Source organism: Pelodiscus sinensis, chromosome 7 (genome assembly GCF_049634645.1).
Source record: "Pelodiscus sinensis isolate JC-2024 chromosome 7, ASM4963464v1, whole genome shotgun sequence".
Classification (NCBI taxonomy): Eukaryota; Metazoa; Chordata; order Testudines; family Trionychidae; genus Pelodiscus; species Pelodiscus sinensis.
The window spans coordinates 64953456-65022200 of record NC_134717.1 but is presented as its reverse complement, the minus strand read 5'-3'; the positions used below and the strand labels follow the sequence as shown (position 1 = coordinate 65022200).

The following is a 68745-nucleotide window of genomic DNA, read 5'->3' as shown; positions in this document are numbered from 1 at the left end:
CTAGAACCCGGCTGTTTTCAAGGGGAGCCGGCTGGGGAGGCCTGGGGCGAGGGGTCGGGGAGGCCTGGAGCGAGGGGCTGGGGGGGCCTAGGGCGAGGGGTTGGGGAGGCCTGGGATGAGGGGTCGGGGAGGCTGGAGCCAGGGGCCGGGGAGGCCTGGGGTGTGGGGCCGGAAAGGCCTGGAGCCAGGGGCCGGGGAGGCCTGGGGTGAGGGGCCGGAAAGGCCTGGAGCCAGGGGCCGGGGAGGCCTGGGGTGTGGGGCCGGAAAGGCCTGGAGCCAGGGGCCGGGGAGGCCTGGGGCGAGGGGCCGGGGAGGCCTGGAGCCAGGGGCCGGGGAGGCTAGGGCGAGGTGCCGGGGAGGCCTGGAGCCAGGGGCCAGGGAGGCTAGGGTGAGGGGCCAGGGAGGCCTGGGGCGAGGGGGCCGGGGAGGCCTGGGGCGAGGGGCCGGGAAGGCCTGGGGCGAGGGGCCAGGCTGCCACAGGCATCGAGGCAGGATGAGGGGTCTCTCTTCAGTGACCCTGCAGAAGCCTGGGCCCACAGCTGGGCGAGGGGGCCGGGGAGGCCTGGGGCGAGGGGCCGGGAAGGCCTGGGGCGAGGGGGCTGGAGAGGCCTGGGGTGAGGGGCCAGGCTGCCACAGTCATCGAGGCAGGATGAGGGGTCTCTCTTCAGTGACCCTGCAGAAGCCTGGGCCCACAGCTGGGCGAGGGGGCCGGGGAGGCCTGGGGCGAGGGGGCCAGGGAGGCCTGGGGCGAGGGGGCTGGAGAGGCCTGGGGTGAGGGGCCAGGCTGCCACAGTCATCGAGGCAGGATGAGGGGTCTCTCTTCAGTGACCCTGCAGAAGCCTGGGCCCACAGCTGTGCAGGTGCAGGCCCATCCCCCAAGCCAGGGCCCCTCTGTTGAGCTTTGGGCGGCGCTGGGAGGCAACGCCCCGCCGGGGGAGCAGCCCCACAGCCTTCGGGGAGCTGTTTGGGGGGCGCCTCTCACTGTCACAATTCGACCCCTTCTCTCCAGGGCCAGCGTGGCCGCTGGGCTCTGTTCCCTCGGCCTGCCTCACCGAGAAGCCCGCGGCTCTCTGGAACGCCCCCGGCAGCGCTCGGATGGGCCAAGACCCCGCCACCCCCTCCCTGGCTCTGAAGAAGGGCTGGAGCGTCAGGGGTCCCCCCGCCAATCGGTCTTCTGGCCCCTCCAGCACCGCGGGAAGGTGCTTGCCCTTGCCAGCGTCCAAGAGAACGTCACCACTCAGAGCCCCTCGCTTACCCAGGCAAGGGGGCAGGTGCAGCAGGCCCAGAGCGGGGCAAGGCTAAGACGTGGCCAGGGAAACGCCCTGCCCCCCCGAATATCAAGGCGAGTCTTTCACCGATGCCGAGGCAGACCCAAGCGGGCGAATGGCAGCGCCAGCCTCCCTGCGTCCCACCCCAGGACACAGCCCTGCGCTGACATCTCCATCTCGGGGAGGGCCGGGGGCCGGGGGCCGGGCTCGTCGCCCGTGCACAGCTCTGGCAGGCTCAGCCCCGCTGGGTTCCTAGGACAAGCCAGCCCGTCCCTTGAACGCACCCAGCGGTACCAGCTGTGTTCCTCCTCCCATCGGTGCTGTGAAACCTGCCCCTCCCCACTGGGCCCCGTGCACTGCAGCGCCACCCGAGGAGCCATTCCCTCCACGGCGCTGTACGTGGGGTCCCCCATCCTGCAGCCCCGGAGCAGCCAGGGGTAGAATAGGGAGGGGTTCGTGCTCCTTCAGGCTGCAGCCCAGCACAGATGGGATGTGGCTGCAGGGGTCTGGGCCAGGGTGCCTCAGATCCCTTGGGGTGGGGGGTCCATCGCCCCCCTAGACCTCCAGCCCCCAGTTTAGGCCGACTCCTTCATGTTCCCCAGCCAGCAACTGACCCTACCCCCCAGCCTGCTGTTGGTCTCCCTTTGTCTCTCCCCTGGGACTCCCCTGCTATCTCCTCGGGCTGGGCCCGGGTGTCTGGGTTAATCCACACGTGGGTGAGTCAGTGGGCATCGCACAGCACAGAGCAGGGGGACCCGGGTCACAGAGCAGGCAGCCCCCCCTCCACACCACGGTGGGAAAGCCCCACGTGGGGAGAGACCACGCATGCCACGTTCCACTTACTCCCCGTGTACTCCTGTGGTTCCCAGCCGTGGGGGCAGAGCCCTTCCGGGTGGTCCACGGAATGGAACATTTGAGGTGGCTGCGGGCTCGTGAGACATTAATTCTTTCCCAGAATGCTCTGCAGCATGGAAAACTTGGAGAGCTCAGGAGGGAGGACTTACAGTCACACATGGGCAGTTTCCTGTTGTGCAGCACATATGGCATGAAACTAAGTATGCTTGAAATATGACCAATGTGAGTACAAATGTGCTACTCTCTCGCTTTGCCAAAAGCTGGAGACATGACAGAGGGGAAAAAGTGGGGAAAGGAGAAAGGAAGAGTGCCTGACCTCCACGGCATAAATCAGTCTATGGCATTCTGTGGTGGGAAGCAGAAAGGAGAAAACAAGCATCCAAAATGGTCAAGGGTTTGTTTCTGAAAACTGCAGCAAAAGAAAACCAGTTTCAATTTGTTTCCAGCACAATTTGAAAGTTTAAGCCAACCTTTCAAACTAGTTAATCTTCTAACCGACTCGGAGACAGATAGATTTTGATGATTCCCTTCCCATATGGCATCTGACACATTACACACCATGAAAACTCTACTCAATCCACACGTGCACAAAGTAGCCCAGATTTTACTCTCAGGGTATGTCATCCACACCCTAGCAAGGACAGGTGGCACCCAGAGTGAGAGCTGGGTCACACCTGAGTGAAGTTGGGAGTAGCAGAGAAGTTTGTAGTCAGGTTCCAGGCAAGAGTCAATACCAAGGATCCATACCCACCCACAGTCAACCTGTGGAACTCCTTGCCAGAGGATGTTGTGCAGCCCAACTCTGTAATAGGGTTAAAAAATGAACTAGATACATTCATGGAGGATGGGAAGGGGCGACAGAGATTGGATCACTTGTTGGTTCCCTGCTCTGTTCCCTCCCTCTAGGGCATCTGGCATTGGCCACTGTGAGCAGACAGGACACTGGGCTGGATGGGCCTTTGGGCTGACCCAGTGTGGCCGTTCTCGTCAGAGGTTGACTCAGGTTTCCGGGTCCAGGGTAGGAGGCAAAGTCCCAGTGAAGCCCAAGGTGAAGGAGCAGGCGTGGCCGGGGCAGTGAGCAGAGATCCGAGCTGTGGCTGGAACACTCTGTGGAACATCCCATGGGTTTAGCAGTGTGGCCTGGCCGGGCTGCTCCATCGCCCTACAGGGGGTGGCTTTGCCTAGCTCCATGAGCAAGGGAACGATCAACTCCCAGAGCCCCCTGGTCCTACAACCAGCCCAGCTCTGGCTGGGCCCTCTCGGCTTGTAATTCCCTGGGAGCTTTCCCAGCCAGGATTCCTGCCCGCTGACGACATCTGCAGCTCCCCCGCGGGGCGTGCAGGGACCGACTCAGGCCACGGCATCGGGGCGATCAATGTGCGCAGGGCATCTCAGCGTGCAAGCGGCCTGCAGGAACTCAGCCCCTGGGGCGCAACGCTGGCCACGGGGCCTGGAGCCCGGCCGCCAAACAAGGAGACTGAGTCATGGCCCGTTAGCTGGACATTCCCGCCAGAGCCCCACATGCGCCTCACGGCCTCCTCAGCGCAGCTCCAGCCCCTCTGTGGCACGGCTCCGCTCCGCGCCGCGTTAGCACGGCAGGACCAATCCGGCTGTGCTGCCCCAAATACGCTGTGCACTCAGCAGGGAAGGGACAGGCGCCCTGCCCCACAGAGCTCACAGACCGCCGGGGTCTCCAGCGGGCTGCCCCAAACATGCCATCTCCTCGGCAGGGAAGGGACAGGCGCCCTGCCCCACAGAGCTCACAGACCGCCGGGGTCTCCAGCGGGCTGCCCCAAACACGCCATCTCCTCGGCAGGGAAGGGACAGGCGCCCTGCCCCACAGAGCTCACAGACCGCCGGGGTCTCCAGCGGGCTGCCCCAAACACGCCATCTCCTCGGCAGGGAAGGGACAGGTGCTCTGCCCCACAGAGCTCACAGACCACTGGGTCTCCAGAGGGCTGCTCCAAACATGCCGTGCGCTCGGCAGGGAAGGGAGAGGCGCCCTGCCCCACAGAGCTCACACACCGCCGGGTCTCCAGTGAGCTGCCCCGGGCCCAGCTGCTGCCACCTCCCCAAAGCCTCTGCAAGAGCAGCGGAGCAGGGAGCGTGGCATCTCCTCACTCAGGCTCAGGGTGAAGGATGAGGAGCCGGGGTGAGCTGGCGGGTAGGGACCTAACGGTGCAGAAGGAGCATTCAGTCATGTGGGGCCGGGCACCTTGGGGGACCCTTCTGCCAGGGGGAAGCGGCAGCAGCCAGGGCCGGGGTCTGTACCGAGGGTTCCTCCCCCTTCATGAACTTCCCACTTAGAGTTTTGGCCATCATAGCGTCCTCTGATAGCCAGTTCCACTGGCTGGCTGAGGGCCGTGTGCACTGGCTGGCTTGTTTTAAATCTGCCGCCTATCCATTTCACTGGGTGGCCCCTGGTTCTAACACGCCCTTTGTCATGTTACTGGATTTTGAGGGGAGCAGCCAGGTCACTGCTGCACCCATAGGTGGGGGTGTTGGCCCCAGAAAATGGTATAAAAGGGGGCCATGTGGGGTGTTGAATAAAAGCTTGCTGTCTGCTGATCCTGTGTACGCTATTTGTGTGATTGTGTGATGTCTGTGTGTGTAGGTAAGAATCTGTAATCTGTGTGGAGACTGAATATTTCTCTGCATGTGGTTGAGCATTGGGCAGAGCTGGCCTATGGACATGCTAATCAGCAAGGCCCTGTGGGACAATGGCACTCGATGGGCCAAGGACACACCTAAAGAATGAGTGGTGACTCATACCTAAGGCCTACCAGCAGGCAACACAGGAATAAGGTGGACCAGGTGACCTGCTATAGCCAAGAAGAGACCAGGAAGGAGGGATAAATAGGCCATGTGGTGGTCTCCATTTTGTTCTCAGCTCAGCACTTCATCCCAGAGGCAGCAGTGCAGGGATCGAAGAGCCGGAAAGACCTGTGAACCCATCCTGATTCTAGGATGTGCAACAAGGACTTTTAAACCAGCAGCTGTAACATCTCTGCTAGAGCCTGCATTGAGAACTGGGAGATTCGGTGCATGTAACGTACTAATCTTTAACAACCTTACTCTCCTGGGGTAGGTCTACACTACAGTGCTAATTCGAACTAACTTAGTTCGAATTAGTTAATTCGAACTAAGCTAATTCGAACTAACGCATGCAGACTAAAAAACTAGTTCGAATTAGCATTTTGCTAATTCGAACTAGCATGTCTACATTAAGTGGACCTTGAACCAGGGTTAAGGATGGCCGGAAGCAATGCCGGCAGGGCATCAGAGGAGCACTTAGAGCGTGGAGCTGCTGCCTCAGGCTAGCCGAGGGCTGTGCTTAAAGGGACCCGACCCCCACCCCGGACAGACAGTTCTCAGGGGTGCCCCGCTTGCAAAGCAGTCTTGGCTTGGAGTTCCCTGAGTGCCCACACTGGGCACATAACAGCACTCGGCCATCAGACCGGCTGCACTTGCCGCAGGCTGCCATCTGGGGAGAGGAGGCAATTGGGGGGCTGCAGGAGAGCTTCCACCCCCAGAAGCCTTCTTTGTTTCGGTCTTCACCGAGAAGTCTGGAGGTGTGCCTAACGTAGTGAATACAAGCAGAGAGAGGGTAAGTTTAGAAGATAGGATACACAAAGAACAAGTTAAAAATCACTTAGGAAAGTTAGATGTCAGCAAGTCACCAGGTCCTGATGAAATGCATCCCAGGATACTCAAGGAGCTGATAGAGGAGGTATCTGAGCCTTTAGCTATGATCTTTGAAAAATCATGGCAGACAGGGGAGATTCCAGAAGACTGGAAAAGGGCAAATATTGTGCCCATCTATAAAAAGGGGAATAAGAACAACCCAGGAAACTATAGACCGGTCAGTTTAACGTCTGTCCCAGGGAAGATAATGGAGCAGGTAATTAAGGAAATCATATGCAAACACTTGGAAGGTAATAAAGTGATAGGGAATAGCCAGCATGGGTTTGTGAAGAACAAGTCATGCCAAACTAATCTGATAGCTTTCTTTGATAAGATAACGAGCCTTGTGGATAAGGGAGAAGCGGTGGATGTCATATACCTAGACTTTAGTAAGGCATTTGATACGGTCTCGCATGATATTCTTATTGATAAACTAGGCAAATATAACTTAGATAGGGCCACGATAAGGTGGGTGCATAATTGGCTGGATAACCGTAGTCAGAGAGTGGTTGTTAACGGTTCTAAATCCTGCTGGAAAGGGATAACAAGTGGAGTTCCTCAAGGGTCTGTTTTGGGACCCATACTGTTCAATATCTTCATCAATGATGTAGATATTGGGATAGAGAGTACGCTTATTAAGTTTGCAGATGATACCAAACTGGGTGGGGTTGCGACTTCTTTGGAGGATAGGGACATAATTCAGAATGACCTTAGCAAGTTAGAGAAATGGTCGGAGGTAAACAGGATGAGGTTTAATAGAGAGAAATGCAAAGTGCTCCACTTAGGAAGGAACAATCAGTTCCATACATACAAGATGGGAAGCGACTGTCTAGGAAGGAGCATGGCAGAAAGGGATCTAGGGGTCATAGTGGACCACAAGTTGAATATGAGTCAACAGTGTGATGCTGTTGCAAAAAAAGCAAATATGATTCTAGGTTGTATTAACAGGTGTGTTGTAAGCAAAACTCGTGAAGTCATTCTGCCGCTCTACTCTGCACTAGTTAGGCCTCAGCTGGAGTACTGTGTCCAGTTCTGGGCGCCACATTTCAAGAAAGATGTGGAGAAATTGGAAAGGGTACAGAGAAGAGCGACAAGAATGATTAAAGGTTTAGAGAACATGACCTATGAAGCCAGGCTTCATGAACTGGGCTTGTTTAGTTTGGAAAAAAGAAGATTAAGGGGGGACATGATAGCGGCTTTCAAATATCTAAAAGGGTGTCACAAGGAGGAAGGAGAAAATTTATTCCTCTTGGTTTCTGAGGACAGGACAAGGAGTAATGGGCTTAAAGTGCAGCAGGGGAGGTTTAGATTGGACATTAGGAAAAAATTCCTAACTGTCAGGGTGGTCAAATATTGGAATAAATTGCCAAGGGAGGTGGTGGAATCTCCCTCTCTGGAGATATTTAAGAACAGGTTAGATAGACATCTGTCAGGGATGGTGTAGACGGAGCTTGATCCTGCCTTGAGGGCAGGGGGCTGGACTCGATGACCTCTCGAGGTCCCTTCCAGTCCTATGATTCTATGATTCTATGATTCTAAGCCGGCAGAGCCAGCCCAGTCCTCCCCATCGGGGGCTCGTACCCCATTCCTCCCTCACTTCCTTCCACTTCCCCTCCCTAACCCCCCTTCCTGATGTACAAAATAAAGAAAACATGTGGTCAAAAATAGAATCTCTCTTTATTGAACAAAACTCGGGGAGACTGGGAAAAGGAGGTGGGAGAGGGGAAGAGAGAGGGTGGGAGAGGGAAGGGCAACTAAAATGATCAGAGGTTTAAAACAGGTCCCATATGAAGAGAGGCTAAAGAGACTGTGACTTTTCTGTTTAGAAAAGAGGAGACTGAGGGGGGATAGGATAGAGGTCTATAAAAGCATGAGTGGGGTGGAGAGGGTGCATAAAGAAAAGTTCTTCATTAGTTCCCATAATAGAAGGACTAGAGGACACCAAAGGAAAGGAATGGGTAGCAGGCTTCAAACTAGTAACAGAAAGTTGTTCTTCACAAAGCAAAGAGTCAACCTGTGGAACTCCTTGCTGCAGGAGGCTGTGAAGGCTACAACTAGAACAGAGTTTAAAGAGAAGTGAGATCAAGTCATGGAGGTTGGGTCCATGGAGTGCTATTAGCCAGGGAGTAGGAGTGGTGTCCCTGCCCAAAGTTTGTGGAAGGCTGGAGAGGGATGGCACGAGACAAATGGCTTGGTCACTGTCTTCGGTCCATCCCCTCCAGGGTCCCTAGGGTTGGCCGCTGTCGGCAGACAGGCTACTGGGCTAGATGGACCTTTGGTCTGACCCAGTACGGCCATTGTAAGCTCAGGGCTCAGGGTTGGGGGTCTCAGTGGACCACCTTGATTTTCATGCACACCTGCTCCTGGGTGGCCAGGCTGGCAGCTTTCCTGCCCTAGCCGGCCACTTTCCTGTGCCTAGTGCAGAGGTCATGGACGAGGTCCACGATGTCCGCACTAGACCAGGTGGGTGCCCGCCTCTTGCAGTCCTGGGCAAGCTCCCGGGAGCCGGCAGCCTGGTCCCAGGAAGAGGGGGAGGGCTGGGGGGCATCGGGTGGCTGGCTTGTGCCGTGCCAGGTGCAGGGTCTGCTAGCTGGGTGCTGGCAGGCTTGCACCTGGCACGGGCACCGTAGCCAGCCCGTGCCCCTTTAAGGGGTCCTGGGCTGGGAGGGGGGTAATAGAGTTTCCCTGGTGTTGACCAGAGTGGTCACCAGGGAAAGCTGGGGAGGGCTAGCCTCCCACTAGTTCGAATTAAGGGGCTACACACCCCTTAATTCGAACTAGTAAGTTCGAACTAGGCTTAGTCCTTGTGCAATGAGGTTTACCTAGTTCGAACTAAGCGCTCTGCTAGTTCGAATTAAGTTCGAACTAGCGGAGCGCTAGTGTAGTGCCTATCAAAGTTAATTCGAACTAACGTCCGTTAGTTCGAATTAACTTTGTAGTGTAGACATACCCCTGCTTTTCTTTCTTGTGATAATAAACCTTTAGATATAGATTCTAAAGGATTGGCTCAGCGTGATTTGTGGGTAAGATCCAGAGGGTAAATTGACCAGGGATCTGTGGCTGGTTTCTTGGAACCGGACAGAACTTGTTCGGGGTAGGTGGGATTGGGTGCTAGGACCCCCCACCTGTGTATGAGGCCCGGGGCCATCTGAGGCACGGATATTGCTGGGGTGTCGGAGGGGTTTTGCTCGTGGGGCTTCAGGCAGGCAGCTGAAGCGTTCTGTGGGACTGGTTTGTGGCCTGTTCAGAGAGGTCACCAGTCTGGGGGCTGTAAGGAGCCCCGAATTCGAGCAATTCGCCCTGAGGGGACGCCCTCAGCTGTGCCCAGACTCTGCCAGGTCCGGCACACCCTTCTGGCCTTGCTCTGTAGCCACCTCCCTGTTTGCCCCTTTCTCAGATCCTTAGGAGCACGCTGAATAGCACTGGTCCAAGAGAGACTCTGGGAGATCCCACTAGTTACCTCTGGGCCGGGCCGTGCCGGGTCTGGGCACCGCCGAGGGCGTCTGCTCAGGGCGAATTGCTCCAACTCGGAGTTCCTTACAGCCCCAGACCGGGGACCTTCCAAACAGGCCACACACCAGCCACACCGAGTGCTCCAGCTGCCAATCCAGCCAGCAGGAACCTCACGAGCAAAACCCCTCAGACACCCCAGCTCTCCCTGGGCCACAGTCAGCCCCGGGCCTAACACGGGTGAGGGGCTATAGAACCCAAACTCACCTCCCCTGAACTGGTCTTTCTGGTCCCAAGAAACCAGCCACAGTCCCCGGTCAATGTACACTCTGGATCTTACCCACAAATCACACTGAGCCAGTCCTTTAGAATCTACAGTCGAAAGGTTTATTACTAACAGAAAGAAAAGCCTGAGAGTGAGGTTGTTAAGGAGAATACGTTACATGCGCCAGTCACCCAGTTCTCAGTGCAGGCTCGCAGCAGAGATGTTACAAACTGCTGGCTTACAAAGTCCTTAGCTCGAATTAACGGTTACTCCTCGTAGAATGAGGTGAAACAGTTCATTCGAGCTAAGGACTTAGTTCGAATTACTGCTTCACCGCCGCGTGTAGCCACGGGCAGTTACTTCAGGCTAGTGGAATTTAAAAATGGCGACCGGGCAGGAACATGCAAATCAAGCCCAGGATATTTAAATCCCGGGCTTCATTTGCGACTTCGAATGCCTACATTAGCCTCCCTAGTTCGAAGTAGGGGGCTAGTGTAGACAGACCCAGACAGAGAATTTTCCAGCATCAGCACAGAGCACATGCTCATAGCTCCACACACAGACATCACACAGGTCCATGAGTCGCAGACACAGAATCCGTAGAACAGACGTTTTCATTTGACACCTCACAGGGCCCCTTTGAACAGCCTTTGGAGCAAATCCCCCCTTGGGTGCAGCAGTGACCTGTCTGGTCCCCTTCAAATCCAGTAACGTGACACCACGTGCTTGTGGATCCCCGTGGAGAGTTCGAGTAGAGGGCAAGGCAGGCTTGCCCTAACCCCCACGCTGCCTGCTCCCTCAGCCAACGCTTCCGTCTCTGGGTCGGCGCGTCCTGCCCTCCCATTGCCAGGCACCGAGCTCAGCCCACCCAGCCTGTGGCTGCTGGGATCGCCTCCGCAGCCCTTTCTAACAGGGGCCTCGCGGCAGTGACCCCCGCCGCCTGGGACAGGGGCTGCCGCGAGTGACAGTTACTCAGCTTTGCCTCCGCGTGGCCAGGGGAGGCTGGGTCTCCCCCCCTCCCCCCCGAGCAGGAGAGGTGAACAGCGCGGCGTGAGGGGTGCTGCAGTGGTCCGACAATGGAGCTTTCCCAGTTCCGTGCTCTCTGGCCCTTGGGCTGGTGTGTCTGCTGACACCCTTGGCTCTGCCTGGGATGGCCTGACATGAACGAGCTGCAGCTGGTAGGAGCTCCTCTGCATTCCCCTGTCCAGTAACGTGACTTAGGAGGCACGAGTACATTGTGACTCCAGAGGCAGGGCACGTGCTCTGCTTTTCCTGACAGCCCTCTGCCCTCGGCTCCTCCTCCAGACGCGGGCCTCACTGGGTTCCCGAAAGCCTTTGCAAGGTCTGAAGCACTGTCCACTGCCGTGGGTTGGGAGAGAAGGCCCTCTCCTGGGCTGCTCACTGGTTGCAGGACAGGGAAGAAAGGGCAGGAGGGAATGGTCTGTTTTCCGAGTGGAGAGGGGTAACTGGTGGGGTCCCCCGGGGTCCGTACTGGAACCGAGGCTGCTCAACCAATTGGTACATGATCTGGAGAAAGGGGTCAACAGCGAGGTGGCAACATTTGCAGATGACACCAGACTGCTCCAGATCGTTACGTCCCAGGTGCAGTGCAAAGAGCTACAACAGGCACTTTCTAAACTGGGTGACCAGGCAGGTGACATTTAATCCTGGTAAATGCAAAGTCATGTCCATCGGAAAACATCGTCCCGACTACACGGAGAACACGCTGGAGTCTAAGCTGGCGGGGACCACGCAAGAGAAGAGCTTGTGGTCGTTGCGGAGAGCTCCGCAGTGGCAGTCACAGAAGGGAACAGAAGGGTTGCAATGGCTGAGGAAGGGACAGAGGCTGTGACAGACTATATCAGATTGGCTCTGTGCAAATCCACGGGACACCCACCCCTCGAATACTGCCTGCAGATGTGGTCTCCCCATCTCAAAATGGAATGGAAAAAGTTCAGAAAAGGGCAACAAAAGTGATGAGGGGTTTGGAACGGCTGCCACGTGAGATGAGATCAATAAGACTGGGACTTTTCAGCTTGGAAAAGACTACAGGTGGAACATGACTGAGATCTACCTGATTGTGATGGGTGTAGTGAAAGTAGACAAGGAAGTGCTATTTACTCCTTCCCAAAACACAAGGGCTGCATCTAGATTGGCATGATTTTCTGGAAATGCTTTTAACGGAAAAGTTTTCCATTAAAAGCATTTTCGGAACAGAGCGTCTAGATTGGCACGGACGCTTTTCCGCAATCCAGACATGCTTTTCTACAAAAAAGCCCCGATTGCCATTTTTGCGATCGGGGCATTTTTGCAGAAAACAAATCTGAGCTGTCTACATTGGCCCTTTTGCGCAAAAGAGCAGAATAGTATTTCTGCAAGAAGCACTGATTTCTTACGGTAGGAAGTCAGTGCTTTTGCGGAAATTCAAGCGGCCAGTGTAGACAGCTGGCAAGTGTTTCCGGAAAAGCGGCTGATTTTCTGGAAAAACTGGCCAGTCTAGACACAGCCAAGAACTAGGGGTCATCAGATGAAATGAATAGGTAGCAGGTATAAAACAAACCAAAGGAGTATAGTCAACCTGTGGAACTCCTTGCCAGAGGATGCAGTGAAAGCCAAGGTTATAACAGGGTTCAAAAAGGAGCAAGTTAGATTCATGGCTATTAGCCAGGCTGGGTAGGAATGGGTTAGGGTAGGGATCTCTTGCTGCCTTACACTCCATCCAGTGCAAACTCAGTGAAGCTGGACTCTGGGCCATTACCCACAAACAGCCTCTGTGTCTGGGGGGAAGGAGGCTCTCGGCAGACCGGAAGCAGGCAGCCCAGGTTGCGTGTGTACGTGGGGCGGAGGTTGAGAAACCCTTAAGCCATGTTTAAATACAATCCTGGCCATTCCAAACAGTGTGCGCTCATGTGTTAATAAACATTATGCATCTGCACACTAGCCCCATAAATCCAGCCTGGGGCTAACCCCACGATGTCCAGTTCTCGGCGCGCCTGGGGCTTTAATCTGCAAGCCAGCGGGATGCACACGGCCGCCGATTGCACTGCGCCCCGCTCCACTGGCGGCTTAACCGGCCCCGGGCCCGGTCACGGCTGCTGCTGCTGTGGCAACGGTCATGGCAGCCGGAGCCCTGGGCCCTTTTGAATTGCTGGGGCCCAGGGCAATTGCCCCTCGGTGGGCAAGGTGGGGGGAGCCTGGCTCTGTGCGCCCAGAAGGGGCGGGTGGGGCAGCCAGACCCCAGTGCTGCGTGCTGGGCAGTAAGGCTTTCCCGCGGTGCACTGTGTCCCTAGAGCCAGAGCCGCCCCATGTCCGCGGGGAGGGGGCGCGCTAGGGGTGGCAGCGTGAGCCCCAGAGCGCCGTCGGAAAAGTCTTACACAGACCCCCGGCCCGGGGCTCCCTCTCGCAGGCTGGCTGTGCCAGGGCCCCGGGGCTTCACTGCAGGGCAGATACGGGCCAGGCGGGCGGCTCCCAGACGGCCCCGCAGCCCCGCTCTCGGCCAGGCCGGGCCAGGCTTGGCGCAGGTGTGCGCCGGGGGAGTGCGCGGGATCACTTTTTCCTCAGCCCATGGCATTTCCTGGGGCCGCGCAGCGAGGCCCGAGCGACCCAGCTGCCTGTGTTTTGTTTTCTCATCACCAGAGGAACGAGGGGAAAATCCGGCTCTTTCCGCGCACTCTAACAACTTACACATGTCTCGTTTAGAGAAACGCCGCGCCCTTCCCCCGCTGGTCCCAGCGTGCCCGCTTCTGCCCCCCCTCCTCCCACAGCGCTCCTGTTCCCGTTTCCTTCCCGTCTCTGGCCATTTGCCTTTTCGCTGGCGGCAGCAACCCCCATGAAGTGATGCCTCTGGCACAGGCGACAGGCCCAGACAGTCTCTGCCGCTGGCTTTGAATAACGCCCCCTCAGGACCCACTGGTTAAATCCAACCACAGTGACTAAGTGCTTGTGAATGGGGGGGAGGACTGGCTTGTCCCCTGGCCCGCAAGGGAGGCTCTGGGAAAAGAGGGGGCTGTGGCTTGAAGGACTCGGGCGGAAAAGAAAACTCTTCACATGACTCAGAGGGGCAGGAGGGGAGCCAGGACTCAGCTGCAGCCACTGCCCCTTTGAAACTGACGCCTCCGCGCAATTCAAAGGGGCAGGGAGCCTATAGCATGGGGACTCTTGTACATTTCAAAGCAGGCAGCCGTGTGCAGCCTGGAGTCAGCGGGACTCCCCCCAGCCCCGGGCTGGACGCAGAGTTCTGCATTCCTCCTTTGAAATGTACAAGAGCCTCTGCTGCTGCTTTAGTTCACACTGCACATTTTGTCAGGAAAAACTCCCTGTTTTGGCGTCAAAAACTTTCCACTCCTACAGGAGACTTTTCTTTCCTCCTCCCTTTATTGTCAGCAAAGAGCCAATGTGGACTCTGCTGTTCGTTTGTGGAGAGAACTGGCCTCTGCCAGTATCCCACAGTGCCTGCCCTGCTGGCTCTGCTCAGTGTTCGGTGATCTCTGCTGCCCTGCAGGCATCTGTCCCCGCCCCCCCCCACCCCTTCACAGCTCCAGGAAGTGTCTGGCAGCTGAGCGAGCTGCTCCCTTTGGGGAACAAACAAAAACCAAATCACTGGAGTGCTTCTGCTTGGCCCTGCTAGGACCCAGCGGCAGGCAGGCTGCTGCTGCAGGGAGAGAGCTGGAGAGACGGCCATGCTGCTTTGATGTTCCTTAGCATGGAGCGCTCCCATAGCTACTCGAGGTGTTGCTGCCAGCAGCTGAGGAGGCTGTGGGAGAACTCAGAGGGAATCCCAAGCCATGCAGGGACCAGCCCTGCCTTCCCACCATGCCACACTGTGGGATACATACCCACAATGCTTTGCTCACTCTGCCGATGATGGTGTCCCCGTGTGGACCTGATCCATGCACAGAGGGAGCAAGCGGGATCACCGTCTGGCAATGCTTGTGCTGTCGACTCTTGGGCATCCACACAAGCATTGTCGACAAAACTTGGGAGTGTAGCTATAGCCCTCATGAGGCCTGATTTGGGGGGCACTGCTTGGTCTGCAGCTGACCTCTGCGGGGGGGGGGGGCGCTCTCTGCAGCGTAACGTCAGTGTACCCTGAGTGAGCGGTACTGCAGGTGTTTGGTGATGCCATGGCCCTGCCAGCTGCCAGGAGAGATGCATAGCGCCCCGTGCTGGTGCGCCTAACCCAGCACCCCTGCCGCCAACTTCAGCGGGCATCGGGCCAGACCCTAGGCACAGCTCTCTGCACTTTGGGTCCTGTCGCAGTGGCCTGAAGCGGGGACGGATGCTACGTAACAACAGATTCCTCTTGGAGCGCCCTCCTGTTAGGGGGCCCGGGCCAAGAAGCACACGCGACGTAGCTGGCAGCGACTGCAGCTGATAAGGCTTTCCTCCGTTCCGGGCTGGCTCCACCTGCAGCCGGGGCTGTCTGGAGGGTGGGGGGCGGGGGCCCTCCAAGACAGGATTCTACAGAAATCAGCTCTGCCAAGGGTTGTGGATTTTGGCTGGGAAACCAAGGCCCCGCTTCCCAGAGCTTCTGCAGAAGTCACATGGCGCTGCACAGACACAGCCCAGATATTCAGAACGATCCATTTTTATAGCTGCTTGTCTCCTGGCCGCTTGGGAGCGAAATGCGCCAGGGCTGCATCTTAACCTTGCTGCCTAACTCTGGGAGCATTGCTCCTCGCCCCCGGCCCACTTCTCTTCACTGCCCAGGCCTCCCCGCGGGCTTAACATCCCTCCCTCCCTGGTGACACCAGCCTCCGGCGCCCACACGCTGCCCCACACATGGGGAGCAGCGGGGAACAGGCACGCTGGAGCGGTGCCGTGTCCCGCTGGCCTGCCAGTCACAGCCCTTGGAAATCCCCCTTCCTTTCAGGTGAGCCCCGAACTGAACCTTTGGGAAATGTCCCGTGAATCAAACAGTCCCTCCCGGCTCTGAGGCAGCGTGGTGAGTGACACCCAAAAGAGGCCGTTTGGGGTCAGGTTAGGCCGTTTTTTGGACACATGAAAATAAATTCCACAAAACGGAAGGAAATTTTGAACTGAAAATTCAAACCATTTGGTTTGGAAAATGTGTCACCTGCACAGTGGCTTCCCGTGGTCACCCATTTCCGGCCAGTCCCTGAGCTGCACTGGCCCCAGCACAGCCCCCGGGGGCAAGGGCTGCATCTCTCTGTTGGGGAACCCGGCCGTGACCCCTGCCCTGCATTCTGCCTCTGAACGGGGTCCCGGCCCATGAGCCCAGCTCCCCACGGAGAGCTGTGGTAGCGCCAGGACACGGCTCTCCCGACCGACACGGGTCCACGAAAAGCCCTCGCCTCGCAGTCCTTCTCTCCGCTGGCGAGGGTGCGGCCACGGCGCTGAGCGCCCAGCCCATGTGCGCTGCGACCCTCCTTTCCCACAGACCCGGCTGCAGAGACACAATGCTCAGCACCCTCTTCGCCTGGATGCCCTCGAGCCAGGACACAGCGGGGCTCCCTGCGCCCCCGCTTCGGTGCCCTCTGTGGGGCTCGGCCTGGCCAGGGTGGGGTGGCAGGTGCCAAGGGGCATAGGGTGGCGTGTGCAGGGTGTTTCCTCCCGGTGTAACCCCACAGCCTCTCCTGCAGCGGCTGGAGCGGCTCTTCTTGCTGCTGCCTCTCCAGTAAGCTTTTCCAGCTGGGCCTGGGCTCCAGGCAAGGAGGCCGATCCCGGCCCTAAACAGAAACATTCTCAGAGCTGCCAAGGTTCCCGGGGAAATGACTAAGCAGCACAATTAAAACAAGCGGGGGCCCCTTGGCAGGAGGGCTCGGCTCCTCCGCCCCAGATGCACACCCTGCCCTGCACAAGGAGAACGTGTCTCCTGGCCATGGGGGAGCCTGGCAGCAGGGCAGCCCCCGGGGAACCTCGCCAAAGTGGCTCTTGGTAGCTGGGGCCTTTCGCTTGGCCTGGTTCGCGTCTGGGGGGAGGAACAGCCTCCGGGGTAAAAGCCCTCAGCCAGAGCCGGGGGGAGGGGGAGAGAGGGCATGCCCCCTTTCTTCCGTTTCCTCCCTGCCCTCCCCCATCACTCCTCTGCTACCTCTGAGCACAGGGGCGGAGCACTTCCCCTGGGCTCGGGGGTGGGCGGCAGGCTGGCAGGCCAGCAGACCAGCCCTGCTGTGCTGGGCTCCAGGGATGTTAACGGTTAAACAGCTCTGGTTAACTGGCAGGGGCAGGGTGCTCCAGCCTCACCCACCGGCCCTTTTCATCAGTTAACCGCTTAACTTATCGCTTAACTGGGTAGCCACTGGGTAGCCAGTGAAACGGGATTTTACCTCCCTCCCGGCACCACGGCAGACCAGCCTGGCTTGTGCCCCACATGGCAAGAGCCCGTTCCAAACACGACGCGGTTCGTGGCCTGCAGGCCACGCCAGGGCCACTGGAGTGGGCCATGGCTGGCAACAGGGCCGTGTCTGCAAGGGCAGCCAACGGGAGCTGAGCCTGCAGCCGGGCAGTTGGGCTCCAGATGTGGGTGCGAACATGGGTTGGGCTGGAGCCCACGACAGACGGGGACAGAGCGTGGCCAGGGACACAGCGAGCAGGCAGCCACTTGCCAATCGGGCCCCGTCCCTCGCCAAACCACGAGCGGGACAGTTACTGCCCCGCACGGGTGCTGCTGAGCAGGGCTTGGATGCGGCTGTCCGGGGCTCCGTTTGGCGGCGAGGGACGCGGCTCCAGCCCACGCCAGGCTCTGCCTCTGAGACAGCTCTCTGAATAACAACACACAGATGGCTGCAAACATCCATTTTACAGTCCGACAACTCAGCCAAGCTCTTGTGAAATAGCTCCATGAACACTCAGCTTCCTGCACAAAATGTCCAGCAAACCAAACGCATTTGCACTGATGCAGCACAAGAGGGCCCAGCGCATTCCAACGGCCAATATACCGTCTTCTGCTAAAATTCGGTTGAAAGACCAGCGCTCCAGGGCCAAGTGTTATTCCAGGTCAGCGGTGGCCTTGGTTTCCGATTTCACAGCACGCTTGCCGTTCGTTCCCTTTGGCTGCCGCCAGCCCAGGCGGACAGGAGGGGAGCCCGGCTCTTGCGGACACGACACGACGGGCCAGGCCCCGGCGAATCTGCCCCCAAATCCCGAGCAAGGCTCCTGAGGTGCCCGTGGGCGAAGAGCCCCACTGGCACAGGTGACCTAGGTAGCTGCACGGGGCTTTCACACCTGCCCCAGCGGGTCCTGGGGCCTGCGCCTGCACTCAGACTCGGAGCGTGCCAGGGGCAGCAGGCCTCCCAACGGCGCCGGGGGGGAGACTGTCCCAGGTTACGGGGTGGGGGCTCGAGCCAGGCCTGTGTTGGACGGACGGGAGGAGTCCTCGATACTGAACCCGGCCCTGCCTGCGGCTGGTGCCACCTGGACGGGCCGGCGTAAGATTTTGTAGTCCCCCGCAGCCATTATCAGCCCCCTCTGAGGGAGGCTGGTGCGACCGGGCTACCGTGTCCCCACCACGGCATCTCTGAGGCGTCTACTTTCGCCCGCGCCACTGCAGGACTCGGCTGCCCGCTGTTCCCACTGAGCCAGGCACCCGTGTGGTCACCAGTGTCCCCAGCCCACAGAACTGTCACTGCCCCCGCCCAGCCACGGGCCCCTGCCATCAGCCACCGGCTCCGCTCTGACAGCGCCCGCCAGCCACCGCAGCCAGCCACGTGCAAACCCCGTGGCCCCAAAGGGAGCCTTGTGCCCTGGGAACTGGAGCTCCCATTGGCCTGCAGGCCTGACCCGCTCCTCTCGCCCTGCCCCCGGACCCTCCTCTCCTGCTGGCGACCGGCCTGAGGCTGATGCCAGCTTACGTAGCTGCTCCGAACTCGGTGGCCCCAGCAGCCGCCACGCGTCTCTGGCTACAGCTGGGATCCTTCTGGTCCCAAGAAACCAGCCACAGTCCTCGGTCAATGTACACTCTGGATCTTACCCACAAGATCACACTGAGCCAGTCCTTTAGAATCTACAGTCGAAAGGTTTATTACTAAAGGAAAGAAAAGCCTGAGAGTGAGGTTGTTAAGGAGAATACGTTACATGCGCCAATCTCCCAGTTCTCAGTGCAGGCTCGCAGCAGAGATGTTATGAACTGCTGGCTTAGAAGTGTCTGGTTACATCCTGTGTCAGGATGGGTCCGCGGTTCTTCCCGGCTCGTTGTTCCCTGCAAGGCTGCATCTGGGATCAGGAGCTGAGCTCAAGACAAGATGGAGGGAGCCACATGGCATTTTATATCCATCCCTGGTCTCTCCCAAGCTGGAGCAGGTCCCATGGCCCAGGGACCTATCCCTGTGTCCCAAGCCAGCAGTCATTGTTCGGGCTGGTCTGCAGGCATCCAGACATTCCCCAGGGGTGTCTTTGGCACCGAGAGATCCACTGTCCCTGGAGCCTCGCTAATTAGCACAGCCACTGAACGAACATTCCTGGCCCATGGCTCTGCCTCAGACAGAGAATTGTTCAGCATCCACACAGAGTCCATGTTCATAACTCCACACACAGACATCACACAAGTACATGAATGGCACCTACAGAACCATGATAGAGATGCAGCTGTGTCAGTCTGGTGTAGCTGAAACAAGAGACAGGACTATGCAGCACTTTAAAGACTAACAAGATGGTGTATTAGGTGATGAGCTTTTGTGGGCCAGACCCACTTCCTCAGATCAATTTTCTTCCACTATTTGATCTGAGGAAGTGGGTCTGGCCCACGAAAGCTCATCACCTATTAAACCATCTTGTTAGTCTTTAAAGTGCTACATAGTCCTGTCTCTTGTTTCATATACAGAATCAGTAGAACATGAGCTTTTGTGTGACACCTCTCATGGCCCCTTTGTACAGACTTTTGGGGCAAACACCTCCCCCCTCCCATGGGCACAACAGAGATCTTTAGAGTCCAGTCATGTGACAAAGCTACCGGCCATTTGGTGACGGGTTCCAGGCAGCCGTCCTTTGACAAAAGGGTTTCAGTCCCCGCTTACAAAGGGAGACGGCTGCACCAGGATTCATTGGGGGGGAAGCGAAGTCTCTTCTAGATCTGGGAGCTACACCTGCGTTTTGCCCAGCCGGGCTCTGGGTAAGGCCGACACAGTGATTGAGGCTGCCAAGGAGGGTGTGTTTTATAACCCTAAACCGCCTGTGTGGGTCTTTCCCCAGTGAGTGGCTGTGCGTTAAGCGCACTGTTCACTGGGACTGCCCAGCTGTGGGTGGTTAAAGATCCGTTTTAACCGTACCCGCTTGCTGGAGCGAGATGGGGTGCCAATGTCCCAACGCCATGCACGTCAGCCTGGGCACGCTGTTAGTGCACCCTAGCCGGTCTTGCACGTCTCGCACAAGGGTGTGCACCTGAATTGCTGCACGCATATTATGTCAGGCACACGCCAGTCCCCTCCTCTGCACGGTGACTGGCTCTCTGTGGCTGTGCTCCTCCGAGTATTCGCCAAGAGGTGAGCACAGCAAACTCATGGCACAAGTGAGTGCAAATCCATGTCTGCCATTCAGCTAGGGCTTGTTTAACCCAGCACAAGGTCCTCTGCCCTCGCCACGCCCCTTGTGCACACGTTTACTGGGTGAGGATGCATGGTGAGCACCTTAGTTCCCAGAGACAGGGCTGAAACAACAGCACTTCTCCACGCATGTCACACTGAACACGGAACGCCCACCTGATAAATTTACCACGGAAACAACGGCGCTTCTCCACCCGTGTCACACTGAACATGGAACGCTCGCCTGAGCGATTTACCACAGAAACAACGGCGCTTCTCCACGCGTGTCACACTGAACACGGAACGCTCGCCTGAGCGATTTACTATGGAAACAGCGGCGCTTCTCCACCCGTGTCACACTGAACATGGAACGCTCGCCTGAGCAATTTACCACAGACACAACGGCGCTACTCCATCCGTGTCACACTGAACATGGAACGCCCGCCTGAGTGATTTACCACAGAAACAGCGGCGCTTCTCCATCCGTGTCACACTGAACATGGAACGCCCGCCTGAGCGATTTACCACAGAAACAACGGCGCTACTCCATCCGTGTCACACTGAACATGGAACACTTGCCTGAGCGATTTACCACAGAAACAGCGGTGCTTCTCCATCCGTGTCACACTGAACATGGAACGCCCACCTGAGTGATTTGCCATGGAAACAGCGGTGCTTCTCCACCTGTGTCACACTGAACAGAGAACGCAGAGTGCTGCCAGTGTGCCAGCGACATTGCGCTGTGTCCATGTGGGCAGCCACAAGCCATGAGAGTCACTGCTGAGGAGGGCAAAACCATTTAACTGTCCAGAGATCTGCGCACCTTGAACATCGTTGGGTAGATACCAGGGCTGGGTTCGACTGGCTTGCCTAGCCAAATAAATAATACGGGCTGGGTTCTGGGTAGCCATGCCTAGTCGTCAGAGCCAGATTGTACAGACAAGAGTGACTGGGGCCAGAGTGCTTGCAGGTCAGGCCAGGTCTGGGTGCCGGAGGGTCAGAGGCAGGAGCTGCGCTGGGGTCAGAAACGACTGTCCCTCTTTCCTTCAGACTCAGCCAATGATTTTGAGATCACTGAAATCTCTCAAATCGAGGCAAGATGGAGGCTTGTAGTTCTACGTGTACACATGATAGTTATCTGCAGACTTTTTCCTGGAAGCTATAACTCAAAAATGATTCAGCCAATTTAGCTCAGGAATAGAATTTAAAAAAAATGTTGTTTCTGGGCTGATATCAAGTGAGGAGAATTTCAGCCAAGCAGGGTTTAGTTAGAAAATGACATCAATAACTGAAAAAGTGGGGGAGGAGAGGGAGTTGGAAGAGACATTTGAACTTCATCATAGTTATAGCTAATTTAAATTTAACTATTATGTTGACTAAAAGAAAAGAATTCTAGAGCTAAATATATCAAAGTGAGCGAATATAAACCTGCAGATTGGTAAGCTAGCGCGCAGGTTGAGATAGACTCAGGCTAAGGCACCTCACAAGAGCATGGTCATGAGCCTAAACCAAGAGTTCTAGACTCGGGACTAGGACAAACTTAAGAGAGGACCGGACATGAAGGACCAGAAATGCTCAGTGAGGGCGCCCTGGTCGCATGGACACCCAAGTGAAAAGGGGGAGAATTTCTCATGGAAACGGCCTAATAACAGGAATGAAGTTTTGGATAAAATGAAACTTTCAGCTTTGCCAAAATATTTCCCCTGGCCAATCAGAAGGCAGTGTTTCGCTTCCGTAACCTCGATGGAAACGGTTTGTGGAAATGCACGGAGACACTTTGTTTTCGCGGATTGATGTTAAACTGCAGCCCCAGCCCACACTCGGCCACGTGGCTGGCATTTTGGCCAGAATCCAGCTTCCATGACACACCGTGGACTGTGATCTGGTGGTGGCGTGTCCCGGGCAATGCAGTGCTGCCAGGGGTCTAGCTCGGAAGGGGGAACAGGGCCGCCCACACACGACGCTCCATGAGCCCCACAGCACAGGGTGGAGATGTGGTTCAACGACTGACTCCAAATAGTTTCACCTTCCAACTGACTTTTTGGAGTTTTCTCCACTGAATGACTAGAGTAGGGACAAAAGCAACGGTTCACATCTTGGAATTTCCTCAAAGATGGGATGTAACAGGTAGCTTGAAGGGCAGGGCAGCCTAGCAGTGAGAGCACATGTCGCTTAGCTCACTGCTTGGTGGAGAAACCTCAGAGAGGTAGTCGAGTTAGTCTGTAGCAGGAAAAACATAAGGAGCCTTGTCCTTTAAGGCTGGGGGAATGGGGGACCCAGGACCTTCCTCTCCTCAGGGTTCCATTCCAGGGCCCTATGTGGGGCAGCCCCCCGCCCCCCAGGGAGTCTCAGTCCTCTGCCCTCGGCTGTTCCCTGCCTGTGCCTGTCCAGTTTTGGGCAAGGCCCCATTAGCCTGGCTGGCTGGGCTCTTTGCTCCCCACAGGGCCCTCTCATGGGTTTGCTCAGGCACTTACCTCGGGGGCTAGAGGCTCCTTGGCCCCCTTGGCTGAGAGGTGTGATGGTGCGTTGTGGTTTTCCTGTCTCCTGCACCCCAGTAATGGCCCGGACAGACACCACCAGCCAGTAGAATAGAGGGAGTTTATTGCTTCTCCAGGATACAGCATAGCACAGATGTAATCTGGTTCCTAGGATGCCTCAGCCCCCCTTCAGATGGGGGAGCCTGGGCCCCTAAATCCCAGCCGGTTGCCTAGGCTGCTTCCTCCATGATACCAGCCAGAAACCAAACTAACTCACTTCCAGCCCTGCCCCCAGCCAGGGTTCCACTCCCCTTCTTCCCATTGTTCCGCTACCTGGGAGATCACTGGTCAGACAGGTTGGAAGTCCCCTTGCATAATGACTCATCCCCTGCCCTGCTGGGCCGTGCTGTAGCCAGCAGCCAGTGGGGGTCACTCACAGCCCCAGCAGAGCAACCAGCAAGGTACCCCCACTATGTCACAAGGGGACAGGGCTCACGCCCAGCCAGCTGGCTTGGCTGGCAGGTGGCTAGTGCCCCTGCCTCTCAGGGGGAAGGAGATGGCTAGCTACTGCCTCTCCTCCAGTCTCCCCCCAGCTGAGCCAGGCTCCCCCTTGCGTACCCCCAGGCCTGGCAGTGGCTGCATGTGTGTGTGTGGGGGGGGGCTGGCAGGGCCCATAGGCTCTCCTGAACCCCTGCTGTGCTGGGCGGGGCAGTTTCTCTTCTTCACCTGCCTTTGCTCAGCTCTCCCCCTAATGAGCCCACTTGGTCTGTGCTCACGCCACGTCCCAGCCCCAGTGGAGCAGGGTTCCCCGACACTGGGAGCTGGCTGCGAGGGCAGGTGCTGACTAAATCACAGTGCTGACTGATTAGGGAGGTGGAATGAAACGGAGCAAGAGATCTCACTACAAACAGTCACAGCGGTTGGGAAATCGCAGACCGTTGTGCTGGGCCAGGAGAACAGCTCCTCCAGAGGGAACCAGTGCCGACTGTACCCCTAGCGACGTCTCTGGAAAACGTATGAAACTAACGACTTCTTATGAAAACAAGGGCACCAGTGCCGACTGTACCTCTAGTGACTTCTCTGGAAAACGTATGAAACTAACGACTTCTTATGAAAACAAGGGAACCAGTGCCGACTGTACCCCTAGCGACTTCTCAGGAAACTTAAAAAACAATGAATGGTTCTGCAGCATCATAGAAACTAACCACAAAATATAGCTGGTACCACGCGCTTTTGTGGGCACAGCCAGGCAGCATGGGGGCCCAGCCCACGAAAGCACGTGGTACCAGCTATATTTTGTGGTTAGTCCCTCAGGTGCTGCAGGACAATTCGTTGCTTTTGACATTTTTTAGTTCCAGACTAACACGGCCGCTCCTCGGAGACTTCTTAGGCAGAGGCCTTGCCAAGCACTTCGTTAGAGGCTTGCTCACAAATAGCGACCGTACTGGCACCTGCCTGATAGCCGTCCAAGGCGGAGCATCTGAAGCAGTTTGTTGGCCTCTCCGGTGTCGCCTGCCAATGTGTGCAGGACACAAAGCAAAGCTGCTGCTTGTGGGACGCTGGCTGTGCCCAGGAGGCCTTGCTGAGAGAATTCATTACCAGAGGCACTGGGCAGCCCTGCTCTTCGTTTCAATCAATAGTTTATCACCCAAGCCCTCTGGAAAAACTCTGACCTGACTGGTACAGCACACAGATAAAGGTGCCCTTTGCCAGAAAAAAGTAATCTGATGGGAAGGGCCCAATGAGGGTGAAGTAGACTGATTCCCATCACCCGCTCTTTCTCTTTGCTGACGCTAGCGTTCGGGAGAATTTCTCCAGCTGCCATTTTCTGGCCTGTGTATCACAAGCCCCGTCTCTTGGAAGCGAAACACAAGCACTTCCCGGGGAAGGTGAAAACACAGCCTTCCTGTGAGCACTTATCACAGCAACGGCTGGGACTGGGACCTTAAGCAGGTGGGACAGCTGCATCTTGTGCACTAGTGCACGGGAATGAACTGGGACCTTGCTTCGTGACCCCTGGTGGAAATACAGCACCATTCTCGGCACACTTTGCACAAGGGCACGTGCTAGTGCTGCAGTCACACGCTTAGGCTGTGTCTAGACTACATGGCTCCATCGACGGAGCCATGTAGATTAGGGTTGTAGGCAAAGGGAAATGAAGCGGTGATTTAAATAATTGCCCCTTCATTTAAATTGAAATGGCTGCCGTGCTGAGCCGACAAACAGCTGATTAGCTGTTTGTAATCTCAGCGCGCTAGTCTGGATGCTCCGTGGTCGACATCAAAGCCCTTTGTCGACCGCCCCGGTAAACCTCTTCCCATGAGGAATAACTCTGTCAATAAAAGGCGTTATTCCTCGTAGAACGAGGTTTACCGCCGTTGACAAAGCTGCTGAGTTCTGTTGCCATTATGTCGACAGAACTCAGCGGCAGTGTAGACACAGGTATAGTTTTGTTGACAAAAGTCCACTTTTGTCGACAAAACCCTGTAGTCTAGACACATCCTCAGTGATGATTTCCTGTTCCCTTTCTGGTCACTGACAGCAGAGGGCCACCACCCCACGCAATGACAACCGCTCCTTTGACGTGACCTTCGGCGACCGATCAGCTCACCAGCTTCCAGTACATTTCATAGGTGTCAGGTTCAGGTTGGGCTTGTTTCGAATGAAAAGGTGGCGTGGTGCCAAATTCAAAACCTTAGGGAAGTCTAAGTAAAGTGGATCAGCACTAGTCCCTTTATAGACCAATCCTGTAATCTTATCAGACAAAGAGCTCAAGGCAGCCTGGCAGGGGCTGGTTCCCATAAACCCAGGGTAACTGGCATTAATTGCATCATCTTCCTTTAATTCTTCTTTAATTGCATTCAGCCCTCTCAGCCACTCCATTGTCTAGCCCAGGATCAATGCCAGGCCAACAGGCCTGTCACTGGCCACCTATCCCATTCCCTTTTTAACTATTGGCACAGTATTAGCATTCTTCCCTCAAGAGCTTTACAAGAGCTGGCCGAGGAGCCTGCTGGCCCATGTATCTAGGTTTTCAGTAAGTCCTGCAGCACCTGGAAAGTTCCAGAAGAATGGAAGAAAATGAATGTTGTGCCAATTTTGGAAAAGGGTAACTGGGGTGCCATGGCTATTCAGAAGCTGACAGTCTGACATCAAGCCTAGGCAAGCTACTGGAGCGGCTGACTTGGGACACAATCAAAAATATAGGGAGCTGCTGCAGTTAACACAAGTCAACATGGGTTTGTGGCAGATGGATCCTGTTCGATGAAGGGGCCAGCCTGTCTATTGGGAGTGCAGGTGTCACGTTGCTGGATCTTGAGGGGAGCAGCCAGATCACTGATGCACCCATAGGTGGGGGTGTTGGCCCCAAAAATGGTATAGGAGGGGGCCATGTGAGGTATTGAATAGAAGCTTATTATCTGATAATCCTATGTATGCTGTTCTGGTGTTTGTATAATGTCTGTGTGTGCAATTATTAGCATGTACTTGTATGGACACTGAAGATTTCCCTGCATGTGGTTAAGCATTGGGCAGGGCCGAGCCTGTGGACATGCTAATTACCGAGGCCCTGTGGAACAATGACTCTCAATGGGCTATGGACACACCTAAAGAATGGGGGCTGTCACCTGAGAGCAGCCAGCAGGGAACACAGAGATTGGCCTCTTTTCAGGTGACCGGCTACATACTAGAAGAGGCCAGGAAGGAGGTATAAAGAGGCCATGCGGTTGATGCCATTTTGTTCTCAGCTCAGCACTTCATCCCAGAGGCAGCATTGCAGGGATCGAAGAGCCCGGAAGACCTGTGAACCCATCCTGATGATAGGATGTGCAACAAGAACTTTTAAACCAGCAGCTGTAACATCTCTGCTAGAGCCTGCATCGAGGACTGGGAGATTCGGTGCATGTAACGTAATATTCTTTAACAACCTTACTCTCATGCTTTTCTTTATTGTAATAATAAACCTTTAGATATATATTCTAAAGGATTGGCCCAGCGTGATTTGTGGATGAGATCCAGAGGGTAAATTGACCAGGGATCTGTGGCTGGTTTCTTGGAACTGGACAGAACTTGTTCGGGGTAGGTGGGATTGGGTGCTAGGACCCCCCACCTGTGTATGAGGCCCGGGGCCATCTGGGGCACGGATATTGCTGGGGTGTCAGAGGGGTTTTGCTCGGGAGGCTTCAGGCAGGTTGCTGAAGCGCTCTGTGGAACTGGTTTGTGGCCTGTTTGGAGAGGTCACCAGTCTGGGGGCTGTAAGGAGCCCCGGATTTGAGCAATTCGCCCTGAGCTGACACCCTCAGTTGTGCCCAGACACGGCCCGGTCTGTCACAGCAGGTTTGGTTCCATTATCAACAAGCTGAGCGAACTAGACAGTGGTCACTTACGCTGTCTGCAGCTGGCACGGGGGCTGGGGTTGCTGAGTCCAGTCGCCCCGGGCTTCCTGGGGGCACAGGGACACTGGGACTCAGCAAAGGCTGCGAGGCGAGCTGTGCGGAGGTGGAGAATCAGCTGACCGTGAATTGGGCGCTCTTCCCTCTCGTCAGGACAAGCATAAAATCATTCAGTGGCTGGGGGCTGAGGCCAGAGAAAGTCAGGCTGGAAATGAAGGGGCATTTTTAACAGGAAGAGTCACTGGAACAATTTACCAAGGGGCGTGGCGCATTCCCCGGCACTGGCCCTCCTTTTCCTACCAGCCTGGGCTGCACAGGAGGTCTGACTAAATGTTCACAAGGCTCCCTTCTAGCCTTTGTCCTGGGACTCTGTGGACGAGCAGCAGTAGCAGAGCGCCCCACGCATCAAGCTGTCCTTGTTTCATGCCAGGACATTTCCAAATACCCTTGCCAGTTGGTGGGGGAAGGGTGGGAGCTGGGCAGGCTACCAAGGGCCAGCAGGTAACTGTACAGCTGTCTGATTCATGACGAGGGCATGGGAAGAAGCGGGTGATTTTTTATTTGCTTCTGTGAGAGTGGGAGATCTTCAGCCTGTTTGGAAGTTTTTGCATTGTAGCCTCCTCTCTCCATTCTTCCCCATTGTCTCCCCAAGGTGCTGGGCACAGCAAGCTAGTGGACACATAGAACCTTAATTTCTCAGTGCCTCAGTTCTCCATCTGTAAAATGGGGGTTGTGGTAAATGGGGAGTACTGCCTATAAAGGGTTAAACTCAGAATCAAGAGACTCCCTGAAAAAACCCAGGAAGTGTTGGCTGGGAGCCAGGGAAGCCAATGGGAAGAAAGTGATAAGAATTTTAAACCAGGACGTGGGGAGTGGGGGGAAGATGAATTGAATGGGGCAGGGATACCTGGGCCTAGAATTGGACTGGACCTTGCAAGTACGCATATGTGAGTAGATAGGGAATGTTTAGATAGACGTAATCAGGTTAATTTCTTTGTTTTGTTGTTTGGTTAAACTCCTCTGTGCTAAGTCTATGTGCCCCTCCCTCCCACCCTCACACACTGTAACTGAAGCTGAATCCCAGGGAAGCAATTCTCTGTGTTTTAATTTGTTTTCTTAGTTACTCTCTAACATCTGGCAATCAACTCTGCTTTATGGAGTAGATCTTGTTTTGCAATAAAATCACCTTCTAAGGGGCAGATTTTATTACCTGGGAGGTAACAGAAGGTCTGGCTGTGCCTGCCTAAGACTGGCAGGTCCGCAATCAGAGATTACAGCTTGTTTTCAAGCTCTCTTGTGGTAAAGGGACTTGGGGTGCCCCTCTGGAAGAAGTTCCCAAGTGATTTCTTCCGGGGTTCAAGAATAAAGGGTTTTTTCCATGTGGGTGGTGCAGTTACCTCCCAGGGTCAGGGAATCTGTGACCTTGGGGAGTTTTTAAGTAGAAGCCTCCAGAAGCCAGGAATTTGTAAGGTCTCTTGGGGGCCCCCAGCTGCACTCGGAGTGCCAGCGTGGGGACCAACCTCGCCAGGGACAATAGCCACTGCTGACATGACCAGTGAGCCACATTCATTGCGGCGGGAGGAGCAGCCAGGCACCGGAGCAGGGAGCCCCACAGAGAGCCCAGCAGGAAAGGAACCATTCTGTCTTGGGAGCAGGGTTTCAACAGGGAGCAGTCACTAAGATCTGGGGCCACCCACTGAACAGCGAGAAACCAAAGCATCAAACAGCTGCTCGTTCAGCCCAGCACCACCCCCAGGGCTGGCTGAGGCAGGCGCCCGCGGAGAGCCAGAGCGTGAGCATCATAAAAAGCTGCACCTGAACGCAAACACAAGGGGCCGGCTGGAAGTTGCAGGGCCTCTCCTCAGGGCTTGACTCTGCACTCTGAACGTTCCTTTGCCATACCGCGTGTGTGCAAGAAATGCATCGAGCGATGGGGCCCTGGGACGCGGGGCCGGGCATATTTTGAAATGAGCAAATCCAGCGGAGAGCTTTCTGTGGGCTCCAAGCACCCGTTCCCTCCCCTGGCGTTCCCCCACCAAGCTCCCATGCAGCCCTGGAGAGACTCCCAGATCCTGTGTGATGTACTGAGCCAGCCACACCTCCCACTGCAAGCCACAGAGCCACGAAGCTAAGCCTCTGGCCCAGGTTACAGACCCACACAGACAGCCTGCCAACGGGGCTGAGGAGAACTATTTATTTGGAAAAACTCTTTAAGTGGACACGTTTCAGTAAAACAGGCATAAGATAAAATGAGCTGGCAAAATGGATCTTGGTTACAGAGTAAAATAGACGGTGACATTGACGGCATCTCAGCCGTTTCTGTCCGAAGCAAGAGCACCACTGGGAATATGAAGGAAACTTCTCCAGGCCACGCCACATCTTCAGTGTGGCCGTGGCATTACTGTGTAAACATGTAGGGCAGGAATTGGCCAGGGAGGGGTAGCACCTTTCCTTGTCACTGCGCCTTGCAGGGCCTGCTCCAGAACCAAGGGAAGCTAGTGAGGATCTTTCCATCAGCCTCACTGGGTTCTGCATCTGTCTATGTGACCGTGGCCCTAGGCAGACCTTCTAAGGGCGACTTTGGGACACAACCCATCCTAAGCTCACAGCTTTGTAGGACAGGGCAAGTGACCTCTCCCCCCCCCACCCAGGGTCCCCTTCTGGCTTATCCCTAGCTCTCTGGGTCCCATGTGGCTGGAGTGAAGCCCTGTGAACCCCACGGGTATGGGTGGAAGTGCAGAGGGGCAGCCCGTGCTGCACGGAGTCTAGCCTGCGGCACTGAGAACCATGTGCACTGTGGGCCCATTTCCCAGGTGCTGAGGATGGTTTTAAGGCCCGTTTGGGGGTGGGAAACAAACTTGCCTGCCACGGCCAGGACCCCACCTCCCTGGCTGGTGCTGGCATTTGAAAGCTGAGCCTTAAACGCAGCATTGGCTAGGCCCTGGAGAACGGGGGAAGCAAAGGGCTTTACTTGGGAGAGCGAGATCTGGGACCGAGCTTGTCGAATGGGGCGAGTTCTGCATGGTCTCTGCCTCATCTGCCTCGCGTCTGGGGCTCGGTGGTGAGTCGAAGGCTGGCCACGGGGCAGCCGCATTTAAGTGCGGCTGCTGGGGGGACTCAGGGAGAGGAAGAGGAAAGGGAGCTCCAAGCAGGGGTAGGGGTGCACAGAGACTCTGGCACTATGGCTTTACACAGACACAGAAGTCCAGCCCATATCGCTAACTTTTGACTTTTTCCGAGACGCCGCAAGCACACACGGCCTGTCCCCGGGCTGGGCGAGGCCTTTCCCTGCCACTCAGTTCACAGCGACCCTCCTGGAGACTGTCTGGTAGAAGACCCCTCGAAGCAGGGAGTTGTAGTCAGGCACTCGGAAGAGGTGGCGCTCCCCATAGGCCACGTCATACTCGGTGCTCTTCCCCGTGACAAGGACCTGGATGTTGGGCTCGTTGACTTGGCTGCCAACCACCACCAGGTAGATCTTGATGCCCGCCTGCTGGGCCTGCTGCACCGCCTGCTCGATGGCACTTTTTGTGATCCCCTGGGAGTGGCCGTCGGAGAAGACCAGCAGCCGTTTGTTGGCATTGGCCCGGGAGGACTGTTGGTAGAGGCTGGTGACGTACCGGAGGGCGGCGTTGATGTCCGTGGCATCGTTAATGAACTCCATGTCATCGATCGCACTGGCGATCATGGTGTAGTTCTGCAAAAACAGGGCTTCCAGCTTCTGCTGGTTCTTGCCGCTGTACTGGACGACGGAGACGCGCACGGAGTCCTCCGAAGGCTTGTCCGCCAACAGGAACCGCTCCGCCATCTGCTTCACAAACTTCTTGGTGGTCTCAAAGTTCCGGCTGCCAACGCTGGCGGAGCTGTCCACCAGGAGAGTGATGTCCGCGGGGCCCGTGAAGACAACTGCACGGAGAAAGCCGCTCGGTTATTCGCAGCTTCTCCGCCTTAAGAGTTCCCCTGCCCCACCTGAGTCCACTGGACTCACGGGCTGTCTGGCCTCCTGCTGCAGGAGACTCGACCAGCCTGGAGTCTTGGCCCCTCTGCTCTTCCTTCTGGGCTTGCCTGGGCTCCTGGGAAATAACCTCCTGCCCCTTGCCAGCTGAGCGCCCTGGCTGGTTTCCTTGCCTGGAGGGCATGCCTGCCGGGCACTAGCAGCCTCCATGCTGAGGTGGAGGGAGGGGTTAGCTCCTTACTGAGCGGTAGGGAAGTTTGGATGACCCCCACCCCCGTTAGAAAAGCACCTTTTCCAGCCGTTACTGCCCCAGTGCCACGGCTTGTCCCTCCCCCGCCCCAAGAACTCGGGACCCAGGGCCATGGTCCATCCTGGGCTGCCCTTTGAGGCAAGGTGTGGGTGCCACTCGGGCCTAGGCCAGGAATGTGCCTCCCGAGCTCTGGAGCAATGCTCAGTCTTCTGCCCTGGCTCCGCTGTCTCATTTCTCCCCCCCTCCCCGTGCGCTCCCCCAGGCCAGCAGTGCAGCTGGGCACGCCGGGATTCCTGCCTAGGACTGGGCTTTGAACCCAGACAGAGCCAGCTGCCTGGCCCTCTCCACTCCGAAACGGTAGTTCAGATTCCCTGGCGCGGGCGGGGCGCTGGGCTCCCTCCGTGCCCCACCCGCCCTCGCCAGGCGGAAATACTCACTCGGGCAGGTGTAGTCTGGACATTTCTTCTCTGCAAGAGAAACAAGCAAAACAAACCCCTTAACTTGGCCCTCGCTCGGGAAGGGCGTCTCTCGTCTAGACACCAGCCAACACCCCCCCCCCCCCAGAATATTCACAGCCAGCATCCAGCGCACGACGCCACGCTACTGCCAGGGCCAGCTCTACCACGGCCACGGAGCCCACCTCTCGCCACACAGGCCACGCTGTGTCTCCTGGCCCGGCTGCAGGAGGGCTGAGTGGCAGAGCTGTGGCACCACATGGCCGCCCCGTGGCACCACGGCAAGGACTGATCTGCAGGGACAGGCCTGGGAATGACCAGGGGGGGCTGCGCTGTGCGGGGGAGTCCCTATCATCCCGGAGGAAGCAGAGCACGTGGCTAGCCATGTATGGGCCAGTGAGCACCTCTGCCCGAGCCCACACCAGGGCGTGAGCACTGCCAGAGCGGGAGAAGTGCTGGGCAGGGCCTCGGCTGGAGAGGCAGCCCTCCGTAGCCAGGCATAAACCAGGCCTAGAAATGGGCTGGGGAGATGACAGACCCCCTCCTGCAGCCACACGAGGGTCCCCGAGCTGCAGTGCCGCTGCCTGGAGCGGCTGACTCCCCAGTCGGCAAAGTGGCCCGGAACCCCATCAGCTGGGATGTCATCGGGGCTGCCGGCAGCCCTACCAGTCCGAGTGGGACCTGCCCCCCAGTCCCCTGGCTCCCGTCGGGGACCCCCCGTAATCCTTCGGTCCCGGCCAGTCGGGAGGAGTGAGCAGTGGCAAGGACCTGGCAGCGCCAGCGGCGGCACCACCCACCTCGGCAGATGTAGGAGGTCACGTTCAGGAGGAAGGCGTCCTCCAGCAGCTCGGCATAGTTGTCCCGCTGGACGGACAGCCCCGGGCGGTAGGAGGTGCCCTCGCAGGCAATCACCCCCAGCTGCTCTGAGTTGGGGGAGGTGCGGAAGATGTCCCCTATGCCCAGGGAAACCACCTAGGGACAAGAAGGCCCATGACTGACTGGGACTGGCCGGGCGTCGCTCTGCACCGCGGGGCGCCCAGCTGCCTTCCTGGAGTGGCCTCTGGGCCAGATGTGGCACAAGGGGCATGCAGGAGAGCGGAGAGGGCTGCCATCCCCACGCAGGCCCCCCACGCCCACCTGCTGAGCGGGGAACCAGCAAGTGCTCCGCTGTGCCGACACGTGCTCTCTGTCTTGCCGCCCAGTGCCGGCCTGCGTGGGCCCCAGGCCGCAGGCGACAGCCACGCTGGTCTGCCTGGGCACCCCATCCAGCACCTCCCGCTCGCCCTGGCCCACAGGCGACAGCCGCGCCGGTCTGCCTGGGCACCCCGTCCAGTGCCCCCCGCTCGCCCTGGCCCACAGGCGACAGCCGCGCCGGTCTGCCTGGGCACCCCGTCCAGTGCCCCCCGCTCGCCCTGGCCCGCAGGAGACAGCCGTGCCAGTCTGCCTGGGCACCCCGTCCAGCGCCCCCTGCTCGCCCCGGCACACAGGCGACAGCCACGTCAGTCTGCCTGGGCACCCCGTCCAGCGCCCCCCGCTCACCCCGGCACACAGGCGACAGCCACGTCAGTCTGCCTGGGCACCCCGTCCAGCGCCCCCCGCTCGCCCCGGCCCACAGGCGACAGCCACGTCAGTCTGCCTGGGCACCCCGTCCAGCGCCCCCCGCTCGCCCCGGCCCACAGGCGACAGCCACGTCAGTCTGCCTGGGCACCCCGTCCAGCGCCTCCCGCTCGCCCCGGCCCACGGGCAACAGCCGCACTGGTCTGCCTGGGCACCCCATCCAGCATCCCCCGCTCGTCCCGGCGCACAGGAGATAACCGTGCCGGTCTGCCTGGGCACCCCGTCCAGCGCCCCCCGCTCGCCCCGGCCCGCTGCCTACCTGGGTGTTGATCTCGCAGAGCGAGGAGAGGGGCGTGGCATCCCGCAGCGTGTCCGACCGCCCGTCCGTGATGACGATGGCCACCCTCTTGTCAGAGGCAAAGCGCGCCAGCAACCTGTCCTTGGTGAACTGCAGGGCCTCCCCCGTGAAGGTGCCGCCCGCGATCCACTTCAGGTTCCTCACAGCCCTGCACGCGAGTGGCACAGGGAGCTCAGAGCCCGCAGGCCCCGGCTCCTGACAGCTCTCACCCCCCGCCGGCCGGCCCTGCAGGCCAGGCGTAGGAAAGCGCCACACAGAGACACGGGCACGAGTGCCTGGGCTAAGGAAACATCCCGTTTCCCCCACTCTGCCCATCGCCCCTCCACTCTGCCCATCCCCCACTCCCCCATCGCCCCTGACACCATCCCCCCCCCCCCACTCTGCCCATCCCCCCACTCGTCCCCCTCCCACATGGGTCCAGGCCCTCCATGGCGGGTGCTGGGAGGATGGGACTCCTCCCCGGAGTGGGCAATGAGCATGTGGCTGCCCAGGGCTGTGAGATGCTGAAACAGGCCCTGCCCCGGCCCTGGGCTGGGACTCTGAGCAGCAACCGAACCCCATGTCAGGCTGCGGACTCACTCCTTCAAGGCGCCGATGTTGCTGATGTTGGGGTCGCCCATGGCCACCAGCTCCTGGGTGTTGCCGTGGCTGTACTGTACGACGCCCACGCGGGAGTCCCCGGCTTCAAACTGTTGAGCAAGGGTCAGACAGGGGTAGAAGCAGGGCCGGGTGAGACTGTCTCGCCGTGTCCAGCCCCAGGCCCAGGGACGCCCCTCGCCCGAATGAAACCGGGCAGCCCTCTTCTGGAGCAGTCTGCCCCGCCCACACGGGGATGTGTTGGAGCGGGGGAGCAGTGCTTTCCGCAGCCACGGGAGCTCTCACGTGGACATGCCGCTGCGCAGGAGAGGCCCCCGCTGCTTCTCCGGGGACAGGAGAGTGGCCCCTCCCTGGGCATCACCTTGGCCACAAAAGCGGTGAGGAGTCCTGTGGCACGAACTAGGTAGTTCGGACTAGGCTTCCTATTCCGATCTACCTGTTCCATGAGGCGTACAGGTAGTTCGGAATAGGAAGCCTAGTCCGAACTACTTAGTCCGTGCCACGTGTAGCCGTGGGCACGGAGTCTGCACTGGCGGACATTTAAAAATGGTGGCCCCCGGCAACATGCAAATGAAGCCCGGGAAATTCAAATCCCGGGCTTCATTTGCAAGTTCGCATGACTACATGAACCACCCTACTTCGAACTAGGGTGGTAGTGTAGACAGACCCTAAGGTGCCACAGGACTCCTCGCCGCTTTTGCAGATTCAGACTAACACGGCGACCCCTCTGATACTTGGCCACAAGTGGATTAGCTAGGGAGGCTCACAGACTCAGGGAAGGCTGGGAAAGAACCCCCCGGGCGCACGCCGCGGTGTTCTCCAGGGCCGGCCTGCCCTGCGCGCAGGCCATTCGGCGCACGCCCAGGGCCCCACCCACCTTCACGTGCTCGTCCTTGACCAGCCGGTCGATGACTTTGATGATGAAATTCTTGGCGAGAAGGAAGTTCTGGTCGCCGATGCTCTCCGAGCTGTCCAGCACGAAGAGCACGTCCACAGGCCCACACTTGCACTCTGCAGCAAGGCACAGGCCGGGGGCGTCAGACAGAGCCCAGAGATGCTCGCCCCAGCCGGGAGGGGCCAGGCCATCCTGCGCGCGCTGCACTGGAGGAGGTGGGAGCCCCGCGCAGGGCTGGGGATGCCATTAGCTACCTTTCTTTCAGCCCCCCGCCTCCGCGCCCAGCGTCTAAACCACACGGGCCGCGTTTCACAGGGCCCCCGCCAGCCCTCCTCTCCTCCCGCTGCCCAGTGCAGGCCGAGGGCCAGTCTCTTCCAGGCCCTGACCTCTGCCCTGCCTGCCTTTGGGTTCCTAGTCCCCCCCGAGACACTGCAGCACTGGGGAGGGGCGGCAGCTGGACGGACAACTCCTGCAGAACTGCTCCCTCCTTCAGCGCAAGAAGGGTCCCAGAGCACCGTGGCCCCAGCTCTTCGGGCAGCGCCCTCCTACACAGGATACAGCGCAGATGCGCGCCAGAGGCCTCCCGCTCTCTCTGTGCGCTCCCCCCGCGCGGGGGCGGGCTGTGCTCTCGGGCGCGTTCGGCAGGACCAGACCGGACTGCCCGGCTAGTTCCTGCGGCTTCGGGGGCTGGAGCAGGAAGGAGGCGGGATGGACCCAGCGAACATTCCTCCGGCGTGTGGAAAGTGACACTCACCGCAGCAAGCTGGAAGACAGGGGGGGGGGGCAGTTACAGCTGCGCGTCTGGAATGTCATCTCAGCCGGCACGCAGGGCAGCGAGCGCCCAGCCGGAGTGATGTACAGCAGGGCTGTCGGGGCCCCGCGGCTCCCAGCGCACGCAGCCCCCGCGAGGTGGCCTTGGGGGGTGCGGGGAACATGTTACCACCAGCTGATCCCCAACCAGAATCTCCCAGCAGAACCAGATGCGGGGGCCGGCCAGCCGGGGGAGGCTCTGCCTGCAGGCCAGGGGTGGCATCTGGTACTTTGCAGGAACAGGCTGTCACCTTGCTCCCTTGCCACCTTGGTTTGCACAGACAGGCCTGGTCCCCATCTCTGGCCGGCCCTGACGCAATGGGGGGAAGAGCTGGGGGGGTCCTTGTCGAGGCGGCAGTGCCCAGAGCTCCCTGAAGTGCCTGTTCAAGGGACAGAGCACAGGGCCCTCCCACCCCTGTGCTGTGAGGGGCCTGGCTGGCGCGCCAAGGGGGCTGCCAGCTCGGTCAGCTGTGGGCACGGCATCGAGCCAACGGGCGTCGGGCTCTCCCCCTGAAGCACAGGGGCTGTCCTGGTTTCTGCAGCCTGCTCCGGCGGGCTGCTGAGCTGCAGGGCCCCCAGTGCCGCACGCACAGGCCACACGTTCCCTGCAGCTGCTGGGCAGGGCGGCAGAGCTGTGGCTGCTGGGCAGGGCGGCGGAGCTGTGGCTGCTGGGCAGGGCGGCGGAGCTGTGGCTGCTGGGCAGGGCGGCGGAGCTGTGGCTGCTGGGCAGGGCGGCGGAGCTGTGGCTGCTGGGCAGGGCGGCGGAGCTGTGGCTGCAAGGCAGCGGGCAGAGAGTGAGCTGCCTGGCTGCCCAGCAGCGGGGGTACATGCCGCCATTCCCCGGGCTGGGGTCCAGCCCCCCCAGAGCTGAGCCAGGTGGCCGAGCTCACTTAGGGCTGTCTCTGCCGTTGCACGGGCTTGTCTGGCTGGTCACTGCCCCGTGGCCAAGGCCTGCGCCCCCCTCCCCACACACAGCAAGCGGGCGCGGGATACTCACAGCACATTTTCATGATGATGTCCAAAATCTCACATTCCTGACAATGAAGGAGAAAAAAGGCTGAAGGGCCGGGCCCAGACGGCTCCTGCCTGCCCCCGCGCGACGGCTGCCCTGTGGGCACAGGGCTCTCGGGGGGACGAGGGCAGATGGCATTTCTCACTGACTGGGGGACAGCCGCTCATGGGCCAGTGGCAGAGGATTCCGTCTGGCTAGAGCAAAGGGCCTAACACACTGGACACGCCGCCCGTCAGAGCGCCCAGGCCACGCCGGTAGGTGCCACACCCACCCCTCCTTGACAATGCGGCTGGGCTGTTGGTCCGGGCCAATGTGAGGGGACTCACACTGGCGCTGAGGGGGCAGGGCATGTGCTTGCTGGGCTCCCCTAGGGGGGAGGGACCCCAGACCTCTGTGTCTATGTGAACGCAGGGAGGACGACACGGCCGGGTTTGGCCTCCTCCGGAGAAGCCCTGCGCCCGCCCCGCCCTGAGCTAGACGCGCTGGAGGGACGTGGCTCCCGCGAGCGGTTGCCAGGGCAGAAGGGACAGCGAGCGGGTCACTCACGTCTGGTCCTGGGAAGCCGGGGGGTCCGGGCGGTCCCTGTCAAAGGAAGCGTTGAGAAGGCGGTTACCAGAGAGCCGGGCGGCTCTCCCCAGGCGCTCGGCTGATGAACGCTGCAGAGAGCAGCCGGGGGAGCCGCTGGGGCTGAGCGTGGAGCAGGTGCATGTGTCTCTGCAGAGGCCCGGGGGGCCAAGCCACCCCACGCGCTTTCCCAAACTGCTCCTGCTGCACCGTGAGCAGCCAAGCCCCTGGCTGGGCCAGCTCCCAGCTCCCGTGACCAGCCTTCGCCACGGGCCCGGCGAAACGCTCCCCTGCAAACAGTGGCTTCCGCAGGCGTGGGGGAGATTGGGCCCTCCCTCTGCCAGAGCCGTGGCACCCTCCCCAGGCGAACAGCACAGGGCTCCGAGTGCCCAGCCCCCCCGCACGGTGCTGTTCCCTCCAGCGCTGCCCCAGGGCGGGCTGACTTACCGGGGGGCCTTCCGGGCCGCGGTGACCCTTGGCCCCTTTCAATCCTGGGGGGCCAGGGCTGGGGTTCTGCAAGCAAAGGACAAGTGGTTACCGAGGGGCAGGCTGGGGGTGTGGCGGCTTGGCTGAGCTAGGGCAGTTGGGTTGTGTTGGGGGAGCGAAGGGCCTGTCCTGCCCCCTCCTCGGCCAGCTCACGTCACTCACCCGGGGCACTCGGTGCACGGCCAGCCCGGCGCTCAGCTCACAGGGCACTCGGTGCACGGCCAGCCCGGCGCTCAGCTCACAGGGCAGCCCAGTGCCTGGCTCACTTCGTGCACAGCCATCCCAGCGGCCGGCTTATGGGGCACTCTGCATGACCAGCCCAACAGCCAGCTCACTTGGTGCACGGCCAGCCCGGCCTGCCTTCCACTCACCCCAGCTCGGTGTCACGGCTATCTGCCCCAGACCCCTTTCCAGCCCTGTGCTCCAGAGAAAGAGACCCAACAAGGAGTGCCTGGCACCGGCTCCAGGCTGCCTGGCAGTGTGGCTTGGATGGTGTGACGTAGTGGGGGTACCTTGCTGGTTGCTATGCTGGGCAGTGGGTGACCTCCACTGGCTGCTGTCTGCAGCACGGCCCAGCAGGGCAGGGGATGAGTCATTATGCAAGGGGGCTTCCAACCTGTCTGACCAGTTATCTCCCAGGGAGCGGAACAATGGGAAGAAGGGGAGTGGAGCCCTGTCTGGGGGCCGGGCTGGAGGAGTTGGTTAGTTTCTGTCTGGGAGCATGGAGGAGACAGCCTAGGGAAAGGGGCTGGGATTTAAGGGCCCAGTCTCCTCCATCTCAAGGGAGGGCTGAGGCATCCTAGGCTTGCCCTGGAACCAGATGACATCTGTGCTGTGCTGTATCCTGGAGAAGCAATAAACTTCCTCTATTCTACTGGCTGGTGGAGTCTGTTCGTGCCATTACGGGGATGCAGGAGATGGGAAAACCCCGACGTGCCGTCACAGATGACACACAGATCAAACCTACTGGGAGCTAGTGTCTCCCTGCTGCCCCTCCCTGTAGGCCCCTCGACAGGCACAAGGCGCTCCAGAGGCCAGGCAGCGTCCCAGCATCGCCGCAGGCTGCGCCCTCTGCATGAATCGGTTCCTCCGCCAGGGCACGGCGCCCGCTAGAAAGCAAATGATGTCAGCCGCTCGTACTCACGTCAGGTCCGGGGTCTCCGGCATCTCCCTCGTCGCCCTTGGGCCCCGGGTAGCCTCTTGTGCCCTGAAAGAGGACACCGTGAGCGCGGCGAATGAGGAGCCAGGTCCAGGCGGGACAGGCGTTCCCCCATAGCCTGAGGCCAGCCATGAGAACGGACACCCCTGAGGAGTCCCAGCCGGTGCAGAGTTACCACACCCGCGTCTGAGCCACGGAGCCCTCCTGCCTCCACAAATTCCCCTAGGGAGTTGGCCTGAGCACCCGCACGGCCTGCTCCTGCCAGCTTTGGTGATCCCTGGGAGCTGCCGGCCTTTGGAAACATGGACTTGGGGCGGGGGGCAGGCCGGCCACTCCCGGCCATGGGCAACCAGCGGGCTCTGGGGCCGTCTGGCCAGCTGTGAACACGTGTGGGGGCCGCCGGCGGGTTGTGTCTCAGGCGGCTTTGTGCCATGCGAGCCGCGGGAGAGCCAGGGGCAGACTTACATTCGTGCCTGGGTTCCCTCTGGTGCCGGGGTAGCCCTGAAAGGAGGGAGACACACGTTAGGGAGGGGCTTGGGTTCCGTTGGCAGCCACGGAACCATCTCCTGGGGGGCAAAGACAACTCACCGGGAAGCCGGGGAAACCGTCGGTGCCGTTCCCTGGGATGCCATCCGCTCCCTAGCGGGGAGAGCAAACCACATCGCTAGTTAGCTCAGGCCTCCATGTGGCACCCGCCCTCCGCCCAGCCTGCCCCGTGTCTCCCTGTGGGCCGGGATCCTGCAGAGGAACAGGCCACACCGCGGGGAGGAACAGGGTGGGAGCTGTCAAGGATGGGCCAGTGATTGATGCGCCCTGTTGCTGCCTCCCTTCTAAGGCTCTAATCCCGCTCCAACGCCAGGCCCGCCTGTCCCTGCCGCCTGCCGCCTGCCTGCTCCGTCTCTGCAGTGCGTGGGTGGGGGAGCCCGAAGATCTCCTTCGCCGCTGGAGTCTCTGCGATGGGCACGCTTCCGAGAGCAGGCACCCTGGGCATGGCCCGTGGCAAGGGGGGGGGATCCCAGGTACCTGGTATACACCCCCCGCGAGAGCAGCCGGCAGCTCTACCCAAGCCCCAAGTGTCAGACCCTGCGGCCCTCTGTGCAAGGCATCTTCCAGGCGAGAGGCTCCCAGCCGGCGGGGCCGGGGGAACGTGGACGTACGGAAAGGACTCTGCGAAGGGCTGGCTGGTGACAGGCTGACAGCCCTACTATCGATCCGACCGCCCCGGAAAGTGGGCTGCTCCCCCTCCCCGGATTGGACAGCTCTCGCTGCCTCTGTGGCCCTGGGCCGTAGTGCAAGGCCACGGGCAGCAGGATAGCCGCAGGGAACGGCAGCGCTATTGGCGTGGCGTCGCAGTGGGCGGGGCGCAGTTCCACGCGCAGCAGGGGAGCGGGACAGGAGACGGCTGGAAGAGCCGAGATCAGAGGCGAAGGGAGGGTCTGTGGCTGAGCCACCCGCGGGGATGTCTCTGCGGAGCCACACGCTGGCAGACCCAGGAATGAATTCGCAGTGCACAATGCAGGGAGCGGGAACCCGTGTGCCAGCTCCTCTGCCGGGGGTATCAGCGTAGCCCCACGGGCAGGTCCGTGGGCTCAGTGCAGTGGCACCCGGGACACCCTCCGCTAAGCACTTCCTGTGCTGCGAAGGCCACGCACCCGTTCACCCATCAGGCCGGGGTCTCCAGGCAATCCGGAGGGTCCGGGAAGTCCTTTGGGGCCCTGCAGGGAGAAGGCGAAATGGTCACGGGGGTAGCGCCCAGCACCCGCCCCTCAGAAGCACACAGCTGCCCCTCGTGTCCCTGCGCCGTCCGGTGCCCCCGTCCCAGCCTGGCACTTACGGCTGAGCACGGCCAGGAACACGGGCCCGGGGAGCGAACTCTGCACCTTTACCCCGGCCTCAGTCCCTTGTCCCCCAGGCCAGGCCCGCCGTGATCCGCTCCTGGCTGGGGCCAAGCCCCCAAGGCGCACTGCAGGGAACGAGCCAATCCCGCTTGCCAGGCGGGAGCACAGTGTAGACGGGCTCTGCCTAAGGGTCTCTCAGGGATCAGCTCTCCGGCCGGCAGCTCTGCTCAGAAAACGGGCCGAGGGGCCTGGGGAAGAAACGTTAAACGTTCCCCTCCCATCCTGGCCCGGCCCGGCCATGTGTTCCTGCAGAGCAGGGAACCCGACTTCCCCGTCCCCGCTTCCAAGGGCTGCCAGGGCTTTCCAAGGGCCGCGGGGTGGCAGGGAGAACTGTTCCCGTCACTGCTCTGGTGTGCGTGGCCCCCATCACGAGGAGGAGGGACACTGACCTCAGGTCCCATGGGTCCTTCGTCTCCTCTGTACCCCTTGGGTCCAATCAGGCCAGCCTCCCCCTGCGAAAGGAAGATGAGACCTCAGGGAAGAGAATTCCCTACTCTTCCCCGTCTCGCTGGCAGCGCTGAGCCCAGGAGCCAGCTGTCCCTCCCCGCCTGTGTGCAGCTCTGCGCCCGGGAGCCGGCTGTCCCTCCCCGCCTGTGTGCAGCTCTGCGCCCAGGAGCCGGCTGTCCCTTCCCGCCTGTGTGCAGCTCTGCGCCCGGGAGCCGGCTGTCCCTTCCCGCCTGTGTGCAGCTCTGCGCCCAGGAGCCAGCTGTCCCTTCCCGCCTGTGTGCAGCTCTGCGCCCGGGAGCCGGCTGTCCCTCCCCGCCTGCGTGCAGCTCTGCGCCCGGGAGCCGGCTGTCCCTCCCTGCCTGTGTGCAGCTCTGCACCCGGGAGCCGGCTGCCCCTCCCCGCCTGTGTGCAGCTCTGCGCCCGGGAGCCAGCTGTTCTTCCCCGCCTGTGTGCAGCTCTGCGCCCGGGAGCCGGCTGTCCCTCCCCGCCTGTGTGCAGCTCTGCGCCCGGGAGCCGGCTGCCCCTCCCCGCCTGTGTGCAGCTCTGCGCCCGGGAGCCGGCTGTCCCTCCCCGCCTGTGTGCAGCTTTGCGCCCGGGAGCCGGCTGTCCCTCCCCGCCTGTGTGCAGCTCTGCGCCCGGGAGCCGGCTGCCCCTCCCCGCCTGTGTGCAGCTCTGTGCCCGGGAGCCAACTGTCTCTCCCCGCCTGTGTGCAGCTCTGTGCCCGGGAGCCAACTGTCTCTCCCCGCCTGTGTGCAGCTCTGTGCCCGGGAGCCAACTGTCTCTCCCCGCCTGTGTGCAGCTCTGAGCCCGGGAGCTGGCTGTCCCTCCCCGCCTGTGTGCAGCTCTGAGCCCGGGAGCTGGCTGTCCCTCCCTGCCTGTGTGCAGCTCTGAGCCCGGGAGCTGGCTGCCCCTCCCTGCCTGTGTGCAGCTCTGAGCCCGGGAGCTGGCTGCCCCTCCCTGCCTGTGTGCAGCTCTGAGCCCGGGAGCTGGCTGTCCCTCCCCGTCTGTGTGCAGCTCTGTACCCGGGAGCCACTGTTCCTCCCCGCCTATGTGCAGCCCTGTGCCCGGGAGCCGGCTGCTCAGGCAGGCTCCAGTTGTAGGTTTGGGAAAACTGGACCATCCCGTCTGGCTTTATTCCCAAAGGGAAAGCGTGGGCAGGAAGGGGCCAGTCTGGCTGCAGAGTGGCTGGCATGGGGGAGGGGCTGGGGAGTGCTCAGGAGCCCCTTGAAAGGGCAGCTTGTGGCAAAAGCCTTTGCAAAGGGCCTGAGCCAGCAGGGTGGGGGAGGTGCCGAACACGCTCGCCAATGAACTGCTGTTCTGCAGCCCCCGTGGCTCTGGCACCCACAGACGCTCTGAACCAGCACCGGCACCGAGCTAACGCGGAGCCGCCAGCGGGCTGGGCCCTCTGACCTAGGAGAGAGAAATGCCTCGACTGCAGCACAGCTTGGGCCAGCTGAGGATGTTGGGGTCTGGCCCAGCCTTCCTGCTGCTCACTGGAGTCGGTACCCAGGGTCGGCACAAAACATCTCCCGCCCGCTCCCTCCCGCTGTGACTGGCTCCACGTTACAGACCGGTTCTGGTGCCAGCACCCGCGCTGCACCTCTCCACGCAGCTGCCTTCAATGACACCGCGCTGGGGGCTCTGCTGGGCCTCGGGGATCTCCAGCCCTGCTCCCTGTCCACACGGACACGCCCCACAAAGCCAGATTCCCAGGTGCCCCTGGGCCTGAATGATGCCACTGCCAAGCAACCAGGGCGGGATTGAGGGCAGCCCTGGTCTGCACCAGATTCGTGGCCTTGGGCAGCCCCAGATTATTCCTGGCCTAGCCATGGGGGATGTCTGTAGCCTTGCCTAGCCCTGCCTTGGGCAGGGACACCATGTTCTCTGGCCCCGTTGCTGAGCTGTTGGGCTCGTGGCTGCTTGCCATTTGGCCCAGGTCCTGGCTGCAAAGTAGCTGCCACTCATGCAGCTTAGCAAGGAGCCCTCGTCTCTGCACATGGTAGAGTGAGCCATTTTAAAGAGGCAGGAGCCAAGTCCCACCCAACTCACCCAGTAGCCCGAGGCAGGTGAGTACGAGCAGCGGGGTCTGGCCCAGACTTAGCACTCTGTGCTCGGCTGCCCAGATCTGCTAACACATGGGCTGGCCTCTGTTCGCACCAGCAGGCGGAAACGATGTCCCAACCACCAGCCAGTCTCCATTTCTAGGCTAGTCCAGGTCTCCCCACTGGCACGGCCCCTCCCGCCACCTCTCGCCTTGAGGGTGCGTGTCCAGGCTGGGTGCACACCACCTCTTGCCGCCTCCCTGTCTGAGCCGACATGCCCCCATTTGCCCGGCCCCGGGGGGAAGCAGCCATGTCCTTACGGGATCTCCAGGCGCGCCGGGAGGTCCTTCCCGTCCTTGGTCGCCCTGTGGGCCAGGCTCCCCCTGAAAAGGGAGAAAAGCAGAAAACTCCAGGAGCTGCTCTGGGAGCCAAGAGTGGGGTGAGGGCTGGGGAGCAGGGACCGAGCGGAGCAGCAGAAGAGGGAGCCCATTCCCAATGCCCGGGTCCCTGGGCAGCCAGACGGGGCTGACCACAAGGCTCAGGGGAATGGGCCAGCGCCCGGGGGATGGCATGCAGGGGGCAGATCAGCAGAGCGGGTGACAGCCCAGCTCCCCCACGGCCGGCAGGGCTCCCTCTGCTCCAGCGACCCGCGGGGAGTTTCATTTATCACTGTCTGTGAGAACAGCAACGGCTCCCTTCATCCGGGCAGGGGCAGGGCCTCTCTGCTACCGGCTGCATAACCCCTGTGATGATGCGGCCCCTTGCTCAGCGGTCTCATCTCCCCCCGTACCTCGCTCTGCACTGACCAGCCCCTTCCACCTGACGCAATACAGCGTCACTGCACACCCGGGGCAGTCTCCAGGCCTGGTCCCCTCGGCTCTGCACTGACCAGCCCCTTCCACCTGACGCAATACAGCGTCACTGCACACCCGGGGCAGTCTCCAGGCCTGGTCCCCTCGGCTCTGCACTGACCAGCCCCTTCCACCTGACGCAATACAGCGTCACTGCACACCCGGGGCAGTCTCCAGGCCTGGTCCCCTCGGCTCTGCACTGACCAGCCCCTTCCGCCTGACGCAATACAGCGTCACTGCACACCCGGGGCAGTCTCCAGGCCTGGTCCCCTCGGCTCTGCACTGACCAGCCCCTTCCGCCTGACGCAATACAGCGTCACTGCACACCCGGGGCAGTCTCCAGGCCTGGTCCCCTCGGCTCTGCACTGACCAGCCCCTTCCGCCTGACGCAATACAGCGTCACTGCACACCTGGGGCAGTCTCCAGGCCTGGTCCCCTCGGCTCTGCACTGACCAGCCCCTTCCACCTGACGCAATACAGCGTCACTGCACACCCGGGGCAGTCTCCAGGCCTGGTCCCCTCGGCTCTGCACTGACCAGCCCCTTCCGCCTGACGCAATACAGCGTCACTGCACACCCGGGGCAGTCTCCAGGCTGGGTCCCCTTGGCTCCGCACTGAGCAGCCCCTTCCACCTGACGCAATACAGCGTCACTGCACACCTGGGGCAGTCTCCAGGCCTGGTCCCCTCGGCTCTGCACTGACCAGCCCCTTCCACCTGACGCAATACAGCGTCACTGCACACCCGGGGCAGTCTCCGGGCTGGGTCCCCTCGGCTCTGCACTGACCAGCCCCTTCCACCTGACGCAATACAGCGTCACTGCACACCCGGGGCAGTCTCCGGGCTGGGTCCCCTTGGCTCCGCACTGAGCAGCCCAGCATCAGGCAGTCCCAGAGTGCCGGTTAGCGAGGAAACCTTGTGCAGTGGCTCCATGTGTCAGACGTCCACGACTAAGCGCAGGGCAGGGCACTGCACGAGGGAGAAAACTAGAGCCCAGAAAGTGCCGCCCTGCATGCGGGCCCATGGCGGAGCAAGGGGAGCGGGGCGGGCGTTAGGCTGCAGGGTGCAGCGCTGAACAGCCGGGAAATGCTTCGTCCCCAGGTCTCTCTGTGAACTCAGAGCCATGCAGGCAGGGCAGCAGTTCTCTGCAAAGCCCAGCAGCTCGGTGCCCCTTAGCTGTGCATTCTCGCCCGTCCTGTGATCCGCCCGCCCTGCCCCCCGGCTGCGGGAGGAGACCACCACCCCTTCTTCCAGCTCCTCTGGCCTTTGAGCCGTGCATCCCCCCCGCCGACCGGGGCCTCGGCCTCGCTTGAACTGGCCCGCTCATCTGCCGCCACCCTCACACCTCCCTGCCACCGTGCCCAATGGCGAGCGGCCGGGGCGACAGGCCCGGGAGCAGCCTGGCTGTTGTTTGCACGCTAGAAGCTTCCATGGGGCCCGGCCAAGCAGTAAAGCAAATGGTCTCCGGCCTCAGCAGGCCCTGGATGCAGATGGAGACGCTTCTGGCAAGGGGCTCATCCCTGGAGCCAGGCCAGAGACTTGGAAACTTGCCTCTGCCTCTTAGCCACCTCCTGTGGCTTCCTTCGCATGCCTCTGGGCCATGCAGGCAGCGCACCCGGTGGTGGGGGAGCTGTTCCCAGGACACAGGATGTAAACAGGAAATCGCACTTCGGGCCGTTCCCAACGGGCGGGATGGAGAACCCCACAACGTCTGCTTTGTGCTGCCCTGGCCGTGCTGCGCCCTGCATGGCCGTAACGCCAGGACGCTCTGTGCCATGCTAGGGACAGCCCCCGGGCAGCGGGGCACCCCCGCTCTGCCTCCTCTTGCTGTGCGGGAGCCTTTGCCTCGGCAGCCTGCTCCAGCGGCGCCAGGGCTCCCTGCGGCACAGCGAGAGCAGGGGCACCTCACGTCTCCTGGGAGAACCAGCACGGGGCCGGATCGCGGACGGCACCCGAGGCAGCTGGCCCATCCCTGTCCCGTGGACCAGTGTCACCAGCAAGGCGGGCCACGGCATTGCTGCCACAGCGGCCAGGAGGCCGGACTCAGACGGCTGTGGTGGCTGGCTGTCAGCCCAAGCGCGTGTTTCCGGTGGGGTCCCACGGGTATCAGGGCGGTGGGCACAAGGGGGGTTGCCCGGCAATGCGCCGCACATGACTGCAGGCCTCGGCTGGAGCGGGCGCTGCTCCCATGGCGCGTGCAGACAGGAACCGGCAGCAGGCTCCTTGGCCCTGGCTTAAAGGGCTCAGCACGTGGGCAAAACAAGCGGGTGCGAGTCCCACCGAGGGCTGGGCCCGGGGTTCGCCCGCCCTGTCTTACGGCCTGTCTGGGGGCCACCCGCGGGGCTTTGGCAGCCCAGCAGCACGGCCGTCTTGTGGCTGGCAGCCTAGAGCCTGTTCGGCCAGCTCCTATCCTGCCCCCCGCACCTGCCCGGCACCACCTGGCCAGCGCCCGGCTTGGCATGCTGCATTTGGACCAGGGCTGCCAGATGAGTCACCCTGCGGCCACCATCCCCCGCTTTCCCACCGGCGCCCCGCCTCTCGGAAACGGGCGCTGAGTGACACAGCCCCCCCCGTGCACCCCCTTTTCCTGCGAGGCCAGGTGCTCTCTGGGCCATTCCCACCCAGACCCCTCAGCAGAGGCCCAGTACCTCTGACCTGCTGCCACAAGCAGCCTCCCCCCCAGCTCGCCCTGGCCCAGCTGCTCGGGGGCGCAAGCGAGCACAGAGAAGCCAGCAGCAGTTCTGCAGCTGGAGGGGTTTTACCTTCCTCTGTCTGTGCTGGTCCCTTCCCCTGGTTCTGCGGAGCTCTGCTCCTGGGCCCGGAGCAGGCCAGGGGGCCTAGGGCGCCCAGCCACGCAGGGCCACGAAGCCAGCCTGGCTCTGACCCGTGGCTCTTGGAAGCAGCGGCCACGACAGCGTACGCGGCAGGGGACGGGCATGCAGCCCAGCGGCTCTCGTAACGCCCAGCGAGCGTGGCACGCCACCGGCCTGGGGCCGCAAGCCTCTGCAGCTCCCTGCCTGCCCAGGTTCATGCCCTTGGGTGGGGGTGGGGTGGCCAGCCCAGCCAGCCGGGAGCCTGGCACAGCCTGGGACACACACAGTTACCTCGTCTCCTCGGGGCCCACGAATGCCCGGCGTGCCCTGCGGCCCTTGATCGCCATCGCGGCCCTGTTGGGGAATGGCCAGAGAGTCAGGTCAAGCCCACAGGGCCCGGGGCAGACTGTCCCTCTGCCACGTGGGAAAGGAAGGGGGGCCAAGGGGCTGCCAAGGGAGGCCAAGGGGCAGAGCCAGGGCCACGGCGAGGCCCACGAATACCTGGGCAAGTTGCACAAATCCCCCCAGCTCCTTGGTCGGGGCTTTCCAGGCTCCGAGCCTGTCGCCCTGAGCACCCACCCCGCGCCCTTGGCCTCAGCGCGAGCAAGCCACCACCAGCCGGAGCCTGGGGCTCCCTAGCGACCCAGCCCTCTGAGGCGCAGCCGAGCCCCTCGGCCCCCCGGCGCGGGACTGCGGCACGTGCAGCTCTTACCTTCGCTCCGACAGGGCCGGGCGGGCCGGGCAGTCCCTGCACAGACACAAAAGCAGGGTTAGCGCACTCGGACGTGCCTGCCGACCACACCACCGCACGCCAGGCGCCCAGGACTCACCTCGTCCCCCAGCTCCCCTTTCTCTCCAGGGCCTCCAGAACTGCCCGGCTGTCCCTGCACAGGCAAACCAGACACAGCAAACACTGTCAGTCACGGGCTCGGACGGCGGCTGCAGCCCACGCCGCTGGCCTGCTCTTCACCGTGTGCTGGGGTAAGGCCCCCTTGCCGACGGGCGGGGTAAGGCCATGGGTGCCGGGGTTGGGGTAATGCCCCCCTTGCCGACGGGCGGGGTAAGGCCATGGGTGCCGGGGTTGGGGTAATGCCCCCCTTGCCGACGGGCGGGGTAAGGCCATGGGTGCCGGGGTTGGGGTAATGCCCCCCTTGCCGACGGGCGGGGTAAGGCCATGGGTGCCGGGGTTGGGGTAAGTCCCCCCTTGCCGACGGGCGGGGTAAGGCCATGGGTGCCGGGGTTGGGGTAAGGCCCCCCTTGCCGACGGGTGGGGTAAGGCCATGGGTGCCGGGGTTGGGGTAAGGCCCCCCTTGCCGACGGGTGGGGTAAGGCCATGGGTGCCGGGGTTGGGGTAAGGCCCCCCTTGCCGACGGGCGGGGTAAGGCCATGGGTGCCGGGGTTGGGGTAAGGCCCCCCTTGCCGACGGGCGGGGTAAGGCCATGGGTGCCGGGGTTGGGGTAAGGCCCCCTTGCCGACGGGCGGGGTAAGGCCATGGGTGCCGGGGCTGGGGTAAGGCCCCACTTGCCGATGGGCGGGGTAAGGCCATGGGTGCCGGGGCTGGGGTAAGGCCCCCCTTGCCGACGGGCGGGGTAAGGCCATGGGTGCTGGGGCTGGGGTAAGGCCCCACTTGCCAACGGGCGGGGTAAGGCCATGGGTGCTGGGGCTGGGGTAAGGCCCCTCTTGCCGACGGGCGGGGTAAGGCCATGGGTGCTGGGGCTGGGGTGCTGCCCCCATCTCCTGGCTGGGTGTGATTTCCACCAGGCCAAGGGGTACAGCGGGGCCCGCCGCTGCACACATCGGTCCAATGAGCCCCGCCGTGGTACATCCTTGGGCCCGGGCGAACCTCCCTGCTCGGGTGAGGACAGCAACATGCGAGCCAAGCTGTCTGGGCCCCTGAACAGACCCCACTGGGCCCGAAGGGGAGCCGTGCAAGGAACCAAGCCTGTCCCCACGGGCACAAACGCAGCACGTCCTGGTGCAGCTGCCGGGACGGTGACAAAGCAGCTCGTCCCCTGCTTTGCAGCATTGGCCCAGAGAAGGAAGCAGGGCGGAGCACTGCCCTGCCCCTGCCTGGGTGGGGAGCTGCAGCTCTAACCCGGGGCAGGGGCGGGGGACAGCCTGCTGCCCAGGCACTTCACCTTTTCGCCAGGGTTCCCGGAGCTGCCCGGCCTGCCAGGTTTCCCGTCTGCTCCCGGATCGCCCTGGAGGGAAGAGAAAGCGAGTTAGCGGCAGGGGTCTCCTCAGAGGGGGAGGTCTCTTACCGACAGGGGGAGGGTCTGAGAAACTCGCGCAGCAGCCGCAGGCCCTGTGGCCCCTGGAAAGGGGAGACCATTTGCTTTCCGAGCCCCGGGGAGGGACAAGTGCTGGGTATCATGGGCCTGCTCCGAGAGGCGCTGGGCACCCGCCGCGCCCCTGAGCTCAGCCTGAGTTATGCCCCAGCTCTGTCCTGCAAGGGGGGCAGTGAGGCCGGGGGGGGCACCATTCCCAGCGTCGATACGGGGATTTGCCCCAGCTCTGTCCTGCAAGGGGGGCAGTGAGGCCGGGGGGGCTTCATTCCCAGTGTCGATACGGGGATTTGCCCCGGCTCTGTCCTGCAAGGGGGGCAGTGAGGCCGGGGGTGCACCATTCCCAGCGTCGATACGGGGATTTGCCCCGGCTCTGCCCTGCAAGGGGGGCAGTGAGGTCGGGGGGGGGGGACTGTTCCCCGCATCGCTATGGGGATTTGCTTGCCAAGGAAACTAATAATTAACGCCACCTCCCGCTCTGCGCAACAACTCAATCCCCCTCCTTCCAGGCAGCAGGCAGCGAACAGGCCAGCGCCTCCCGTCCCCCATCCCAGGCGAGTGACAGCCAATCCCTTCTGCCAGCAGCCCAGAGGTGGGGCGAGGGCCGCTGGAGATGGAGCGTGGCCGACCCCATGCCGGGGGCGACTCGCGACTCACCTTGCTCCCTTTGCGTCCGTAGGATCCAGGGTCTCCCTTCGGGCCGGCGGGGCCTTGGAAGCCCTGTGAAAACCAGGCAGCTGCTCATCTCACGCTTCCCTGCGCTGTGCCCGGGGGTTGGGCAGGGCCACCCGCGGAGCGTGACCTGCCCGTTCAAGGCTCAGGGTTTGCAGCCGCATGACCCGGGCCCCAGCCCTTGCTGGGAGAGGAGGGGGGGCAGCGCAGACGGGCGCACACGCCCCACACGGCTCTCCGGCCACATGACGACATGCAGGCTCGCGCTGCCCGAAGGGTCGGGGGTGGGGGTGCCTGTGGAGCCAGGGTGTCGCCCAAAGCAGCTTGTGGATTTGCCTTGATGGAATAGTAACCCCCCCCCCCCAGGGCCAACCGCTGGAAAGCTGCCAAATCGCCCAAGAAGCCCCCTGCTCCTGGAATTTCCTCTGCAGCTCCCGCCAGCAGCGAGGGCCACAGCAGCTGAGCGGTTGCCCTCTCTGGCTCGGCGGGGGTCCGCCCCCACAGTGGGCAGGCCGTGCCGCGCCCAGCAGTCGGGTTCTCCGCTGTCGTGCAAAGCGTCCCCTGAGCATCCGCGGAGAACGCCAGAGGCGGCACGGGGCTCTCCCGGCTGCTCCTTGGCCCTGGATGCTTTCACTAGAGGGCAAAGCTCTCACTGGGCTACACGAGCCTCTGGAATGAGCCCGTTTTCCCAGCGCCCTCACGGCCACACACGGCCAGGCCAGCAGGGCCAGCAACCACCCTGGTTAGCCCGCCGGACACAGGGCTCACGGGACCTGCCCTCTCAGGACCCCAGCCCGCCCACGTGGTTCCCAGGCACGCCGCCCTGCCACCCAGCTCCCTGGAGCCCCCCGCGGGGATTTGCTTTGCCTGGCCCCCGGCGCCAGCGCCCTGCCGGCCAGCAGCACCGTCCCCGCGGCGCACAGCAAACCCGCCCCTACGTACGTCAGTGCCTGGCGATCCTTTGCAGCCGGGCAGGCCGGGGAATCCACTCTCCCCCTGGCAGGGAAGGAAAAGCGGGCAGTGAGTGTCCCGCGGAGCGAGCAGGCCCCGCCCCATGGCCGGCAGCCCTGACCCCCCGAGGGTGCTGCCGGCTGCAGGTCCCAGGCCCCTCTCCCCGCTGGAGGGGAGGTGACGGTTGCAGAGAAAGCTGGTGCTGGAGGGAGTCCTGGGGGAACCCTGCCTCCCCGAAGGCAGCGCTAGGGAGACCCTTCGCTCCGGCCAGGGGCACAGGCCTCTGGGCTGACGCGCTGGTGCCCGGATGCAGCGGTGATGGGCTGCACAGTACAGCCGGGAGCCGGGGCCCCCCCAGAGCAGCCTGCAGGGGCAGAGGGTGGGGAATCGCGGAGGGGCGTGGCCCAGGCCCCTCACGGGCACATGGATCCCCAGGGGCCTGTGCCGTTGTGGGGGGGCCAGGCCTGGGCAGGAGCCTCCCCTGTCCGCCTGCCGCGTCCCTGGGGCTGCGTGGTGTCATGTTACCGGATTTGAAGCCCAATCGCTGCCGCACCCGTGGGGGTGTTTGCCCCAAAGGCTGTACAAAGGGGGCCGTGTGAGGTGCCACATCAGGGCTTCTGTTCTGCTGGTTCTGTGTGTGCCGCGCATGTACCTGTGTGATCTGCGCATGTACCTGTGTGATCTGCGTGTGGAGTTAGAAATACGTGCTCTGCGTGGAGGCTGGAAAATCCTCTGTCTGGCTGAGCAAAGGGCAAGGGATGCTCAGCCGGTGGCTGTGCTAATTAGCAAGGAGACAGTGAAGCTCTAGGTGCCAGGACACACCCCAGGAATGGGACTGGTACCTGCAGACCAGCCAGGGCCAAAGGGCTGCCAGCCTGGGACACAGGGATAGGTCGCTCGACCATGTGACCTTCTCTGGCCAGGGAGATGCCAGGGGAGGGATATAAGTGCCATGTGGCTCCCTCCATCCGGTCTTGAGCTCAGCTCCTGATCCCAGATGCAGCCTCGCAGGGAACAACGAGCCGGGAAGAACCGCGGACCCGTCCTGACGTAGGATGTAACCAGAGACTTTTAAGCCAGCAGTTTGTAACATCTCTGCTGCGAGCCTGCACTGAGAACTGGGAGATTGGTGCATGTAACGTATTCTCCTTAACAACCTCACTCTCAGGCTTTTCTTACAGTTAGTAATAAACCTTTAGGCTGCATCTAGAGTGGCATGATTTTGTGGAAATACTTTTAACAGAAAAGTTTTTCCGTTAAAAGTATTTCCGCAAAAGCACGTCTAGATTGGCACGGATGCTTTTGCACAAAAAGTGCTTTTGCGCAAAAGCATCCGTGGCCAGTCTAGACGCCATTTTGCACAAGAAAGCCCTGATCGCCATTTTAGCCATCGGGGCTTTTTTGCGCAAAACTGTTCTTCCCCTCTTCTTGCACAAAAGGGCTTTTTCCCGAGTGGGAGCATGGAAGACATCTGTCAGGGATGGTGTAGACGGAGCTTGGTCCTGCCTTGAGGGCGGGGGGCTGGACTCGATGACCTCTTGAGGTCCCTTCCAGTCCTATTATTCTATGATTCTAAGTATTTGCACAAGAAGTACTGATTTTGTACATTACAAAGTCAGTGCTCTTGCGCAAATTCAAGCGGCCAGTGTAGACAGCTGGCAAGTTTTTGCGCCAAAGCGGCCGCTTTTGCACAAAATCTTGCCAGTCTAGACGCACCCTTCGATTGTAGATTCTAAAGGACTGGCTCAGTGTGATCTTGTGGGTAAGATCCAGAGTGTACATTGACCGGGGACTGTGGCTGGTTTCTTGGGACCGGACAGAACCCGTTCAGGGAAGGTGAGGTTGGATTCTATAACCCCCCACCCGTGTGCAGGCCTGGGGCTGTTTGGGGCGCAGGGAGAGCTGGGGTGTCTGAGGGGTTTTGCTCGTGAGGCTTCTGGCTGGCCAGATTGGCAGCTGAAGCGCTCGGTGTGGCTGGTGTGTGGCCTGTTGGGAAGGTCCCCGGTCTGGGACGGTACGGAGCCCAGCGTCTGAGCAATTCGCCCTCAGCGGACGCCCTCGGCGGTGCCCAGACCCGGCCCGGCACACTGGGCTTTGCCACAGTCCCACAATCCGAGCCCCCAGCCCCCCTCACTCTGCGCCAGAACCCCCACCCACTGGGTAGCCCAAAGCCCGGCAGTCCTACTGCCTCCCAGCCTGGCCGCACCCCCTCCCGCCTCTGCTCGGGGGTAAACGGGGACCCTGCTGGCGCCCCCCCGTGGACTCACCTTCATGCCGTCTATGCCGTCGATGCCACGCCTGCCCTTCTCCCCCTGGCAGGAGAGACAAGAGAGAGCCGTGGAGATGCCGCTTCCGGCCTGCGTCCCAGTCCCCCACACTCCCCGGCACAGGCCACGCGTGGTAGCCCTTGATGGGGGCACCACCCCAGGCCCTGCCAAAACCGCCTCGTGCCCCTCCCTGCACCCCTCCCTCCGCAGGCCCCACGCCCCAACACCCCCAGCCACAGCCGCTCACCTTAGCGCCTTTGGAGCCACGCCAGCCCTGTGTGGGGAGGAGAGGAGAGGTTAGTGGCAGCGCACAGGTCACGCCCCCTCCCGCCATGTGGAGCCCGGCGCTGATGTGGCCCAGCTGACCAGAGAGAACCCAGCTTCTCTTCGCTCCCAAGGCGGGTCCTTCTGCTGGGCGTGGCATGAGGGCATGTGCGCACGTGTGTGAGTATGTGTCTGTGTGAGTGTGTGCATGTGTGTGTCTGTGTGTATGTGCGTCTGTGACAGTGTGTGTGTGCGCACGAGTGCATCTGTGAGAGTGTGTGTGTGAGTGTGTGTGCGTGTCTGTGTGTGTGCAAGTGCGTCTGTGTGCGTGTGTGTGTGTCTGTGTGCATGTGCGTCTGTGACAGTGTGTGTGTGCGCACAAGTGCATCTGTGAGAGTGTGTGTGTGAGTGTGTGTGCGTGTCTGTGTGTGTGCGTGTGTACATGTGCGTCTGTGTGAGTGTGTGTGCGGGTGTGAGTGTGTGTGTGTGTGTGCGCGAGTGCGTCTCTGTGTGTGCGCATGAGTGCGTCTGTGAAAGTGTGTGTACGAGTGTGAGTGTGTGTGTGCGAGTGCGTTTCTGTGTGTGCGAGTGTGTCTGTGTCTGTGTGTGTGTGAGTGTGAGTGTGTGTGTGTGTGTGTGTGCGCGCAGGCGTGCGTGAAGCCACCCCCGCCTGGCGGAGCTGCCCAGGGTGGCTACGTGGTGGATCGCTCCCCTTGCCCTGCCGTGGCAGGGTGGAGGCAGCGCGAGAGGCCGGTTTCCAGGCTGCAGGAGGAAGCCAGGCACCGCCGTGCCCTGGGCGGGTACCGGACAGCGTGTGGGCAGCGCGCGCCTCACTCACCTTCTCTCCCTTAAAGCCTTTTTCTCCCTAAAGAGAAAGGAGAGAACCAGTCAGCGGGAGCCTGAGGGTGCGCGGCTGCACGGCGGGAGCAGCCGTGACAGCAGCATGGCCCTGAGCGGGCGGGGCACATACCTTCATCCCCTGGTAGCCAACGGGCCCGAGGTCGCCTTGCTTGCCCTAGGGACAAAACCCAACAGGTTAGAAGTCTCAGGAGCCCGCGCGCCACCGCTGGGCCTATTCCGGCTCTCCTGGCAGGTGGCGGCTGGGTTTAGAACAGTCAGCAGAGCCCCACACCCCAGCGCTGCTCTGTCCCCCCAGAACCGCCCCTGGCTCGGCCTGCATGGCGCCCTCCGACGTCTGGGAACAGGCGACAGGAGGGGCCACGGGAGGATTCCCGGGTCTGGTCCCTCCCTCCGGGGCACTGGCCGCGGTGGGCAGACGGGCCTGGGCGAGATGGGCCTTGGGCCTGAGCCCGTCTGTCCGTGCTCATGCCCTTGTTCTAACTCTGTCAGCGAGCGTGAAGGAGCCTGACGACAAGGGGATCCCAGCAGCCCCGCAGAGCACTTCCTCTCCCCACGCACGCAGGGAGTCGCCTGTCCGCTGTTAGGGAGCACCCGGCCGTCGCCGGTGGGACTTGGAAGGAAAGTTTAGTCGACAGAGAAGAAAAACCGTGAGAGAGGAAATATCCCAGGCTGGGTTTTCCAGGCTGAAAACACACGGCAGCCTGTGCTCCGAGGGGTGTGGGCGAAACACACGCCCCAAAGTAAATGTGCCTCATAGGAAAGGGCGGGGGACAAACGGAGCTGGTGGCTGACACTCCCCCCCCCCCCGTAACACTGTCCTGTCTGTCCCGGGAAGGGGCATCGGCGCCAACGCTGCGTGGGCATCCCTGGGCGAGGTGAGTCAGAGGAACGGGCTGCTGGAAAACTGGCTATTTTGGGGTTGGGCCTCAGGCCCGGTGTTGGCAGCAAGGAGGCGAAGGGCTGACTCAGACATGGTCACCACTCAGCACCGTTGCCATAGTGCCCCCCACACGCTCCGGCCCTGAGCGGCCGGCTGTAACCCAGCTGAGGCCACTGACAGCTCCCAGCTCCTGGGCGCCCAGGGCAGAGTCGGACACAGACCTGCCTAGGAAACCCCCCAGGAGCCAAGGGGCTTTCAGGGCCTGCTCCTCCGAGCCAGCGCGGCATCGTTCGAACCCGGGACGAGCAGGGACTCAGGGCCCGAGCTGCCTCGTCGTGGGAAGGCCGGTCCTGGCTGTGATGCAGTGGGGGGCTGTCTGCTCAGTATCCTGGGGTCCCCCCGCACTGCGATTCCCACGGACTCACCCACACGCACATTGGCCCAGACGCCTAGGCCCAGCCTGAGCAGATAGCAAAGCTCTTCCCAGGGGGAGAGACAAAGGGAGGGAGGTGGAGACCTGGCTGGGGGGCAGGGCCTGGGAGCGAAGGGAACGGGCTAAGCTGGGTGCTGAGGGTTGGGGGGGGCAATGGACCCCTGCCCCAAGGGGTCTGAGGAATCCTGCCCCTGACTCCTGTAGCCACGTCACGTCTGGGCTGGGCTGTGTCCTGGAGAAGCAATGAACCTCCCTGTTCTACTGGCTGCTAAGGGGGTGCAGGATCGGGGGGACCCCGACGCGCCGTCACACTGGCCAACCCATCTCTTTCACATGACACTGGCGGCTCGGCTTTGCCTCCTGGTAGGCCCCGCCCTGCGTCGTCCTCTGTCCCTGACAGCGCTGGAGACTGCGGCCAGGCTGTTCAAGCGGGCAGGGCAGGGCAGGGCAGGCAAGATGGCGGGAGAGCAGCCATGAGGGGCCTATGGCACAGCGGTTCCAGAGGCGCTATTTCCTAGGACCCCTTTGGCGGGGTCCTCCGGAGACGCGGGAGGCAGGGAACGGAGCAGAGCGGTTCCAGATGGCTCACGATAAGGGGCGGACGAGCTAGCAGACTGTGGACGTTCTCACCCCGTTCTGCTCTGGAGCCCAGTGCCGCAGGGTTCCTGCAGCCCATCACAGCCAGCTCTGGAGCACGGTTGCTCGGCCACTGCTGGGCAAAGCCACTTGGCCGTCTGACAGACGGACGGCTCAGAACAGCTACTGCCTGCAAACCCAGCAACAGCGCCCCATGCCCCTTGTGAGCCAGGGGACTGCCTAGAACCATCCTTCAAAGGAGCTAGCCTAGAACCAGGGGACTGCCTAGCACTGTCCTACAAATGAGCTATCCTAGAACCAGGGGCCAGTCTAGCACCATCCCACAAATGAGCTAGCCTAGAACCAGGGGCTGTCTAGAACCATCCTACAGATGAGCTAGCCTAGAACCAGGGGCCAGTCTAGCACCATCCTACAAAGGAGCTAGCCTAGAACCAGGGGCCAGTCTAGCACCATCATAAAAAGGAGCTAGCCTAGAACCAGGGGCTGTCTAGAACCATCCTACAGATGAGCTAGCCTAGAACCAGAGGCCAGTCTAGCACCATCCTACAAAGGAGCTAGCCTAGAACCAGAGGCTGTCTAGAACCATCCTACAAAGGAGCTAGCCTAGAACCAGGGGCCAGTCTAGCACCATCCTAAAAAGGAGCTAGCCTAGAACCAGGGGCTGTCTAGAACCATCCTACAAAAGAGCTAGCCTAGAACCAGAGGCCAGTCTAGCACCGTCCTACAAAGGAGCTAGCCCAGAACTGGAGATGGTCTAGCACCATCTCACGATGGAGTTAGCCCAGCCAGAGGTGAGTGTGCTGCACCATCCCACAGTGGAGTGCTGCCCTTAAGGCTCTAGAGCATTCCAGACAAGCTGTGGCGCTGGAAGCCTTGCATCCCGTGCAGTCTCCCCCACCTAAACACGGTGTATGCCCCTCCCCACTTACCGGCTCTCCAGGAGTCCCTTTCTCCCCAGGAAGACCCGGCTTTCCTCTCTCCCCCTGAAACACAGAATATGCATCGCCGTAGGACCCCACGTCTCTTTCTGTGCAGCGCTGTGCGCCTCGCGATCCGAGTTCCTGCCGGCGCGATGTGGGAGCGGCTCTCCCCAGCCAGGCAGCCCCAGCGTGCTCATTTGTGGACGTGGAGCCAGGCTGGCTGTTGAGCACCTTGGTCTAGGTCCAGTCGCCAGCTGGAGGCTTCCTGAGGCAGGCCTCGGGCAGGGCAGCGTGCGCCACCTCCAGCTCTGGGAGATCGTGGTGCTGCCCCGGCAAACTATAAACTGAGGCCATGGGCTCACCGGAGCGTGCTCAGCTCCTCCCCAGGACTGGCTCCCTAATGCCCCATCTCAAGGGCCCCTGAGCCGGGAGACCAGCCAACCCAGGGCTGGCTTTCCTACAGGTGACACCCTGGGACCCGGTGTGGCTGCAGGGCTCCCAGGGCCTCGGTGGCTCTGGGGAACACGGGGCCGGCCACGTGGGTCCCACTGGAGTTCACTTGATGCTCGTGGCTCTCCTACAGTGCAGGCAAGCGCAGCTGTGATCCCCGCATGCCCCTTGGCCCATCCGCTCGCTGGCATGGCCCCTCCAGCGGGTCTCTGCTCTGGTGCCCCCCTCGCACAGCAGGGCCCTGGCTCACTAACCTCGTAGCCTGGATCCCCTGGCAGCCCGGGAGGCCCTCTGGCAGGCTGCAAGAAAGAGGCAATGGTGAGAGGCAGGCCAGGGCGCAGGCCTGGGGGAAGGGGCGCTCAGGGAGAGCTAAGGCAGGGCCGGGAGCCCCACTCACCTGGCACTCGAAGGAGCAGCACTGCCGGGGAGAAGGAGAAAGCGCAACATTAGACACCCCGCTCGGCTGATGTCGCCGCCCCGCCCCACCACCGCCAGCCCAGGCAGGCGCCCTGACGGTGACTCCCGCTGTTGCGAGGGCGAGAGGAGCCAGGCCTACCCTGCCTGCAGGCTGGACCCTCGCCCCGCACGGGTGGCCAGTGCGAGGAGCCCTCCTCCCGCCAGCGTGCTCCACTGCATGGCAAGGTACGCCGGGTGCACGGCCGGGGCCACCCCAGCAGCTGGAGCAAATGCCAACGGAGGCCATGCTGGGCGCTTTGCTCCCCCGGCGTGGGCAGGACGCTCAGGGCCTGCCCCCTGAGCGAGAGCTCTGGAGACCCTGGAGGGCAGGGAAGGCTCGGGGAGCTCCAGGCCTGGCCCGGTTTGCTCCCCTGCCTGGGAAGGAGAAGGGACCCGGCGGGCCAGACGGTGGGGCTGCCACGCTGCATTCCTCGCGGTGCGGTACTGGAGCCAGGGTGTGAGCGCAGCCTGTGCGCAGCTCCCAGGGAGCCAGCCTGGCCCGGACCGGGCCACGCCAGGGGAAAGCCCGGGGAGCGCAGGACTCACCATTTGTTCCACGTTCTTTTTCTAGAAGAGAACAAGACAAGCGCCCGGTGAGCAGGCTGGCCAGACACCCGCCACGTGGGCAGGGGGAGCCCGGGGCCCGAGGCCAGGCGATACTCACAATCATGTCCAGGATGGTATCGATGGTGTACTCCACCGAGTTGGTTGCCGTGAAGTTGCGTCGGTGGCTGTTGTCCGTGGCAATGACGCTCAGCCGGGACTCCTGGGGGGAACAGCCGGGAAGCCACAAGGTTGGGCTCGAGGCCCTAGGCTACCTGCCAGGTGCCCACGGCCCGGCCCGAGAACATTCCCGCGGGGCTCTGCTGCTCTTGCTCGGCCCAGCCGGGGCAGTCGGCTCAGGGCTGGAGCCGTTTCCCCAGCGCCGACGTGGGGTGTCAGACCTTGGCGCTGCCTTGGGGACCATCTCTGTATTAACGGAAGGTGCTGGGCCAGAGTCTCAGCTGGGGTAACCCGGCACTGCTTCACGGGGGCACCGTTTCTAATCGGCCACCCCACCCAGCTCCTTCCCAAGGCTGCTGCAGCCACGGGCCCCTGCCCCGAGACGGGTTGTGTGGCTGTGCTAAGGACTATCCGGTCTCTTGCTCCTCCCTGCACCCCAGCCGTGAAAGCCCCCAGCCCCGTGGCCCATGCGTACCAGATGGTCAGGAGAGATGGCAACAGAGAACACTTTGATCCCCAGATGTTTTGCTTCGTTGGCAGCATCTTCCAGGCCCCCGCAGGGCTCCTTGTAGCCTTCCAAGGGGTGGCCATCGGTCACCACGATCAGGTACTTGTTCTCCTTCTGGTGGGAGCCCCTGGAACATCCCAAGTGCCATTGACTTCCTTTGCAATTCTTCTACACCCCGTGGCCTCTCTCTGACCATCAGCCTCCCCTGGGACTAACCAGTCGGGGGCTGGCCGGGGTGCAGCTAAACATGGGGGCCATGGCAGAGTGCTGGGGTCCCCAGTGGCCATACCACGCATGGGGGCCCACTCAGGCCCAGCCCTGGAGAAGCAGGGCGTGGTGCCCGGGAGGAGGCCACGGTGCAGTGGGACCAGTGGGCCCCTCCAGCACAGAGCTGCCAAGCTGCGCCTAGCCAGGCGGTAGCAGAGCCGGGCTGTCCCGGCACCAAGACAAGGCTCCTCCCGGCCCCCGGCCTTCCCTCTCCGCCGGCCTGGCTCTCGCTCACCGGATGAGCAGCTCCTCGATGCCTCTCTTGATGGCGCAGTCGGTGTAGGTGCCTTTCCCAATGTAGTCCACGGCAGTCACCTTCCTCTTCAGTTCATTGCGCATGGCGGGCATACGCTCCAGCCCCTGGATCAGCACCACCTCATCGCTGTAGTGCAGCGCACCTGCGTTCCACACCAAGCTCCGGTCGCACCGATAATACCTGCAGAGAGCAACCAGGAACCCGCCTCAGAGTCAGCTTCCGCCCGGCCTGCAGCCCCCCACCACGGCCCCCGCCACGGCTCCCACGGCTCTACTGGGTCTCTCCTGCGGCATCCTCCCACCCTCTTCCACGGCCCCCGCCACAGCTCCCACGGCTCTGCTGGGTTTCTCCTGTGGCGTCCTCCCGCCCTCCGCCACGGCCCCTACCACGGCTCCTACGGCTCTGCTGGGTCTATCCTGCGGCGTCCTCCCGCCCTCCGCCACGGCCCCCACCACGGCTCCAACGGCTCTGCTGGGTCTCTCCTGCGGCGTCCTCCCGCCCTCCGCCACGGCCCCCACCACGGCTCCCACGGTTCTGCTGGGTCTCTCCTGCGGCGTCCTCCCGCCCTCTGCCACGGCCCCCACCATGGCTCCCACGGCTCTGCTGGGTTTCTCCTGCGGTGTCCTCCCGCCCTCCGCCACAGCCCCCGCCACGGCTCCCACGGCTCTGCTGGGTTTCTCCTGCGGTGTCCTCCCGCCCTCCGCCACAGCCCCCGCCACGGCTCCCACGGCTCTGCTGAGTCTCTCCTGTGGAATCCTCCCGTCCCCCGCCACGGCCCCTGCCAGTCCGTGACGTCCGGAGCATGTTGCACTCGGCTTTTTGGTGGACGGTGGAGCCTCTGCCTGAGAGCCCGGCCATGCCAGGCCCTTCCTACAGGCCTGTCCTCATGCAATACGGGGAAGTGTCCCGGGAGGGGAAAAGAGGCTCCGTGGTGACTGGCACAGCTGGAGCGCAGCTTGCCCGTGCGAACACACCTCTCTGGTGCAAGGGAGAGATGACGGGCGACTCCCTCCCAGCCCAAGTGCCAACACGGTGACCAGCTGTTTAGAGAGAGCGCTCAGGCGAGCCGACAAAGGCACCAGCTGCCAGGGGATTCACAGTGCACAGCCCAACCAGGCAGAGATCCATCCAGCCCACAGACTTGAAAAGGTGTGAAAAGGGGATGAGCAGTGGGGTGTGAACACATGGGTGTGAAAAGGGGATGAGCCGCGGGGTGTGACGATGGGGTGATCAGTGGGGTGCGATGATGGGGGTGAGCCACGGGTGTGAACACATGGGTGTGAAAAGGGGGTGATCAGTGGGGTGCGATGATGGGGGTGAGCCACGGGTGTGAACACATGGGTGTGAAAAGGGGGTGATCAGTGGGGTGCGATGATGGGGGTAAGCCACGGGTGTGAACACATGGGTGTGAAAAGGCGATGAGCAGTGGGGTGCGATGATGGGGTGAGCAGTGGGGTGTGACGATGGGGTGAGCAGTGGGGTGCGATGATGGGGGTGAGCCACGGGTGTGAACACGTGGGTGTGAAAAGGGGATGAGCAGCGGGGGGGGGACACGATGGGGCTGCATATGCATGGGTGTGACTATGGGGCGGTGCCGCAGTCACATGGAACCTGACTCTGTTACGGCCACAGGAGCCGTCTGGCTGCCCCACCCGCTGTTGTGCTGTCGCTGTGGGGCTGCTGCCATGTAGCCGGAGGCTTGTCTCCAGCCCGGCCCAACCACTGCGGCTCACTCTGCTCCCTTCCTGATGGGACTGTAGGGTGGCTCTGCAGCCTGGCCGTGTACCACTGCAGCAGGCTCTGGGAGGAGTCTGGGGATAGGAGGGGGTACTGACTGGGGGTGCAGAAGGGGAACCATAGGCATGGTGGCCCCGTGCCACTCAGAATACCGGCTGCTGCTGGCATGCAGGCCCCACACCACTCAGGGCGCTGGCTGCTGCTGGCATGGCTGCCCCACACTGCTCAGGGCGCTGGCTGCTGCTGGCATGGCTGCCCCACACTGCTCAGGGCGCTGGCTGCTGCTGGCATGGCTGCCCCACACTGCTCAGTGCACTGGCTGCTGCTGGCATGCAGGCCCCACACCGCTCAGGGCACTGGCTGCTGCTGGCATGGCTGCCCCACACTGCTCAGTGCACTGGCTGCTGCTGGCATGCAGGCCCCACACCGCTCAGGGCACTGGCTGCTGCTGGCATGGCTGCCCCACACTGCTCAGTGCACTGGCTGCTGCTGGCATGCAGGCCCCACACCGCTCAGGGCACTGGCTGCTGCTGGCATGGCTGCCCCACACCGCTCAGGGCACTGGCTGCTGCTGGCATGCAGGCCCCACACCGCTCAGGGCACTGGCTGCTGCTGGCATGCAGGCCCCACACCGCTCAGGGCACTGGCTGCTGCTGGCATGCAGGCCCCACACTGCTCAGTGCACTGGCTGCTGCTGGAATGGCTGCCCCACACCGCTCAGTGCACTGGCTGCTGCTGGCATGGCTGCCCCACACCGCTCAGTGCACTGGCTGCTGCTGGCATGGCTGCCCCACACCGCTCAGGGCGCTGGCTGCTGCTGGCATGGCTGCCCCACACCGCTCAGTGCACTGGCTGCTGCTGGCATGGCTGCCCCACACCGCTCAGGGCGCTGGCTGCTGCTGGCATGGCTGCCCCACACCGCTCAGTGCACTGGCTGCTGCTGGCATGGCTGCCCCACACTGCTCAGTGCACTGGCTGCTGCTGGCATGGCTGCCCCACACCGCTCAGGGCGCTGGCTGCTGCTGGCATGGCTGCCCCACACCGCTCAGTGCACTGGCTGCTGCTGGCATGGCTGCCCCACACCGCTCAGGGCGCTGGCTGCTGCTGGCATGGCTGCCCCACACCGCTCAGGGCGCTGGCTGCTGCTGGCAAATGCCTGTGGGCCGCAGGGGCAGGTTGGCCGCTGGTCTTTGTGCACTTCCCACTGGCCGGTTCCTGGGCCTGGCACCCCGGCAGGGGAGCAACCACAGGGCATGGCCCATCCCCAGCAGAGGGCCTGCAGAGTGCAGCTGACGGTGCGTGAAACCAGGGCCGGGCCCTGCTTTGGCTCTAAGGGGAGGCCGGAGTTACGCCAAGCCCTGGGACCCAGCCCTGGCTTCGTGCCGGCGGCCCCAGAGGATAGCTCTGCGGGTGGGACTCAACGCCGCTACACCCCCACCCCATTGTTGGACGAACGTCGCCACCTGCAGACGGGGATGGAGAAGTGCAGCGCTCCCATGCCACACAGGAGAGCACTAATCTCACCAGTACAATCTCCTCAGCCTCTCCCATTGGTCACAGCGCCAGGCCCTGGCCTCTCTCTTGTGCACTCTCTCCTCGTGCAAAACACAAAGACCCAAGCAGCGTCCCAGTCCTGCCGGGGTCACTTTCCATTCTGCTGCCACGACCAGGCGTGAGCACCCCGGGACGTGCCACGAGACACGCGGGGCAGCAGTAGCATGCACGGCCACTCCCCTTACCTGTCGGTCAGCCTGTCAATGAATTGGTTGGTGAAATCTTTCAACTGCGTCACCAGGGCTCCGAACGGCTTCACCCGCAGAGCAACGCTTTCCGATGTGTCCAGCACAAAAAACAGGTCGACCGGGCAGTCTGCTCAAAGCCAGAGAAAGGGCGTGAGACGTGCTGTGGCTACACCAGCGGCCCAGTCCATGAGGGGCTTCCGTGCAACGTGGATTCGAGCGCTATAATGAGCGCCTTCCCTAGAGCACACACGCAGGCCAGTCTCTAGCACCCTCTTACACACTCTCTCTCCCACGGTGCAGCTGCCAGGCACCAGCGTTACACACACACACACACTGGTGGCATTGGTGCTAGGCTGGGTTAAAACAGAACCTGGATGCAATAGATTAAAGCCAACATCGAATCTAAAAAGAAACAGCTTTTTTCAAACCAGCCAAGCAAACCCAGAGCAACCGTGGTATTTTTCTTTACGTTTATGGCTGTGATGTTTAAATGAGAGATTGTTTTCCTCGGCTCTATACCGAGAGATGAATTAAGTCAGCTCAATAAAACATCAGCCAGACACTGTTTAAAAGAACGCCCCCATGTAGCGCTCCTGTCTCTCTTGTATGTATTTTCTATTTAAAGAAGAGCAAAGAGCCTGTGACAAAGGATTTCTTTTGCAACAGGACCAAATACTAGTACAATTGAAGGGAAAATCTAGACACTGTGGGCGTGTCTAGACTACAGGGTTTTGTCGACAGAACTGGATGTCGTCTAGATGCTCTTTGTTGACTGAAGCTTTGTCGTCAGTATCTGTCGACAAAGCCTCCGTTGACAAAAGCCTGTAGTCTGGCCGTACCCCATTTGGGCAGCTTTTGAACACATTCTAGCCAGAGATCGGTAACTCATGCAGAATACTGTCCTGCACAGGCCTCGCTTCGACTCCCCTGGTTTGCTAATGACGCCCCATGAGGGAGGCACAGAGGTGAGGGTAACGGGGAAATGGCTCAGAGCAGTGGGCTGAAGAGGGGAGATTCCCGATACCCCAGTAAGGACTAGCTAATCAGCAGGCATCCGAAGTGAAACGTCCCGGCAAGCGGAAAGCCCCGCAGGCTGAGCAGCCGGAGGCGCCCGTGCAGAAGGATGAGGGGCGCAGCTCGGGAGGCAGAGCCTGCTCGTAACATGACAGGACGGGGAAGGGGAAGGGAACGGGAAGCAAGTTCACCGCAAAGCAACGTTCTTACCTTGAAAGGTTTCACCTCGGTCGATTATCTGCGTCTGCTGAGCCCGCGTCCCTCTCCACAGGAAACAGACTTGGAGGAGGAAAAGGAACAGAAAGTTTGCTAACTTCATCTTGCGGGTCCCGGGGTCACCATTTACTACTGAGGGAGCGGAGGGAGGGGGCCGAAGGGGGCAGAGGACAGGAGTTGGGATTTTGATCCTAGTTGGGGAGTTTGGTCGAGGTTTCCACTCGGTCCCTGAGTTTCCTGTGGCAGGAGGCGCGGGAGAGGCAGTGAGGAGGAGGGATGTGCCGGGCTGGTTCCCAGCTGCAGCAGGGGCGGGATTTCAGAATGTCAATTTCGGTTGAGCCTCAGCATAACCAGTGAGCGGCTAAAACATCCCCTCCCCCTGTTCTGGGGCCATTTCTCCTTTGCAGCTCTGGTGATGCCTGGTCAGGCTTCCCGATGGCCGTCAGACCACAGTTCATTTCTGCTCCGCCAACCTCTGGCCGCTCCGGCAGCTCGTCTTTACCCCGGTGAACAGGCTGTGGCATCGCCGCGCGGGGCCTGCTCCAGAAGGGAGCCTGGGGCCGTCGCAGGTCTAAGGGTACCATCCCGACCGCCACAGCTAAGAGCTCTCACCCCGGCGTGGGCCAGCCCGTGGCTGCTCTGGGGCAGGGGTGTCAGTGCAAGGACGGCGTGGCTGGGCCGTCGCACGCTGTGTTAGTGGCTCTTCCGTGGCCTTCCACCGTGTCCAAGCTGGCTTGGGAGTGTGCCCCAGGAGTTTATCAAATCCCAGGCTGCCCCCGCCACGGCGAGCACCCTGGGCCACCATCCCCACGCCCTGCTGGGAGAACTCGCGCCGGCCCAGCCCCCTGTGTCCCTCCAGCCCAGGCACCAGGCATCCGTCTCCCCTGCCTGCGCCAGGCGAAAACTGCGATGGAGACCACTGGCGGGTGCTGGTCCTCCCACTCCTCGCCTCCAGGGCGGCTTCCTGGGCCCACGGCCACACGGCCCAGCCCAGCCACACCGAGGTGTGAGTGAAACACCCCCGAACAGACACCAGCGCCTCACCCCCGCCAGACACCCCGGCCCTGCCTGCCGGAGGGAGATTCCTCAGGTGGGCCCCCTCCCTGGGGGTAGAAACTGCACCTGCATTGGAGGAAGGAAAATGGGGGCCACTGAGGTGTCCCACAAGAGTTTCATCGCAATAGCCAGGTAGTTCAAATGGAGGCCAGAGCGTCCAGACCCAGGAGCCGAAAAACAGGCCCCAAAGTCCCTGCGTAGACCCACGTGGCCAGGGCGGCAACGCCCCCAGCTGGAGGCCAGTGGCCTTTGGGGTGCGTGGCCCATGGCCGCAACAGGAGCAGGATTGGAGTGCAGCGTCCAAGAGCGGATGGAAGGTCTGTGCAGCGCCGGGAGCAGCTGCAAGGCTGGGGCTTGGCTCGGCCCCACTCGCCAGTGAAGGGGAACCGCCTGCTGTGGCACGCAGGCAGGGCTAGAGGGCAGGGTTGCGGGCGACAGAGCTTGACAGGGCAGGGAGGGAGCCACTGGGAGGTGATGCGGAGGGGTGCGAAGGGATGTCCGCATGGATGATGTGAAGAAGGGAAGCTCGTTAACCCTGGGTCGTTTTCCAAAAGACGACGTTCAGTGCCATGGAAAGGCAGGACATCGGCCTGTGGAGCAAGGACACTCTTACACCGTGTGCATGGTAGCCTGCGGAACTCACTGCCACAAGATAGCACGGAGATCAAGCGCTGACCAGGATGCACACTGGGATTATGCATCTTTACGGAACCCCAAAGGGACACAGGTTCCGGCTCACACGGCTGTGACGTAGTGGGGGTACTTGCTGGGCTGTGGTGACCCCTGCTGTCTGGAGCAAGACCCAGCAGGGAAAATCTCGCTAGGCAGAGATAAGGCCAAACTTGTCGAACCAGTGGCCAGACACCCCCCATGGAGAGGAACAAAGGAAGGTGAATGCTGCCCCGGACTGGGGGGCAGGGCTGCAAGGGAATTTGTGTGGTTACTGTGGGAGAGCATGGAGGAGACAGCCTAGGGAGAGGAGCTGGAGTTTAGGGGCCCAGTCTCCCCCCAACTCAAGGGGGCCTGAGGCATCCTAGCCCAGTTCTGTGACCAGACTACATCTGTGCTATGCTGTATCCTGGAGAGGCAATAAACTTCCTCTATTCCACTGGCTGGTGCAGTCTGTTTGTGCCATCTCGGGGTGCAGGAGACGGGGAACCCCCAACACGCCGTCACACTGGTGTCAGGAGCGGGATGCACTGCACCCCGTGGATGAAGCTTCCAGCGGTGAGCGACAAGGCGCTGTAGAAGCAAGAGCCCTGGAGCCAGGCGTGCTGGAGACAGAGCGAGGCGGTTCCTGGGAATCGTGGGGCGCTGCAACACTAGACTGGTGAGTCTGCACCGAGGGGCCCAGCGGGCAGATGGCCTACGCCCGACTCTTGAAGGCAGAGCTGGTGGGGCTGTGCAGAGAGAGGGGCTTGCCTGTGCGGAAAGCAACCAAGGCCCAGCTGATTACCCAGCTGGAAGAGAATGACCAGCCACGGGGCCAGGATCTTGTCCCCAGGGGAAGCAGCCAGACCCCCCCTGAGAGTGTGTCAGGCTCAGAGAGGGGGAGGAGCGCTGGAACCCACCGGAGAGATGAGACAGCGTCTCCCGGGAGGCCTGCAAGCCGTAGCCCATCTAGGGCAGGGGCCAGCCCAGCGGAGCTGCGGCGGCTGGAGATCCAGCTGCGGATGAAGGAATTGGAAGTACAGGACAGAGAGAAGGACCGCCAGGACCGAGAGAGGGAGCGCCAGGACCGAGAGAGGCAGCGACAGCATGAGCTGGCCATGGCAGAGCGGAGAACCTGCGGGGCCCCGGCTGCGCCAAGAGTGGATGGGCCCCAGAGTCCCGGGGATGCCAGGCGCTTGGAGAGGCTCACAGTGGCCCAATTGAAGGACGTGGGTGACATAGACGGGTTCCTCAGCTCCTTTGAGAGGGCCTGTGGGCTGCAACAGGTCCCCCCAGCTGACTGGCTGCAGGAGCTCGTCCCCGCACTGAACCAGGAGGCGGCCGGAGTGCTCAGTCAGCTGGAGGACCTACAGCCAGGGGATTACAACCGAGTCAAGGAGGCCCTGCTGCACAAGTTCGGGCTGACCCCCGAGATGTACAGGAAGAAGTTCCGGGGGGTACAGAAAGGGCCACGGGAGACCTATGTGGACCTGGCCTCCCGCCTGGCGCAATACTGCCGCAAGTGGGTCTCGGGAGTCGGAGCCCAGACCGCAGAGAAGCTGCTCAAGCTGGTCATGATGGAGCAGTTCTATGAAGCGTGCCCACCCAAACTGAGGCTGTGGCTCAAGGACCGGAGACCAGAGAACCCCCAGGAGGCCGGGAGACTGGCGGATGAGTTCACGGAGAGCCGGTCCGGGGGTGAACGGGAGTCCCGGAGAGAAAGAGAATCGCGCAGAGACCGGTTCTCGGCGGAGCAACGGAGAGAGACACCTCCGAGGCGAGCCCCAGGGACCAGGACCAGTCGTCGATACCCCAGAAAACCAGCCAGGGCCCGGGCAGAGCCGACCCGAATGGGCCCACAGAACCTAACTTGCCATCGCTGTGGGCAACGAGGCCACAAGAGGGCTCAATGCACCAGGCGCAAGAACAGGTCCCATGACCTGGGACGTTCCAGGGTTAACTGGCTGGGGCGGGAGGAAGGGCAGGCGGCCCCAGAGGCAGGGGCTGGCCGGCAAACCTCAGCTCAGAGAGAGGGGAAGGATGCTCAGTGCACCTCCCCTGGGAGGTCCGACCCTCGGGAGACAGATTTATCCGTGCACCGGGTGGGGGCGGGGCGGCCCCTACGGAGGGACTGCCTCGTACCCCTGGAGGTGGATGGCAGGAAGGTGACGGGTTTCTGGGACACGGGGGCGGAGGTGACGCTGGCCCGGCCCGACATAGTGGCCCCAGACCGTATGCTACCCGACACTCAGCTGACACTGAGGGGCATAGGCGGCACCCCCTTTGAGGTACCTGTAGCCAGGGTGCATCTGAAATGGGAGGCCAAGGAGGGCCCCAAGGAAGTGGGGGTGCACCCGCACTTGCCCACCGACGTGCTAATGGGGAGTGACCTAGAGGAGTGGCCAGACGGACCCCACAGGACGCTGGTCACCACCCGTAGCCAGAGCAAGCGAGGGGCTTGCGGCCCGGAACTCGAGGAGGTTCCCCAACAGGGGGCCCAGGGCCCCGTCCCAGCGGACCTAGAGTT

The 68745-nt window shown here is 61.4% G+C and overlaps 1 protein-coding gene across 1 annotated transcript; it reads right to left on the bottom strand.

The window, feature by feature from the left end:
• Nucleotides 1-29037: 29037 nt before the first annotated feature.
• COL6A1 (collagen type VI alpha 1 chain) lies at nucleotides 29038-64800 on the bottom strand. Its single transcript, XM_075934120.1, has 35 exons — nucleotides 64506-64800; nucleotides 63279-63408; nucleotides 59782-59982; nucleotides 59247-59406; nucleotides 58713-58814; nucleotides 58595-58615; nucleotides 57990-58010; nucleotides 57847-57891; nucleotides 57152-57205; nucleotides 54422-54466; nucleotides 54290-54316; nucleotides 53435-53461; nucleotides 53188-53232; nucleotides 50912-50965; nucleotides 49955-50017; nucleotides 49151-49213; nucleotides 47843-47896; nucleotides 47725-47760; nucleotides 47304-47366; nucleotides 43671-43733; nucleotides 41251-41313; nucleotides 40616-40678; nucleotides 39552-39602; nucleotides 39429-39464; nucleotides 38949-39011; nucleotides 37766-37831; nucleotides 37301-37336; nucleotides 36740-36776; nucleotides 35687-35695; nucleotides 34915-35048; nucleotides 34020-34129; nucleotides 33402-33588; nucleotides 32323-32497; nucleotides 31508-31537; nucleotides 29038-30771 (listed from the first exon to the last, which is right to left on the bottom strand). The coding sequence occupies exons 1-35, from the start codon at nucleotides 64612-64614 to the stop codon at nucleotides 30161-30163; spliced, it is 3054 nt and encodes a 1017-aa protein (XP_075790235.1). The 5' UTR covers nucleotides 64615-64800; the 3' UTR covers nucleotides 29038-30160.
• Between the last annotated feature and the right edge of the window lie 3945 nt (nucleotides 64801-68745).

Coding starts and splice junctions, on each gene's coding strand:
- COL6A1 (XM_075934120.1), bottom strand. CDS start 64,614: ATGAAGTTAGCAAACTTTCTGTTCCTTTTCCTCCTCCAAGTCTGTTTC. Junction 41,314..43,670: donor CCGGCGCGCCTGGAGATCCC/GTAAGGACATGG, acceptor TTCCTTTCGCAG/GGGGAGGCTGGCCTGATTGG. Junction 36,777..37,300: donor CCGGCTTCCCAGGACCAGAC/GTGAGTGACCCG, acceptor CTTCATTGTCAG/GAATGTGAGATTTTGGACAT.